This window comes from Oncorhynchus mykiss, chromosome 17 (genome assembly GCF_057628025.1).
Source record: "Oncorhynchus mykiss isolate SJ-2025 chromosome 17, ASM5762802v1, whole genome shotgun sequence".
Lineage (NCBI taxonomy): Eukaryota > Metazoa > Chordata > Actinopteri > Salmoniformes > Salmonidae > Oncorhynchus > Oncorhynchus mykiss.
The window spans coordinates 8,599,416-8,656,858 of record NC_143038.1 but is presented as its reverse complement, the minus strand read 5'-3'; the positions used below and the strand labels follow the sequence as shown (position 1 = coordinate 8,656,858).

General features: G+C 45.0%; 1 protein-coding gene across 1 annotated transcript; it reads left to right on the top strand.

The window, feature by feature from the left end:
* Positions 1-241: 241 nt before the first annotated feature.
* On the top strand, positions 242-53,257 carry rhbdl3 (rhomboid, veinlet-like 3 (Drosophila)). Its single transcript, XM_021567917.3, has 9 exons — positions 242-1,538; positions 2,069-2,092; positions 33,535-33,693; positions 35,932-36,159; positions 36,620-36,768; positions 44,110-44,222; positions 49,635-49,735; positions 50,645-50,705; positions 51,244-53,257. Exons 1-9 carry the CDS (start codon positions 1,419-1,421, stop codon positions 51,513-51,515), a joined length of 1,227 nt encoding a protein of 408 aa, XP_021423592.1. The 5' UTR covers positions 242-1,418; the 3' UTR covers positions 51,516-53,257.
* The last annotated feature ends 4,186 nt before the right edge of the window (positions 53,258-57,443 follow it).

Genomic DNA, 57,443 nt, shown 5'->3' with positions numbered 1-57,443 from the left:
CATAGTAGATCAGTGCTATGCTTCATGATTGAATTCATCACCCTTTCAGTGAATGTTGGATGGAAATATTACAGGATAGAATTGTCCCTCTTTGAATTAGATCCGTATCAGGCACTTCTACTGTCTGAATACTATGTTGTGTATTTAATAGCCCACACCCACATTTGTGTGTTGAATTTGGATCCTCTTCAGCCAAGTCTACCCGCTGAGTCACATGTGCGCACTGTCTATCTGATGACATAACGTGATAAAGTACCAGAGTGAGAGCCAGCTGGTGTGAACCGGGGTTCCTCGAAGCCTTCTGTGGTTGTGGGTGGTGTTCTCACCTCGCAGCCAAAAATCCATCTTTCTCTGCGCCGGAGGCATGTATGCATGCGACAGTGCAACGGAGCCGAAGGTGCTTGCCTGCTTGCCTACCGGCTTGAACAGTGCCAGAGTGCCGGCTGGTCCCGATCCAACTCCGGGAGCGGAGTCAGTGTGTTCCTAGAGGCTGCTGACTGAGACAGCGGGGTTGGGCAGCTGACCGAGCTGCGTCGCTGTAAACAACTGCGAGGGTACAATGACGCACCTGAATTTACACTTGCGCGACTTTTGGACGGTCGACTAGACATCTTTGGAGTCAGTGTTCCGTGACGGACTGCCATGACATTTAGGCTACCCATGCTGCTTTTTGCGCCGTAGACTGAGTAGCATTATATGCTGTTTTATGCTGAGGGGTTTTCCAACTATGCCTATTTCCTTGTAATACACCATGACGTCTTACCTTATTCACTATTGAAGTGAGTAGCCAATTTCATTCATTATTGCCACACACACCTCTATTCTATTTCATTTGCAGGTGAGTCACATTGGAATGAACAATCACTGCTGTCAACTTGGATAGTTGCCTGCCTGTCCGTCCCAATGAGATTTCAGTACTTTGGCAGTGAAACATGCCGTGTCTGTCTACAGAGAGCTGGACTGAGGTGCAGGTGGGCTGTCGTATGAAATAGGAGAAGGACTTGGTGGACACACACCCCCAATTCAGTTGTTACACACACACTGTCGCTCGGAGTGGCGAGACGCAGATGCGCACTCCACAGACACCCAACTCGGCACCCAACTTTTGCTCTGTGCGTGGATCTATTAAACATATATTTTCTCTTCAATGAGCTTGTGAACAAACGGAGGATAGATGTTATTTTGCGGGCTAATATATTTTTTCTAAATAGCCGCAAAGGACCAGGGTTGGAATAAGGATGCCCGATTGTCTTTGAGACACCTGCGTTGATTTATTAGCCTCGCTTGGTGATTTCTCAAATATGGATTATGTGCGTAATGTGGCTCAAATAGCAGAGAATGGATATTGTTTGTCGGTAAGGATTTCATATTGAATCGCCCAGTAGTGCATTGAGGAGAGGGGCAGCCGCAGCCTGACGATGCCGGACGCGTCTCGGGACGTGCCGGTGCATTCCTCTCCAGCAGTGGCGGCGAACGCGGAGGGAGACGAGATAGAAGTGCTGGAGAGTATCGATGTTCTTCCCGTGGCCCCAGAGGACGTAAGTCTGGAGCCATATTCATATTGTCATCAGCGTTTTTCAATTTCATCCCAATACAGAAAATCACATTAAAGGCACGTTTTTCCCACGGTGTATTCTACAGTAGCGAATATTTTTTATTCAACTAGACAATTCAAATAACACATTTGTATTGCACTTTTTATACTGTGTTATGGTTGTAAGCTATGAATATTATTATGCCAGCGACCATTCTCAGACAGCTTCATAGACTCATACATAGACCATAGTCATTATATCATCACAGTCAACAATCCATTGACTATATGTGTTCATTACAGCTAACTGAGCAGACATAGCATGGCTACTACCATACATAATTGATGATGTCTTCAATTGTTCAATTATATTGATTCATTGAATGAAGGAAAGTTCTTGTAGGCTACCTGCTGACTTCACTCCTTAATGACAGGTGTGTCTATCTGTTAAATGGCACCTTTCTCTCTGAAACCTTTTCTTTCCTCTTTTCTCTCTCTTTCCCTACCCACTCCTTTCCTCTTTCCCTATCTCAGCAATGGAAATCTCTGTTCGACAAGGTATGTATAGTCGTTGTGTTACAGACTCTCTCTGTTGCATGCGCACTCATGAAGGGTTTCTACTTACCTGTCTTTTTATGTGAGGAACTGTTTGCTGTCCGAACTTTAACTTGTTACAAGTTCACATGTGCTTTATTGCTACCGCATTTAGTACTAAAACTGTGACTTATGAACTGACCTTGATCTTCACCCAATAGTCATGGAATAGCAAGTCAACTATCCGTGACATTATTATAAAGTCTCTCTCCTGTCATTCCTGCGGTGGCGGTGAGTTGAGCCCTTGATGCCTGAGGAATGGGAGGCGGAGAACCAGATCAAATAAGCAAGCAGGTTGTGTTGGGTGTTTCCCTCATCCAGTCCTCCAGTCCTCCTGACATCGACCCTCCCAAATGCATTTAGAGCAATACATAATCCTGGTTACAGTTGCCGTTGCTCCGCCTGTGGGCTGTCATGTCGGCGGCCACAGTGACAAACAAGGGTGTGTGTGTGTGTGTGTGTGTGTGTGTTATGCCCAGGCCATCAGGTTGGCATGACAGACGGAATACCAGACCCTCCCCCAACTCGCACACCCTCTCTCCCACCACTCCATCCCATGGAGCTGCCTCAACACCTGCCTGCCCCAGCCTGGTTGGCGGGCCCCACACTCACTCCTGGTCCCCCAGGGGGGGACAAAGGAAGTATAAGGGGGTTAGGGAGGGGGACAGGGGGGGAAGTCAGAGGCTCGTGTCAGGCTCGCTCTTTCAAGCTCTGGAGGACTGGCTAGGGATTCATGGGATTACGTGAAAAGGGGTTCGGGGTCGTTGGTGTGTGTATATATGTGTGTGTCGGGGGGGGGGGGTATACATTGTGGACAGGCATTAAGCGGGCCTCTCAATCCACTGCCTTTATGCGGCTCGGCATCGCTTTGAATTTCTCAAGTGGCCTTCAGACTAGATGGGAGGGGGGCCGGGGGGAGAACCAAATATAGCCTATAGAAGGGGATGCTGTCCAGTCTGGCAGCTACAAATGCCCTTTCACTCTTTTATTCCCTCCCCCATCCACCTCTTAAATGACCCCTTCCATTTGTCATACATTGGAAATGTTGACCTTTAGGATCACTCAGCTCCTCACAGTGGACACTTAAGGAAGATAAATTATAGGGTGGATGGTGGACCAGAAATTGGGGATTTTTACTGGCAACCATTGGATGACTGAAAAAATGGAATAGTTGGACGTTCATAAATGGAGGAATAGGTCTTGCTCATTGGATGTTTAGTTCATAAATGGAGGAATAGGTCTTGCTCGTTGGATGTTTAGTTCATAAATGGAGGAATAGGTCTTGCTCATTGGATGTTTAGTTCATAAATGGAGGAATAGGTCTTGCTCATTGGATGTTTAGTTCATAAATGGAGGAATAGGTCTTGCTCATTGGATGTTTAGTTCATAAATGGAGGAATAGGTCTTGCTCATTGGATGTTTAGTTCATAAATGGAGGAATAGGTCTTGCTCATTGGATGTTTAGTTCATAAATGGAGGAATAGGTCTTGCTCATTGGATGTTTAGTTCATAAATGGAGGAATAGGTCTTGCTCATTGGATGTTTAGTTCATAAATGGAGGAATAGGTCTTGCTTGTTGGATGTTTAGTTCATAAATGGAGGAATAGGTCTTGCTCGATGGATGTTTAGTTCATAAATGGCAAAGTTTGTACCCCATATAGCACCGTATTTCCTATATAGTTGACTAATTTTGAACAGAGCAGTGTTCAAAAGTTGTGCACTATTTAGTGAATAGGGAACCATTTGGGTCACAAGTAATATGATACAGGGATGTTTCCCATAATTCTTTGCTTTGTCATCTAGAGAGCACAAACACATCACCCAGCTTGTTTAGATGGACCATGTGCCAACGCCTCTTTCTAGATTCCGTCCCAAATGGCACCCTATTCCCCATGTAGTGCACTATAAAGGGAATAGGGTGGCATTTGGGGCACATACCTACATGTCTCCCAGGCTGGTGTTTTAATCAAAGTGCTGTGTGCTCTGCTCAGTTCCCACAATGTCCCCTGAGAGGACTTTGTTGCAGTGAAAGTGCTTTCTCTTCAACCAGGAAATAAGATAATAAACCTACGATAGCTCTGATTTGTGTTACCTATCTAAGATCTTTAAACATACTAGGGAATGGGGACTACTACTACACACACGCGCGCACACACAAACACGCACACACACACGTGCACACACACACACACACACACACACACACACGTGCACACACACTACTGGCCTGATTAGTGATGATGGTGAAACCACTCAAGAGGAAACAGTCTGAGTATTTGTGTCTTTCCCTCACAGATTTTCAGCTTGTTTTCCAGGATTGGACCGATGTAACTAGGAACGTATTAAGGGCTTGTTGTTATAAATGGGATGGAGCAGGAAAAATGAAACAAACAACTTGGTGTTTTCCCTTGAAAGATGACCCAAGGGATATTTGTTTTTGTTTTTATGACTGTGTAAGTGCAGTGTGCATTACAAATGTTATAGTGGATATTTGTTGCGTCACCTCATTCTGTTTCCTCAGTGGTTGGTGGAGAGGGAGAAGGAGCTTATTGTGTTTCTTGCTTGTTGCGCTGTCAGATTGCTGTGTACAACCCAGACTGTGTACACACTCAGTCATTATCTGGGATGGGAATGTCTCCATTAGTCACACCCCCTCTTACCTTCCCATGGAAGTGCCCAGATGAAGTCAGCACCAGACGTGGAACATTAAGTCCGTATACTGATGCAAATGGTTTGGAACTCCTGGGTGAAGGAACACATGGAGGCTACCCTGCTTGCTAATGTTACAACTCTCTGGCTGACCTTTGAATGACTTTAAAAAAAAACTCTTAACACCATTTTATTTGAGACACAGAGTACATACCATAGAAATATAATCTATACAGCGGTTCCCAGCCCTATCTACAGATGATATTTCTATGGTACAGACTGTGACTGAACCATTGACCGGTAACAGAGAGAACCTGTGTTGAAGGAGTGCTGTGCGATAACACTTGTTCTACAGGCCCCAATCCCATTATTACCCCATCTGCCTTCCCTGTGTGTCCCCACAATGGCCAGTCGTCCCCACACTGTACCCTTTGTGTTGACATATGTGCCACTGTACTGTACACACACAATCCTGCTCTGCCTGCCTCTGGCCTGTTAAGACGCCAACAGGCACGCGTCCAGAACAGAGGGAATTATGGGGATTAAGACTTTTTCACATGGGCACACAGTGTACACCACAGGAGGTTGGTGGCACCTTAATTGGGGAGGACGGGCTCATGGTAATGGCTAGAACGGAATGGGTGGAATGGTATCAAATACACTAATTAAACACATGGTTTCCATTTGTTTGATCCCATTCCATTTGCTCTATTCTAGCCATTATTATGAGCCGTCCTCCCTTCAGCAGCCTCCTCTGATGTACACACATCCAGTTTAACCAGGATCCTGTCACATTATACGCTACAGTGAACTGGGGACATGAACCAGTCAAATGCTCTTTGATCGGAGTGGGGACCCACCTGTTCTTAGTGTGTGTGTGTGTGTGTGTGTGCGTGCCTCTCAATCTGGGCTCTTTATCTCATGCTGTTGTATGTGTCAATGAGCATGTGAAGTGGAGCGTGGCTGCCATTGACAGAATAGGAAGGCAGGCAGCCATCATTTCGGGCATCTTTTGTTTAGCGCCACTCACTCGGTCACCACATGGTACAGCTGCCAGCCTCTCAACCCTCTCATTCCTCTCCTCTCCAGTGTCATGACTCAGAGGATTGATTGTCAACGGTCCAGGTAACTGGTACTGATTGGGTTTGAGCCAAAATGGTGGCCCTGGTCTGATTGTAGGGTTGCCACACGTCCTCTCTCATCCCATTACTCTCAGCATTTAGGTGTTTACTTCCTGTTAGCTCCGCCAACTTGCGTCTGTCTGTGTTGATGCTGGTTTACCATACCTCCTCTCTGCCCCTCCCAAACCACTGTTCTCTCAGTAATGAGGTTTTCATCATAGAGATAGATCAGTCTATATGTAGGCTATAATCTCTATGCTATTTATTTAGAGACCCAATCTGCTTGCGTCTCTCTTGCTCGTCACTAAATGCTTTAAATACATTTCCTTATTTCCCTAATGAAAGGGAGTTCCAGTCAGTAAGTTGTGAGCAGCTCTTCTAATGTTGCGCTATAAATAGCCCCTCCCCTGCCTGTCGATCTGTCGATAGACAGAAAGATGTGCTGCTGCTTCAGTCATAATTGGCTGCGGACTGCAGTGTGTACACATGGAGAGATGAAAGATGGCAGCACAAAATTAACGTGTATCTGTTGATGGTTCAATGCTATGTGCTCTACCCACATGGCGCAAGGTGGTTCCGTGCGTGTGGGTGTGTGGGTGTGTGTGTGTGTGTGTGTGTGTGTACAACATATGTTTGTTTAATGTGTATTTATTTGTGTATGTGTGTGTGACTGTGCGTACATACGGTATGTCCCTGTGTTTGTCTTCGATATGTTAATCTGTTAGAAGGGGTCAGCGGGGAGGAATCGATGCCAGTGAGTGGTACTCTAGGGAGAGTGTTTGACTGTGTGTGTGACTGTGTGGATGTAGAGACACGCCAGCTGTCAGAGACCCTGTGTCATCTCTCTTTCCCTCTCCTCTCCCCCCTGTTCAGTTTTTTGGCCGATTTGGCTTCGGTTTGCACAGTGAAGTGGATAACATTGCTGAGGAGAGGAGAGTGCCCATCATCCACTTACAGGCTGTCTTAAGTTCACCGCCGCTTGAGTACGTTTATACACACACCAGTAGGTTACTGCAGGGGTCTGATGGGGTGACATCCTGTAAGTGACATCCTCTGGCTTTTTATTAACATGAGTTATTATACTCAGTATGTCATTCCCTTTTTACACTCAGTGAAAGTTCATCTTTGTCATTTCTCTCTGACTGTGGGAGCAAGTTACATGTCACTCATAGCTCCCAGTCTAGCCCATACGCTGAGTACAGTAGTAGAACCTACCCTGCAATGTCTGCAATATTTTTGTGAATTCCCCTATTTCCACAGAAACCCTTGACATACCCATCAAGATTCCCCGAACTTGGGAGCAGGCAGAGGTGCTAAACGGCTCCTATTTCAGCCTGTCACTCAGATCTATTGGGATCAAAGACACTAAGATCCATTCATTCCTTATGGCTGAAACTGTGATACCTTCCCACAGGTTGTGGTTACAGGGGATACTATACTGGGAGAGTCCTCTCCTGGCAGGGAGCCACCACTCTGCTCTAAACGCCTGGGGGCCTGCAGTATGTGTGGGTTTCATGCCTTTTGTGCCAAAGTCTTTCCGTGGTCTTTGTTTGTTGGAGTTTCTACGTTTTACTCATTGGGTTTGTGTGTTTCTTGTGAATGTGTGTGTTTGTGAGTGTGTGTATCAGGGTTATGGACCAGTTATACTGGGGTTTAGGTGAGACAAAAGGTCTAGTGCAGTGCTAACCAACCTTTTCTGAGTCAAGATCACTTAAGTTAGATTTTTTTCTCTTCGTGATATCCAATTGGTAGTTACAGTCTTGTCTCATCGCTGTAACTCCCGTATGGACTCGGGAGAGGCGAAGGTCGAGAGCTGTTCGACTCCTGTGGCGGGCCGGACACGGTCGCACAATGACACGGTCGCCAGTTGGACAGCGTTTCCTCCGACACATTGGTGCGGCTGGCTTCCGGGTTTAGAGAGCAGTGTGTCAAGAAGCAGTGTGGCTATGGAAGGTCGGGTTTTAAAGGACGTATGGCTCTCGACCTTCACCTCACCCGAGTCCATAGGGGAGTTGCAACGATGGGACGAGACTGTAACTACCAATTGGATATCACACAATTTGTGGAGAAAAAGGGGTAAAAAACATATATAATTAACAACTACTTTATATCGAAGGAGTGCCTTTGATTTGATATCCTGCAGGTGTGCCGTTTGGAGCGAGACGACCATTAGACCCAACGACTTGTTTCTGCACATGAGCTTAGCGGGCCTACAAGTGTGGTCGGGGTTTCTATTGGAGGAGCAGTTTTATCCTATAGTCGTACTGGACTGTCTTTGCCAAGGCTTTATCGTTGTTTTATTTACAGAAATGTTTGGTGATCGACTAGAAATGCCTTGGCGACCGCACACACACACACACACACACACACACACACACACACACACACACACACCTGTCTCTGTGACACATTCCTGCACCTCAAACCCTACTGGTTCAACACCGAAGCCCTGCAGGTGGACTGTTGACACTGCAACAATAAACAGTGTGTTTACCCATCCATGTGGTGAACAGGTGTGTGTGTGAACATATTTCTATCTCCCATCCTCACTCAAGAACTTCCCATTAGTGGCTGTGACGCATGTACAACTCAACATCTTCCAATATCGAACTCTTCTATCTTCTCCCTCGGTAGAACAATTGAGTCTTTCTTGAGTCTAAATTGACTACACGGACAAACAGAGGCTGCAGACAAAACCTCTACAGATGTTTCTCTCTCTGACGGGTTAATGCGTAACATTGACGATGCAGCATTATGCATTTAAACCCTAAACCAGCGTGTGTGTGTGTGTGTGTGTGTGTGTGTGTGTGTGTGTGTGTGTGTGTGTGTGTGTATGCTTTTAATTTAAACCTCAAACCAGTGTAACTGAATACTTCCCTTGTGTTCACCCGGCCATGAAGCGGTCCCCTTTAAAACGCCTCACCGTCTAGCTGTGTGTATCGTCTCCCTTGACATTACACTAGTGTTGAAGTGAGGACAGCTTGCGGTTTAGATTAAATAAAGCGAGGGTCTGGAAAATCTAAGCTTGTTGGCGTTTCCTGCAGCAACTTTTCCTCCCACTCACAAACCTTTTCCTCCCACTCACAAACCTTTTCCTCCCACTCACAAACCCACTCTAAAATGCTAAACTGACCCTTTTTCAACACTCCTAGTCTGAGACTCATACTTGGTCTGTATCTTCCGTATTCTACCTCAGTAGCACTATTTCCTGCTTTGGCTGACACATCAAATCACATTTTATTTGTCACACGTGCCGAATACAATAAGTGTAGACTTTACAGTGAAACGCTTACTTAAAAGCCCTTTAACAAAAAGGCAGTTTTAAGAAAAAAACTAAGACAATAACAATAGCTGAACACTGGCATACTACAGAGGGGGAACAGAGAGAACGAAAGGGGGAATCAAAAGGAGGAGAGTGCTTGCTTTGCCCCCAGGGCTCCTGTGGTAACAGGGATTCACACAGCAGACAGCTGGGGGAGTGGTCCCCAATCGCCCTAAACAGTTTACCCACCCCCCCAATCGCCTGAGTCTGAAAGGAGTGTGTGGAATATGCGCACACATACACATGTGATGACTAATTCATGCACACACACACACACACACACAGATACATCTTATTCATCATACACAAAAACATACACACATACACCTACAAAAGAAAAGTTGTGGAAGAAGAAAGAGAGGGTGATGGAGAGTCCATGTTGTTCAGACACAGGGCATGGGCAGGTCAGCACAGAGATAAAGACAGGAGGCCATAAAACTCTTCAGACAAATCTCCACATAACATTGGGGTGAGAAACCCTCATTACCAGCAGGCCAAGCCCTCATTTACAGCAACTGCCGTCAGAGGCCATTCTGAGGCCGTTCCCGAGAACGAGGGAACAAAAAGAGGGAGAAACATTTATCTGTCTGTTTTTCTCTCTATTCAGTCCTTTCTGGGGGTCGCCCTAAACTGACCCCTTTTTATGAGGGGGCGGCGGCTCCATTCACCATAGAGATTTATGGTCTTTAATGGGGAAATGGACCCGGCCTGGGGCTGCCCTCAGGGGGGCCTGATTTAAATTCTACAAAAACGTAGGAGAGGGATTGGGAGGAGGGAGGTGGTGATCGGAGTGGGTGGGGTGGGGTCCTCTTGTCTGTGACATTTTCAAGGTTGCCATCTGGGCAGGGAGTGGGAGCCTTCAACTGTCCGTCAACATCTCAAGCAACACTGCCCCCCCCCTGGATAAAGTTGCAGAGGAGGAGAAAGGGAAAACAACATCAACTGGGGGAAACAGATGCCCTCTATCAAAGCCTTGGTGGTGACTCGCAGGCTGCTTGTCCACCTGGGCCTTTTTCTCCACCAATAACAATAAGCCAGTCAGTCAGTCTCCTGATTTGTGGTGGCCTGGTTGAGAGCCCTGCTGCGGTGTGGATCACCCTCTATTTCATAATCCTATTACCATAATCCCAAAAGGTCAGGGAGCACAGAGCACTTTCTCCTCCTCTCTCCTACCAGAATGCCTCTCCTTTAAAGGTAAAAGGGAGTTAAACTTCGGCCCAAAGGTTGAAAGAAACTTCCAGAAAGGCAACTTAAGGGGAGAAGAGTTGGGGGGTATGATAATGGTTCTAACCTCCATGGGGCTCAGCAGAGTTATGACCTATAGGCAACCACCAGAACGGCTGAAGGTCTCCACAGCTAGCCTGCCAGAGGTCACTGTGGGCTATAGCAGCATGAGGTTCAACCACTTAGCCTCTCATATTGAGACCCAGGAATTTCATAAAAGTCCAAGATAAGTTATGATATTCGTGACTGGTTTCATTTTCTCACAGATAAGTTGGGAAGAAGCTGAGGATAAAATGAGAAGATGAGTGCCACAACCGTGAAATGAAAGACGGCCTTGTGCCCAAACTTTCATTCAAGGACATATATCTGTCGGGCTTTTCCCACAAAAACACTTTTCTAAAATGTAAAGGCAAAACCACAGTGTCCAAGCAACACGTAAGGTATCCCTTCATCTGTAGCGTTGGTGTGAAACATCCTCTTGGCAGACGCATTCTCCTCAAAACGTCATAATCAAACTATCACGGTAGGCCTAAAATCTTCTTATTCAAACTATCATAGAAGCAAAGACCACACAACTTTATATCAGACCTCACAGTCAAACTCATATTGACACTTTCAAGGCAACTCCTTGACAGCTCCTTGATTATACCCTGAAGAAGACAGCTTGGCTGTCGAAACGTTGGTATAACATTTTTGCATCTGAGCTCCAAGAGTGTGCGGCTCTCTTTTATTTTATTTTCAAAACTCCTTGACAGCAACCTTGATGAGACATGCCAGTTCTTATATTGTGACAAGTCCCAAATTGCACCCTTTTCCCAAAAGTGTCATGTTATTGAACATGGTCCATAGGTCTCTGGTTAAATAAAGTGCACTATGTACAGACTTTGGTGCCTCTGTGGTAAAGCCAGTAAACCAGGAAGGAATCCCCAGTTCCCAGGCTCTCAGATGCTTCTAATTACACGCTTACCAGGATGACAGCCTTGAGAAACAAGATTCTCTGGTCTGATGAAACCAAGATTGAACTCTTTGGCCTGAATGCCAAGAATCACGTCAGAAGGAAACCTGGCACCATCCCTACGGTGAAGCATGTGGTGGCAGCGCCATGCTGTGGGGATGTTTTTAAGAGGCAAGGACTGGGAGACTAGTCAGGATCAAGGGAAAGATGAATGGAGCAAAGTACAGAGAGATCCTTGATGCTCCAGAGCGCTCAAGACCTCAGACTGAGGCGAAGATTCACCTTCCAACAGGACAACGACCCTGAGCACACAGCCAAGACATCGCAGGAGTGGCTTCTGGACAAGTCTCTGAATGTCCTTGAGTGGCCCAGCCAGAACCCAGACTTGAACCCGATCTAACATCTCTGGAGAGACCTGAAAATGGCTGTGCAGCAATGCTCCCCATCCAACCTGACAGAACTTGAGAGGATCTGCAGAGAAGAATGGGAGAAACTCCCCAAATATGGGTGTGCCAAGCCTGTAGCGTACTTATGTGATTAATTGTATTTAAAAATATATATAAATTAGCAAAAATGTCTAAAAAATTGTTTTGGTTTGTCATTATATGGGTATTGTGTGTGGATGGATGAGGGGAAAAAACAATTGAATCCATTTTAGAATAAGGCCGTAACGTAACTAAATGTAAAAAAAAGTCAATGGGTCTGAATACTTACATTTATGAACACAAGTTTGCGTTAAAAAAATAATCGTCATGGAAACGTATTCCAGTGGGTGTACCAAGCAAGAAGACAGTAACTACTGTGTCAGAGGTCAGGGTCAATATGAATAAAACATGACCTCATAGTAAAACAACAGATTTCCAGTGATCTGCCAGTAACTCAGGCTGAACAATGAAAATACTTTAAAGACATTTTTCTCAGTTACACTCAATGAGCAGTTACTGCCCTTTTGCTTGGTAGGGCAGTGTAGAGCTCCTACACGCAATGGTTCATGACCTCAGTACCATTAGACACACCCTTCAGTCAAGAAATGAGAACACAAACCACGAGGCCCTGTGACAGACGAGCATCCTGTCCAGGGGGTGTAGCTGTACATCAATCTGCCTCACGCTACAGAACGCTTCCACACCATTAAATCAAATCAAATCAAAACTTTATTTGCCACATGCGCCGAATACAAGTGTAGACTTTACCGTGAAATGCTTACTTACAAGCCCTTAACCAACAGTGCAGTTCAAGAAGAAGAAAGTATTTACCAAGAAGGCTAAAATAAAAAGCAATAATAAAAAGTAACACAATAAGAATAACAACAACGAGGCTATTTACAGTGGGCACCGGTACCGAGTCAGTGTGCATGGGTACAGGCCAGTTGAGGTAATCTGTACATGTAGGTGGGGGCGAAGTGACTATGCATAGGTAACAAACAAACAGCGAGTAGCAGCAGTGTACAAGGAGGAGGGGGGAGCCTTTTGGTCCTAGACTTGGCGCTCCGGTACTGCTTGCCGTGCGGTAGCAGAGAAAACGGTGACCTTATGGCCTTTCCTCTGACAACGCCTATTATATAGGTCCTGGATGGCAGGAAGCTAGTCCCCAGTGATGTACCGGGCCGTTCGCACTACCCTCTGTAGCCCCTTACGGTCAGATGCCGAGCAGTTGCCATACCAGGCGGGGATGAAACCGGTCAGGATGCTCTCGATGGTGCAGCTGTAAAACCTTTTGAGGATCTGGGGACCCGTGCCAAATCTTTTCAGTCTCCTGAGGGGGAAAAGGTTTTGTTGTGCCCTCTTCACAACTGTCTTGGTATGTTTGGACCATGATGGTTTGTTGGTGATGTGGACACCAAGGAACTTGAAACTCTCAAACCGCTCCACTACTATCAATGTTAATGGAGTCCTGTTCGGCCCGACTTTACCTGTAGTCCACGATCAGCTCCTTTGTCTTGCTCACATTGAGGGAGAGGTTGTTGTCCTGGCACCACACTGCCAGTTCTTAATTATGGTGTTAATTATGGTGTTGTAGTCGTGTTTGGCCACGCAGTCATGGGTGAACAGGGAATACAGGAGGGAACTAAGTGCACACCCCTGAGGGGCCCCAGTGTTAAGGATCAACGTAGCAGACATGTTGTTGCCTTCTCTTACCACCTGGGGGCGGCCTGTCAGGAAGTCCAGGATCCAGTTGCAGAGGGAGGTGTTTAGTCCCAGAGTCCTTAGCTTAGTGATGAGCTTCGTGGGCACCATGGTGTTGAACGCTGAGCTGTAGTCAATGAACAGCATTCTCACATAGGTTTTCCTTTTGTCCAGGTGAGAAAGAGCACTGTGGAGTCACCATCACACTGAAGCTGTGAATGGTAAGCAATACCTGTTCACATCAGTGCCTGTTCACATCAGTGATGCGACATATAGAGAGAGCGAGAGAGAGAGAGGAAGAGGGACACAGAGAAAGATAGAGTCAGAGAGATGTAAGAGGAGATGGCCCGGCGGTCCAAGTGAAAGCTAAGCACTGTCTGTCGATCACCTTGGGCATGTGCTGAGCCGACGAGGTGACCATGACGATGACAAAACAAGAGGGGGGACCGAGAGGGTTTCCCAAAATAACAGACCTGAGATCTCCACAATGCTCCAAGACTTAACAGAGAATTAGAAACAGAGAAAAGTCAATTCTGTTATCAGTTGCCACTTTTCTTTTTCCCCCAAGATGAATGAACTGCGTATCAAGCGGAGGTAAAAAGATATTCAGACAGCAACTCTTGGTAAGACAATGGAAGTTCAGTTAGAGGAGAGAAATAAACATGATTAAGTATAGAATACGTCATTCTATTCTAAAAACTACAGTGTCCTTTTACCATTAACTTCTCATGCTATATATTTAGCTCCCCAGCAGATTAATCGACTTTCCAAATGGCACCCTATTCCCTATATAGTGCACTACTTTTGACTAGGGTCCATTGGTGGTTGTGCACTATGTAGGGAAAAGGGTGCCATTTGATAATTGTTTCTTACGCTCCCATTTGAATCGCTAGGGGACTGAAAACTACATTATTGGTTGCAGTGAGAAAACGGGTCTCTGCAATCATCACATAGGCTACAATGTAAGATGGCGCCGGAGGGCCACGTCTTATCGGCTCTTAACAAACCATGCTATTTTGTTTGTCTTTTCGCGTTGTTCGTAACTTGTTTTGTACATAATAATTCTGCTACTGTCTCTTATGACTAAAAAGAGCTTCTGGACATCCGAACTGAGATTACTCACCTCAAATTGGACGAGGAGTACTCCTTCAATGAGTCGGACCCGAGGGATATACTACGGACGCCCGACCAGGCCAAGATCCCCGTGATTCGCTGAAAAAAGGAAACGTAGGTTTTGCGGAAAGAAATGGGGATGCCTTGTGAGGATCAGGTGACGAGTGGCTAATCTGCCCTTGCCACCCATTCTGATAGCTGTCGTTCAATCACTGGAATATAAATGGGACAAACTGAAAGCACGTATATCCTACCAACGGGACATCAAAAACTGTAGTAACTTATGTTTCACAGAGTCGTGGCTGAACTACGACATTAAGAACATACAGCTGGTGGGTGATACACACTATCGGCAGGACAGAACAGCAGCCTTTGGTAAGACACGGGATGGGGGCCTATGCATTTATGTAAACAACAGCTGGTGAACAATATCTAAGGTTTTGCTCTCCTGAGGTAGAGTATCTCGTGAAAAGCCGTAGACCACACTATCTACCTAGAGAGCTTTCATCTGTATTTTTCTAAGCTGTCTACATACGACCACAGACCAAGGCTGGCACTAAAACCTCACACCGTGAGCTGTATTACGCCATAAACAAACAGGAAAATCCAGAGGCGGCGCTCCTAGTGGCCGGGGACTTTAATGCAGGAAAACTTAAATCAGTTTTATCTAATTTCTATCAACATGTTAATTGTGCAACCAGAGGGGAGAAAATTCTAGACCACCTTTACTCCACACACAGAGACGCATACAAAGCTCTCCCTCACCCACCATTTGGCTAATCTCACCATAACTCTATCCTCCTGATTCCCGCTTACAAGCTAAAATTAAAGCAGGAAGCACCAGTGACTCGGTCTATAAAAAAGTGGTCAGATGAAACAGATGCTAAACTACAGGACTGTTTTGCTATCACAGACTGAAACATGTTCCAGTATTCTTCCGATGGCATTGAGGAGTACACCACATCAGTCACTGGCTTTATAAATAAGTGCAACGAGGACGTCGTCATGGATTACAGGCAGCATCCGCACTGAGCTATAGGCTAAAGCTTCCGCTTTCAAGGAGCGGAACTCTAACCCGGAAGCTTATAAGAAATCCTGCTATGCCCTCCGACGAACCATCAAACAGGCAAAGCATCAATACAGGAATAAGATCGAATCGTACTACACCGGCTCCGACGCTCGTCGGATGTGGAGGGGTTGCAACCTATTACAGACTACAAAGGCAAGCACAGCCGAGAGCTGCCCAATGACACGAGGCTACCAAACTAGCTAAATTATTTGAGGTAAGTAACACTGAGACATGCATGAGAGCATTAGCTGTTCCAGATGACTATGTGATCACACTCTCCACAGACCTTTAAACAGGTGAACATTCGCAAAGGTTGCTGGCCCAGATGGATTACCAGGACATGTACTCCGAGCATGTGCTGACCAACTGGCAAGTGTCTTCACTGACATTTTCAACCTCTCCCTCTCTGAGTCTGTAATAGCAACATGTTTCAAGCAGACCACCATAGTCCCTGGGCCCAAGACCACTAAGGTATCCTGCATAAATTACTACCGACCCGTAGCACTCACGTCTGTAGCCATGAAATGCTTTGAAAAGCTGATCATAGCTCACTTCAACACCATTATCCCAGAAACCCTAGACCCACTCCAATTTTCATACCGATCCAACAGATCCACATGTGATGTAATCTCTATTGAACTCCACACTGCCCTTTCCCACCTGGACAAAAGGAACACCTATGTGATAATGCTATTCATTGACTACAGCTCAGTGTTCAACACCATAGTTCCCTCAAAGCTCATCACTAAGCTAAGGACCCTGGGACTAAACACCTCCCTCTGTAACTGGATCCTGGACTTCCTGACGGGCCGTCCCCAGGTGATAAGGGTAGGTAACAACACATCCGCCATACTGATCCTCAACACTGGGGCCCCTCAGGGGTGCGTGGTCAGTCCCCTCCTGTACTCCCTGTTCACTCATGTCTGCACGGTCAGGCACGACTCCAACACCATTATTACGTTTGCTGATGGCACAACGGGCCTGATCACCGACAACAATGAGACAGCTTATAGGGAGGAGGTCAGAGACCTGACTGTGTAGTGCAAGGACAACAACCTCTCCCTCAATGTGATCAAGACAAAGGAGATGATTGTGGACTACAGGAAAAGGAGGACCGAACACGCCCCCAATCTCATTGACAGGGCTGTAATGGAGCAGGTTGAGAGCTTCAAGTTCCTTGGCGTCCACATCACCGACAAACTAACATGGTCTAAGCACACCAAGACAGTCGTGAAGAGGGCACAGCAAAACCTATTCCCCCTCAGGAGACTGAAAATATTTGGCACTGGTCCCCAGATCCTCAAAAGGTTCTACAGCTGCCCCATTGAGAGCATCCTGACCGGTTGCATCACTGCCTGGAATGGCTACTGCTTGACCTCCAACCGCAAGGCACCACAGAGGGTAGTGCGTACGGTCCAGTACATCACCGAGGCCAAGCTTCCTGCCATCCAGGACCTCTATACCAGGCGGTGTCAGAGGAAGGCACTAAAAATTGTCAAAGACTCCAGCCACCCCAGTCATAGACGGTTCTCTCTGCTACGGCACGGCAAGCGGTACCGGAGCGCCAAGTCTAGGTCCAAGAAGCTTCTTAACAGCTTCTACCCCCAAGCCATAAGACTCCTGAACAGCTAATCAAATGGCTAACCAGACTATTTGCACCCCCCCCCCCCCATGCTGCTGCTACTCTCTGTTATTATCTATGCATAGCCACTTTAATAACTCTACCTAAAATGTACATAATTACCTCAATTACCTCGACACCGGTGCCCCCGCACGTTTGCACATTGACTCTGCACCTGTACCCCCTGTATATAGCCTTGCTACACACACACACACACACACACACACACACACACACACACACACACACACACACACACACACACACACACACACACACACTGGCCTCTAGCACCCAGCTGACAACCAAGCAGGAGTTTGTTACATTTCAGCCCCCCAGCGCCTCTTTGTTTTGTGTTGTTGCTATAGAGCAGCATCTGTCTATGCCTTATGATAGTACTGTACCCCATTTTACACTAAGCCTGCAGCCATTATGATGTGTGTGTGTGCATGTATGTGTGTATTGTTTAAGGCCTCAGCCCCCATAACTGAACCAAGAACATGTCTCAGTGCAATAAGACGGTAATTAAGTATTGTTGCCGTCAGGGTTTTGAGAGGAGGAGGACAAGGAGTGGGCGAAAAGTCATCTCACTCCCAGTGATAAATCTTGGCTGTCTTTAGCTGTACAGGTTGGGGCTACTGGTTGGAAATAGTGGACGGATGGATCACATACTGAACTGATTAATTAATTTTCTACTTGTTGATTAGGCCTATTGATACTGTTAAATCCCTGCTTGTTTTGGTTGCCGACCCAGCTACGCTGGATGATGTCATTTAGATGTGATTGGATTAGGGGTTATGACTTGTTCACCTGTAGGTGTAATATGAATGTGGTTCAGGGTTAGAGGAAGAGATCAAGATGCGGGAGTGTTTCAGGGATACGGTGTTACATTGTATTCATTTAGCAGATGCTCTTATCCAGAGCAATTAGGGTTAAGTGCCTGGTTCAAGGGCACATCAACATATTTTTCACCTAGTTTGGGGGTTTGAATCAGCGACCTTTCGGTTACTGACCCAATGCTTTTAACCACTAGGCTATGAGAACAGTGTAATACCAGAGACTCTGACATCTCAACCCCTCTCTGCCATGTAACATGGCAGTGTTGCTAGGTTACACACTTCGGGTGGAGCCTGATGAGAGTGATCTGATGAATGAGAGAGCCTAAAACACTGTCAGCCCAACACACACACACACACACACACACACACACACACACACACACACACACACACACACACACACACACACACACAGCCCACTGCTAAAAGACCAACTGGGCGAGGCGACACGCACCCAGCCATCATCCATTACCCCAGACAGAAAGGCACGTCACTCACCCCCTCCGCTTGCAGCATAGCCCAAAACAGGACTACCAAAAAACCTATAGCCTGATGCAAGATCTATATCTGCTGTCTTGCCAACTCTTATGGTCGTCAGGCATAACAACACAAACAGATCTGGGACCAAGCTAATCAACCGATGTACTACCCTTGTACAGCTCTGAGAGGAAAGAGAAAGATCACAGGTGCATGGTCTGAAAAACCATTTCAGCCAGTAAATTGGACTGTATGCAGAGTTATGAATCCTATCAGCCTTTTTGTGCTTTTAAAGAGATTCAAATGAAAGAGGGAGGAGAGTGAATGAGTTCACCTAGAGAGAGAAAGCAATCACCAGGCCAGGCTAATCTATCTCTTTTCACTTCCCATCCAGCCAGGGAATAAAGAAGATAATGATGCTGTGTCTTTGTAGAAAGGGGCGGTCTGTCTGTCTCTCCTCCTTTAATCAGGGGCTGGTAGGAATGGATAGAATACTGAAGGGGGAAGGAGATTGGTGGACTATACTGTCAGACAATGTATCCTTCTCCTGGGTCATGTTTATTAAAGCGCAATGTAGTAAAACAACCCCATGTGGTCCCTCCATGTTTTACTCCGTTTTCTTTCATTTGGTGCCTACTGATCAGTTTGGGGGTTGTTCTAACACAGTTTGACCTGACATTTCTCACACTGACAGGTCTAGAGACAGTCCTCGTCCATTAAATTAACCCATGTGCACGTTCATTAGACAGAAAGTCCTTGTCTCCCACACACATTGTCTTTTCCTCTCTCTCTCTCTCTCTCTCTCTCTCTCTCTCTCTCTCTCTCTCTCTCTCTCTCTCTCTCTCGCTCTCTCTCTCTCTCTCTCTCTCTCTCTCTCTCTCTCTTTTTGTCTTTCCTTTTTTCTCTTGACAATTATTCTGTCAGGCTAGCCTAGTGGTTAGAGTGTTGGGCTAGTAACTGAAAGGTTGCAAGTTCAAATCCCAGAGGCAGTTAACCCACTGTTACTAGGCTGGCATTGATAGTAAGAATTTGTCCTTAACTGACTTGCCTAGTTAAATAAAGCTCAAATAAAAACAAATATTCCATTGTACCCCAGAACCCCAGTAAAAGTGCTGAACGGTGGCCACTTTAACTTGTTATTTTCCTGCTTATTGTGTGAAGAGATGATTATGGCAGAAGGAGAGTGGACCCAAATCCACTTTCCTTTGACGTAGAAGAGAAAAGGTACAGGAAGAGAGAGAAGGAAGCCTTAGAGTAAACACTCATTAAATATGTAGGCTACATTCTTAGAAAAAAGGGTTCCAAGAAGGTTCTTCAGCTGTTTCCATAGGAGAACCCTTTTTATGGGACCCTCTGTGGAAAGGGTGTTTACATGGAACCAAAATGGTTCAGCCTGAAACCTAAAAGGGTTCTCTTATGGGGACAACCGAAGAACCCTTTTAGATTCAAGATAACACATCTAAGAGTGTAGCGCAGGAGCACCCTTAACAGGAATCATGAGGTGTTGTTTTGGAATGGAAGGGGTGGGTGAGGACTAGGTGGAGATCTTGGAAAGGGTTGGAGATTGGGAGGATTGGATGGTGGGTTTTTCATGCTGTCCGGGTGAGAGAATGGAATGGAGTCTTGTCTTTCCCATATCTTTGTTCAACCTCCCACCTGCAGTATGAGAAAGTCTAAGTAGCATTGCTGTGGTTTCCACACGTTGCTTTATACTTGGTAGACTAAAATAGTTGCATATTGTCTAAATCTCTTTATGAAAGAACATTCTCCTTCCCTAAAGGAAAAGCATATTCTTACCTCAAAAAACAAAGTTCTTTGGTCATTGTAGATGTTAGTGTGCCGCCATAGACTCTCTGACCTGTCATCAGGGAACTGTGGACTCAGGCCTTATATTAGCTAGCTCACTAACGTGGATACAGCGTTGTACACAGGAGGATAATACGACTCCAGACACAGTCATTTATCACCTCATCTATTTTTACCTCTATTCTCACTCTCCTCCCTTCTTTTAACGAGTGAACCTCTGCACACACAAACGCACACACACACACACACACACACACACACAGACACACACTGACACACACTGACACACACACACACACACACACACACACACACACACACACACACACACACACACACACACACACACACACACACACACACACACACACACACACACACACACACACACACACACACACACACACACCTTCCCTCCTGTCCTTTATGGATTATCACAGTCTCTTAGTGAGTGTGGACTTGAGGTAGCGTTATCGGACATTGGCATGGCATTAGAAAGGCTATTAGTGTCCTGTCAAAGCATTAGACATCGCTCAAGTCACAGTGGTGTAGGAAGTCCGCGAGCCTGGTCGTGACACGCATGGCTGACAGGGCTCCATTTGAGCCAGACGCTGACCTTTCCGCCGAGACGTTTGGCGACAGGAGAGATGATCTCTGGCGACGGGAGAGATGATGTCTGGGTAATTGACAGTCTGGAGACGATATCCTTCTCCTAGACCCGCCTCATTCTGCCACTCAATCATCAGCAGCTGCGCTGATAGTAACACCGTTATATTGGCGCTGATTGGATGCAAGACAAATATCCTGCCTTCTGATTGGACGAAGTACTAACATATCGGTGCTTATTGATTAAAAGACTAATGTTAGCACTGATTGGCACTGATTGGAAAAAATGCTGATATATTGGCACTGATTGAATGAGATGCTAATACATTGGCACTGATTGAATGAGATGCTAATACATTGGCACTGATTGAATGAGATGCTAATACATTGGCACTGATTGGACCAAATTATTAGACTGATATATTGGTTCTGCCAATCTCCATTTGCTGGTACCAGCTGAGACGAATGCATAGTTAAACCAAGACACCCATCAAAATGAGAACGAACGTGGAGATTCCAAAAGTGAATCAATGTGAATCTGTCCCACAAATTAGCTTGAATGGAGCTTTTAGCTTTGAACTGGGCAACTTTGAAAGTTGGTGTCTTACAAAAAATAGCATACACACACACACACATAGACACACATATACACACACACACACTGAAAAAACAACAATCCCCTCATCATTTCCTATTGTATGGTGCTTGGAAAGCTCCTCTCCTTGAGGTATGAAAAGCATTGTTCTGTTCTGCAGAATTAACTCCCTATGTCGAAATCATGCCTGACGCACGTTCTTGTACCCCATCAGTGTCTGAGACAGCCAGCAGCTGTCAAAACACAACCTTTTGCTACGTCGACTTAACTTGGAGTGTGAAGTTGGTGTCAGATCTGGTGAACACAGAGCCAGGTTCTTACAAATTGCCCAGGCTGAAGACTAGCTTTCCACAGACAATACTAGCCTAAATGTTCTATTCATACCACCTAGTCTGACTGAAGAAAACATATTTTCTTTACGTTGTCTTATGGTTTGGATGAGACATCTTTACGTTGTCTTATGGTTTGGATGAGACATCTTTACGTTGTCTTATGGTTTGGATGAGACATCTTTACGTTGTCTTATGGTTTGGATGAGACATCTTTACGTTGTCTTATGGTTTGGATGAGACATCTTTACGTTGTCTTATGGTTTGGATGAGACATCTTTACGTTGTCTTATGGTTTGGATGAGACATCTTTACGTTGTCTTATGGTTTGGATGAGACATCTTTACGTTGTCTTATGGTTTGGATGAGACATCTTTACGTTGCCTTATGGCTTGGAAGAGACATCTTTACATTGTCTTATGGTTTGGATGAGACATCTTTACGTTGTCTTATGGTTTGTATGAGACATCTTTACGTTGTCTTATGGCTTGGAGGAGACATCTTTACGTTGTCTTATGGTTTGGATGAGACATCTTTACGTTGTCTTATGGTTTGGATGAGACATCTTTACGTTGTCTTATGGCTTGGATGAGACATCTTTACGTTGTCTTATGGTTTGGATGAGACATCTTTACGTTGTCTTATGGTTTGGATGAGACATCTTTACGTTGTCTTATGGTTTGGATGAGACATCTTTACGTTAGCCTTATGGTTTGGATCAGACCAACGGCGGAGGGATTAGAGTCAGATATTAGTGCAAGATGGGAAACACTGACACACCACACATCATGTTCCCATTGACAGCAGGACTACCTTTCATCATTTTTTGGTGTCACCCAATCTTGTCTGTAGGACTGTCTGGGGTGACTCTCTGGACCCAGTTGCCAGTCACAGCCATGACCCTTCAACCCTGGCTGTCAGGTCCTAGCCACGTCCCCTTTGTCCCCGTCCCAGCCCGCTTGCAAGCTGCTGTCTGCACTCAAGTTGAACTAGTCTCCTAGACGACAACGAGGAGAGAGTTAGCGCCATATTTCTCTCTGGTCAATGGCGGTACAGATCAACACGTGGTGTTGTATAGCCAGCCAATGGGAGTAGTGATGTAATCTAGCATTAGTATTGCCTCAGCTGTAGATTGTGGTGTGTGTGTGTGTGTGTGGAAACCCTGAATTAGCATTTGAATGGTAGTAGAGCCACAGTGTGTTTGTGTGCGTGGGCGTGCATGTCTGATGAGAGGGACGCAGAATATGGGGTTTGAAGGGGTCCCCCCCCTCTTTAATCATGGACCACCCTACCCCCTGCCTCACACCATCCCTCTTCATCTTTCCCGAAAAACTTTGAGTCACAGGAGCGTCCCATTTCCCAGCTGTCAGCTGACCCCTTTAACACCCCAACCTACTGAGTCAAGCCCCTAACAGTGATGCATGGGCCAAAGAAAACTATACCGAACATGCAAAAATTTCAAAGATTTTAGTGAGTTACAAGTTCATATCAGGAAATCAGTCAATTTAAATAAATACATTAGGCCCTAATCTATGGATTTCACATGACAGGGAATATTGCTATGCATCTTTTGGTCACAGATACCTTAACAAAAAGTAAAGGGCGTGGATCAGAAAACCAGTTAGTATCTGGTGTGATCAAGATTTGCTTCATGCAGCGTGACACATCTCCTTCGCGTAGAGTTGATCAGGCTGTTGATTGTGACCTGAGGAATGTTGTCACACTCCTCTTCAATGGCTGTGAGAAGTTGCTGGATATTGGCGGTTACTGGAACACGCTGTCGTACACGTCAATCCAGAGCATCCCAAACATGCTCAATGGGTGACATGTCTGGTGAGTATGCATGCCATGGAATAACTGAGATTTTCAGCTTCCAGGAATTGTGTACAGATCCTTGCGACATGGGGCTGTACATAATCATGCTGAAACATGAGGTGATGGCGGCGGATGAATGGCACGACAATGGGCTTCAGGATCTCGTCACGGTATCGCTGTGCATTCAAATTGCACAAATGCAATTGTGTTCGTTGTCAGTAGCTTATGCCTGCCCATATCATAACCCCATTGCCACCATGGGGAATTCTGTTCACAACGTTGAAATCAGCAAACCTTTCGCCCACACAATGCCATACATGTGGTCTGCGGTTGTGAGACCGGTTGGACGTACTGCCATATTCTCTAAAGCAATGTTGGAGGAGGCTTATGGTAGAGAAATTAACATAAAAAAAAAAGCTTTTTGTGGGTAAGAACATTTTCGGGGGTCTTTATTTCAGCTCATAAAACATGGGACCAACACTTTTCATGTTGCATTTTTGTTCAGTGTACATCTGCCACTCTCTTAGATCACTCACTCCATGTGTGTGTGTGTCTCCGTGAGTGATCTAATAGTAAATGTAGCTAAGTGAAGAGTGCTGTTGGAACACACACACACACACACTCCTCTTCATCTCCCTCAGGGAGTCAGATCACATGACTGGAGAAAGCGATCATTACAATCATATCGCTTACCAGGAGAGATGGGATAGTGAGTGAGTGAGTGAGTGAGTGTGTGTGTGTGTGTGGGCGAACATGCACATGTGTGTAAATGCATGCATGGGTGTGTGTGTGAATGTGTGTGTGCACTTGTGTGTGTGTGTGTTTGTGAGAGAGCGAGAGAGTGCGAATCACAGCCCTGAGACACTCCTGCCCTCCCCAGTGTTGCTCTGTAGTTAGCAGAGAGAAACAAGCTCCCCCCCACCAGTCTAGTAGCTTTTAATTAGACCAGCTAATTGGATCATGTCAAGGGAGCACTCTACCTTTGTGTGTGTGTGTGTGTGTGTGTGTGTGTGTGTGTGTGTGTGAACTCGTTTGTTCATGTGTGTGTGTGTGTGTGGCTCCCAGTCCCATGACCCTGCAGCATGTTCAGCTGCCTGCCCCTCACCAGTTCTTCATCTATCATGATGAGTAGCTCGCTGTTGATCAATGGCATAATGAACATGTGTAGTAATGGCCCACTGCAGCTGACACTTCTAGGCTGTGTCTCAAACGGCACCATATTCCCTATATAGTGCACTACTTTTGACAGGGGCGGACTGGGACCAGAAATTGTCCCTGGTATTTCTAACACACCGGCCCATTCTTTCCTTGAGGCGTCAGATGGCCAATCCGCCCCTGACTTTTGACCGCGGCCCATAGGGCTCCTGTCAAAAGTAGTGCACTACATAAGGAATAGGGTGCCATTTTGGAGACTAAGAGCCTACAAATAAATATATTCCCTGTCTGTTAATGTGTTTATAATTCTGCATGACCTGACTGTGTAGGTGTCAGGTGTTATCCTACAGCAGTGTAATTCATTGCATGCCTTGAGTGATTGAGCTGGTGAGGCCGATCGAGGGTCATATAAAACATTTAGATCTTCTATGGTTTCATGTAGCTACTGTAGACTCTGTCATTAAGTTGAACCCCATAGGATGGGGTAGAACCCTTCTCTAGAATAGCACGTAGACCATATGCTTCTTCAACTTTTATAAAGCTGGATAGAGAACAATTTTGACTTTGCCAGTTAAGTTGTCTTTTCCAATTGAACTTCATTATCTTACATCATTACCATACATGATCCTACATCATTGCCATACATGATCCTACATCATTACCATACATGATCCTACATCATTGCCATACATGATCCTACATCATTACCATACATGATCCTACATCATTGCCATACATGATCCTACATCATTGCCATACATGATCCTACATCATTGCCATACATGATCCTACATCATGACCATACATGATCCTACATCATTGCCATACATTATCCTACATCATTACCATACATGATCCTACATCATTGCCATACATGATCCTACATCATTGCCATACATGATCCTACATCATTGCCATACATGATCCTACATCATTGCCATACATGATCCTACATCATGACCATACATGATCCTACATCATTACCATACATGATCCTACATCATTACCATACATGATCCTACATCATTGCCATACATGATCCTACATCATTACCATACATTATCCTACATCATTACCATACATGATCCTACATCATTACCATACATGATCCTACATCATTACCATACATGATCCTACATCATTACCATACATGATCCTACATCATTGCCATACATGATCCTACATCATTACCATACATGATCCTACATCATTACCATACATGATCCTACATCATTACCATACATGCTCCTACATCATTGCCATACATGATCCTACATCATTGCCGTAAATGATCCTACATCATTACCATACATGATCCTACATCATTACCATACATGATCCTACATCATTACCATACATGATCCTACATCATTACCATACATGATCCTACATCATTACCATACATGATCCTACATCATTACCATACATGATCCTACATCATTGCCATACATGATCCTACATCATTACCATACATGATCCTACATCATTGCCATACATGATCCTACATCATTACCATACATGGTCCTACATCATTACCATACATGATCCTACATCATTGTCATACATGATCCTACATCATTGCCATACATGATCCTACATCATTACCATACATGATCCTACATCATTACCATACATGATCCTACATCATTGCCATACATGATCCTACATCATTACCATACATGATTCTACATCATTACATACATGATCTTACATCATTACCATACATGATCCTACATCATTACCATACATGATCCTACATCATTACCATACATGATCCTACATCATTACCATACATGATCCTACATCATTACCATACATGATCCTACATCATTGCCATACATGATCCTACATCATTACCATACATGATCCTACATCATTGCCATACATGATCCTACATCATTACCATACATTATCCTACATCATTACCATACATGATCCTACATCATTACCATACATGATCCTACATCATTGCCATACATGATCCTACATCATTGCCATACATGATCCTACATCATTACCATACATGATCCTACATCATTACCATACATGATCCTACATCATTACATACATGATCCTACATCATTACCATACATGATCCTACATCATTACCATACATGATCCTACATCATTACCATACATGATCCTACATCATTACCATACATGATCCTACATCATTACCATACATGATCCTACATCATTACCATACATGATCCTACATCATTACCATACATGATCCTACATCATTACCATACATGATCCTACATCATTGCCATACATGATCCTACACTCCAGTTAACCGCTCTTCTTTGCGGTGGTGGTCACTGTTCCAGAAAATGCCTCATGGGTTTATCTCAGCGCGGGGCAGGGGGCCTGTTGGACAGTGACCCATATTAGTTCAGGTCAGAGGTCACTAGATGAGTGGAGCAGCTTCCTGGGGTGAGGTTAGGGATAAGGGATGTGGTAGAGTCATTATATCACGGTTGACAATCCCTCCAACATGTCTGTAGCTGCCTGAACACTACTGTTTATTAAGGTGGCTGGAGGGCTAACAGAATCACATTTCCCACGTGTTGGATGGATTCATCTGTTTGATTAATATTAGAAAGATATTAGATCTAAATAGGCCGGGGGAAGGACCTTGTGGTCAGCTCGTACAGAGGGAAAAAGGTTGCTCAAAATTAGACTTGAACCAATGATATTTCTGACTGTTTTGTGGGCTGTTAGGCTTGGTGGACTCCCTAAATTCTCCATTGCTGCTGCCTCAAGCTTCTTAATATGCAGCATTATGAAAATGAGGCTAAGGCCCCAGCCTAGTATTGTCCCCAATCTTCTCTTCTCTTCTCTTTTCTCTCTTCTTCTCTTCCCTTCCCCTCCCTCCTCTTCTCTCGTTTCCTCTATACTTTCCTCTCCTCAGCCCTTGAAGCTAGTCTATGGAGTCGCCCAAATGGCAGGATTACTGGGTGTGTTCGCGTGTCCGTGTGCGTGTGTATGTGTCAAATAAAGGCCTTTGTCTGCATAATACTCTATCATTGGTCAGGGGAAACAATCTGTTTGGTTTGTCTCACACCCCACACCCCTTTGTTATGCCCAAAACAACCCCCATGGTCAGGAGGAAGCAGTAGTAAGTCCTGGCTTAGCTTGTATTACATTTTGGGAGGAGATTGACATTTGAATATGGACAGTACAACATAATGATTTGTCCCTGCGTGTGTATGCCATGGTAACAGAGTTGAGCAGGTACTCACACTCGAACCATAAAGACGAAATCCCAAGGTAGCCCAGATGTAATTCCATACTCGAAATAATTCCAAACGTACCCGTGCAAATTGCAATAAGTGCTGAACAAAAAAGAACACACGTTTCAGCGTTTATGTCATCATCAGTGCTGTTCCCATATTATAATGTGCCTATGTCATCATCAGTGCTGTTCCCATATTATAATGTGCCTATGTCATCATCAGTGCTGTTCCCATATTCTAATGTGCCTATGTCATCAACAGTGCTGTTCCCATATTTTAATGTGCCTATGTCATCAACAGTGCTGTTCCTATATTCTAATGTGTCTATGTCATCAACAGTGCTGTTCCTATATTCTAATGTGTCTATGTCATCAACAGTGCTGTTCCCATATTCTAATGTGCCTATGTCATCATCAGTGCTGTTCCCATATTCTAATGTGCCTATGTCATCAACAGTGCTGTTCCTATATTCTAATGTGTCTATGTCATCATCAGTGCTGTTCCCATATTCTAATGTGTCTATGTCATCAACAGTGCTGTTCCTATATTCTAATGTGTCTATGTCATCAACAGTGCTGTTCCTATATTCTAATGTGTCTATGTCATCAACAGTGCTGTTCCCATATTCTAATGTGCCTATGTCATCATCAGTGCTGTTCCCATATTCTAATGTGCCTATGTCATCAACAGTGCTGTTCCTATATTCTAATGTGTCTATGTCATCAACAGTGCTGTTCCCATATTCTAATGTGTCTATGTCATCATCAGTGCTGTTCCCATATTCTAATGTGTCTATGTCATCAACAGTGCTGTTCCCATATTTTAATGTGCCTATGTCATCAACAGTGCTGTTCCTATATTCTAATGTGTCTATGTCATCAACAGTGCTGTTCCTATATTCTAATGTGTCTATGTCATCATCAGTGCTGTTCCCATATTCTAATGTGTCTATGTCATCAACAGTGCTGTTCCTATATTCTAATGTGTCTATGTCATCATCAGTGCTGTTCCCATATTCTAATGTGTCTATGTCATCAACAGTGCTGTTCCCATATTCTAATGTGCCTATGTCATCAACAGTGCTGTTCCTATATTCTAATGTGTCTATGTCATCAACAGTGCTGTTCCTATATTCTAATGTGTCTATGTCATCATCAGTGCTGTTCCCATATTTTAATGTGTCTATGTCATCAACAGTGCTGTTCCTATATTCTAATGTGTCTATGTCATCATCAGTGCTGTTCCCATATTCTAATGTGTCTATGTCATCATCAGTGCTGTTCCCATATTATAATGTGTCTATGTCATCAACAGTGCTGTTCCCATATTTTAATGTGTCTATGTCATCAACAGTGCTGTTCCTATATTCTAATGTGTCTATGTCATCAACAGTGCTGTTCCCATATTCTAATGTGTCTATGTCATCAACAGTGCTGTTCCTATATTCTAATGTGCCTATGTCATCATCAGTGCTGTTCCCATATTCTAATGTGTCTATGTCATCAACAGTGCTGTTCCCATATTTTAATGTGTCTATGTCATCAACAGTGCTGTTCCTATATTCTAATGTGTCTATGTCATCAACAGTGCTGTTCCTATATTCTAATGTGTCTATGTCATCAACAGTGCTGTTCCTATATTCTAATGTGTCTATGTCATCAACAGTGCTGTTCCTATATTCTAATGTGTCTTTCCTATGTCTTTTGTGAAGCCCTCAGAGGGACGAGGGGCAACAGGGTCTTATTGGGGGAAAGGGATTGGGTGAACCTTGCATGAAATGTCCATTAGGCCCCCATTGTTAAGGAGGGGTTCCTCACATCATCACACTCATCCCTGCCTGCCAGTGAGCCTGTTGATGAGTGAGCCTGCTGGTGTATGGGAATGTGTATGTGTGGGTCTTCGTGACAGTGTGTAGGCATGTGAGAGAAAGGGTGTGTGTTAGTTTCAGTTTGAGAAAGAGTTGTACAAGTGTGTGTCTAAGAGAGATGTGGGAGAGAGGGGGTCTGAGATCTGAATGTAGGCTAAAATGCGGTTTGGGGCTGGGTTGTATTGTTGGGGGGCTGAGAACAGGGGGTTTAGGGGGGGGGGGGTGTTCAGTATGGGACTGTAATCCGTCAGAGGGGTAAACAAGCTCTTATTCTGGACCAGACAGTCTGGTAGATACAGACAGAGAGCAGTGGGACTGGACTAGACACACAGACAGTAGTCTCTTATGACACTATTAACTGGCAAACACACGTGAGATATGGTTCTGGGTTCTGGGATTACACAAACCAGAGACATGACAAGATGTCCCTGGCAGAAACTGGAAGACATCCTGCAGGAAAAGGTTTGTTTGGTTCACTTTCCCTTTCAGGGGCGGGGGTGTGTGTGTGTGTGTGTGCGTGTGCGTGTGCGCATGCGAGAGAGCACGGCATCAAGACAGATATAGTGTTGGAGTGCATGACTGTTCACACAGTCTACAGTCTGTGAAATTAGACAGTTAATGTCGATTTCAACATATTTATTTAGCACCAACGGAGTCTTTATAGTTATCAATGATCATTTAACCAAAATGCTCCAACCATATTGCAGCATCTTTAAAGATGACTTTTGGAATCACCGTAAAAAAGGACTCTATGAGAGTCAACTGTCACCTCTCAGTTGTTGTTCTGAAGAGCAGAATGGAACAGCCCTTTATGGCCTCCTGCAATTCTATTGCCGTAGAAATAGAATCGAATCAAATCCATTTGTATGAATCACGTGCGCCGAGTACAACTGGTGTACAGTGAAATGCTTGCTTCCGAGTTTTTACCAACGATGCAACGTTTAAAAATGTAATCAAAGTCAAATAAAACAAAATACACAAGGATGGAGCTATTTACATGGAGTACCAGTACCATATCAATGTGGAGCTATATACATGGAGTACCAGTACCAGATCAATGTGGAGCTATATACATGGAGTACCAGTACCAGATCAATGTGGAGCTATATACAGGGAGTAGCAGTACCAGATCAATGTGGAGCTATATACAGGGAGTACCAGTACCAGATCAATGTGGAGCTATATACAGGGAGTACCAGTACCAGATCAATGTGGAGCTATTTACATGGAGTACCAGTACCAGATCAATGTGGAGCTATATACATGGAGTACCAGTACCAGATCAATGTGGAGCTATTTACATGGAGTACCAGTACCAGATCAATGTGGAGCTATATACATGGAGTACCAGTACCAGATCAATGTGGAGCTATTTACATGGAGTACCAGTACCAGATCAATGTGGAGCTATTTACATGGAGTACCAGTACCAGATCAATGTGGAGCTATTTACATGGAGTACCAGTACCAGATCAATGTGGAGCTATTTACATGGAGTACCAGTACCAGATCAATGTGGAGCTATTTACATGGAGTACCAGTACCAGATCAATGTGGAGCTATATACAGGGAGTACCAGTACCAGATCAATGTAAAGTGACCAGGCATCAGGATAGATAATAATAAGGTATATGAGGTAGATATGTACATGAAGGCAGGGTATAGTGACTAGGCATCAGGATAGATAATAATAAGGTATATGAGGTAGATATGTACATGAAGGCAGGGTAAAGTGACTTGGCATCAGGATAGATAATAATAAGAGTAAAACAAAGAACAGAGTGGCAGCAGCAAATGAGGAGTGTAAAAGTGTGTGCGTGTACAGCATGTGTGTTTGTGTTGTGTCTGTATGGACGTGTGTGTGTGTGTGTGTGTGGGTATGTAGTGTTTGAATGTGTGAGGGATCTGTGTGGGAGTGACAGTGTAGTGTGAGGTGAGTGTGTATATGGTGTGTATATAAAGTCTAGTGAGTGTGTGTAGGGTCAGTGCAAGATAGAGTCAGAGCAGACGGTTCAGGTACCATTAATTGATATTCATCAGTCTGGATATTTAGCAGTCTAGTGGCTTGGGGGTAGAAGCTGTCTCTTGGTCCGAGAGCCGATGTTCTGGTACCGTTTGCCGGACAGTAGCAGAGGGAACAGTCCATGACTTGGGAGACTGGAGTCTCTGTCAATTTTTCGAGCCTTCCTCTGACACCGCCTGGTATAGAGGTCCTGGATGGCAGGGAGCTCGGCCCCAGTGATGTACTGGGCTGTCTAATAAGTAGAAGGAGAATCCTCATTCAATTCAATGGCCTGTGATGTTATTTCTATGGCCTCTGTCTTCCGTTGTGCTGCCTGCCAAACGTGGCACATGGAGAAGGCAAACAAACTGTCTGAGGCTTTGCTCATGGCGATGGAATTAGATTCACTGCTCATCTAGTCTGTATGTCACACACACACACTATACGCACGACAGCTGTATTCTGAGCCTATTCACAAACGACCTGACATTCAAGTCAAACACAAGCACATCGAGGAATAGAAGAGGACTCAAATCCAGGCCGTTTTACAGGCCGTTGAACAGACACATCAGAAGTCTAAAGTGGCTCCATTCAATTCAGTTTGAGTTCCATTGGAATTACTGTCACTCATAGCGGAGAGGATTGAGGTAATGTGTAAGAACGTTTGCTCATGTAACATTTGGCATGAGAAAAAGCTATTGGTACTGTTCTCTTTGATTCACTGATCACTGTGCTGTATATGCGTCATTGGTGAGAGAGAAAGAACTAAGGAGTGAGTGTGAAGAATTCCTAGTGTGGGATGTCTGGCATTTGCTTCTGCTGAATGTGAGAGACTGTTGTGTGGGTGGAGCCAAGGACTTGTGACCCTTGGAAGTGCTTTGTGGGTAGTAGGGGAAAGGCCATGATTTAGACGACCAGGATGGAATTGGTCAGATAGATACAATTTCACTTTATTTCAAGTGCATCTAAACGATTCAGGACACTTGACGGTATAATGAAATACACAACACTAGCTAACTTCTTTAAAGTGTGGATGTTCTCAGAAGTTATTGGCTCTTTCCTCAGCTACTGAATGTGATTCATGAAAATAAAAAATGAAACAAAATGGCCGTTGGTTAGATGAGCTATTCGGGCTCATTTAAATTCTTGACAAAGTAGCTCAAACTATGAACAAAATGTTATTTTATGGCTTTTTGGCTTGTTTTTTTTTGTCAGTGTTGAATGTTCGGTACAAGGCTGTACTGTGAGTTTATATACTGACCTAATTTATAATTCATTTGTGATAACAACCTTTGTGTGTCTCTATGCTATAAGGCTTGTGAGTATGTGCATTGTGCCTTTGTAAATGTGCTTAGTTTGACTACATCTGTCAAGTCTCTTGTGCGCGTGCGCGTGCGCGTGCCCGTGTGTCATTGTCCTTGTCTCTGTGTTTATCTACAGAACTTCTAACCATATGCCTCTCCCTGTGTGTTCCAGTTCGACTCAGAGAGTTCAGGCTTCATCAGTACAGAGCGGTTCAGAGACCTGCTGGCGGCCCACGGCTCGGAGCTGGACCCTCACAAGCTGGAGGTTCTATTGGCCCTCGCCGACGGCAACGCAGACGGAAAGATCTGCTACCAGGACTTTGTCAACCTGGTGAGAGTCCTGAGTCACTTCATGTTACCATAGTAACTGATAATAGTGATTTGTAGAAGCATAACATTGATTATACTGTACACCGATTGGTCATGTTGAGACATGAGAGGAAGTGGAGAGGAAGTGGTCTTATGATATCAACCCTCTATAAAGGCATCTACACCATGGATATTCCACGGTATTAGACAACACAGCTTGGTCTAAATTGGCAATTTCACGCGTCGTCTAGCACCTGTTGTGTTTCAGGTGCGAGGTTGAACTCTTGACCCTGGACGGTGAAGTCATCTGGAGAAATAATCAATTGTTTGGAAACGTGAAAAGTTGTGGCCGGTAGGGGGTGGGTTTGTGAAGGTTCCCCAACTCTCCCCTCTCAATTTCCATTTCTCCTATTCTCTCTTTTGTCTTCTCCGCTTCCTTCAAAGCTGTCCATTATCTTGTACAGTGGGCTGAGAATGGGCCTGTGGGAAATTGTGAAAGAGGATCTTTGATTGGTCGGTCCAGGTCATGTGACAGGTCAAAAGTCAAGGCGAGGAACTGGAAGTGGGACAGAGGAATGAGGAACGAGGAACATGTTGTCAAGTGATGTGCGTGTGTGTATGTATGTGTGTGTGTTGGGGGGTGTGGCTGCTATTGTTACCCACAAAGACCCCTCACCCCCCCCGTGGCTTTCACATTCACTGGAACCACAACAGAAGCCAAGCAGGATGAGGGAAGGATAGATGGAGAGAGGGAGGAGGAGGAGAAGTGGGAGTGGAAGACAGAGACCGGCTTGCTGGGGTTTATTTGCAGTTCCATCTTTACTTTGCTCAGCTGCCTATTCCATAAAGCTGTCAGCGTGATTGGGAGTTATTGCCTTGCTCTCTCTTTTCTCTCTTTTCTCTCTTTCTACTTTTCCTTCTCTCTCTCGTATCTCTCTCGCTCTCTTTATCTCCCTGCCCCTTCTGTCCCTCTCCCTCCCTCTCCTCTCTCTCCCTCTCTTCCTCTCGCTCCTCTCCCTGACAGTATCTCCCAGTATAACAGTAGATTGTCCCTGGTCCCACAGTCCTTCTTGGAGAAATACCAATCTCTCTCTACCCTGCTCTCTTCTTCGCTGTCGGTGAATAGATAGAACGTCACTCCCTTTCTCTCTCTTTTGATTGAAAATAAGAGGAGAAGAATTGCCCCTGCACTGCTGGAAGAAAGAAGAAGTCTTTATGCGGTTGGTGACCTGGAGAGGAATGTGTGTGTGTGTGTGTGTGTGTGTGTGTGTGTGTGTGTGTGTGTGTGTGTGTGTGTGTGTGTGTGTGTCTGTGTGTGTGTGTGTGTGTGCACGCGCACGGGTCCATTGTCATGTACAGTGGGTGCGTGTGTGTGGTGCAGAATGTGTATGTTTGGTACCGTTTGATTCCAACTCTCTGTTGGCTTTGGGCTGGGAGTGGCCATGGTAACCTACAGTCATGAAGAATCCCACACTGTCTCTTGACTGCAATCAAGACTCACATAATTGGAGATCTGTTCAATTTGAATGGTCATTATAGATTGAAGAACGGTGCTATTGTAAACTACTTTTACGATCGGAGATATAAAAAGAAAGAGAGAAATGTGTGAATGAGAGAGAGCGAGAGAGAGAGAGAGAAAGGTGGGAATCAGAGGGAGAGGAATCAGGGAGGGATAGAGAGAGAGGGACTTGTCCACATTCCATGTTCTATAGGAGGATCATGAATATTGCTGATCTGGGTAGAAGGGCTGCGTTGTCAGGCAGCTGCCGCCAGTACTTGGGACGAGGAGAAGGGCTCAGCGGTTGCTAGGTGATGACGGGGGCATTCTGTTGCTGGGGTGAGGTGGGAGGGTATGGCAGCGTGGTTGCTGTCACAGTGGGATGAAGGATGGGGGTGCCCACGACTTAGGGGAGCTATGATGACACAATGGGGTGTTGTAGGGAAGCCAGAGATAGTGTCAAGACCTGTATGGCTGGAATTTATGGCCATGTTTCTATGACGTTTCTGTCGCTCACATAAGAAAACTAAATTACTTATTGCAATGAAAGTCTCACTGAATGGACTGACTGTCAATGAAGCCTGACCTGCAGATGGACACTGGGTATTTGATTATGTATTTTGACAGACATCTGCACATGTGCTCATAACAGTCTCACTCTCTCCACCCCTCTCTCTCTCTCTCTATTCCTCTCTCTCCCCTCTCCCATCCCTCCCTCTCTATAAATCTCTCTCTACTCCCCCCCCCCCCTCTCCCTGCTAGATGTCCAACAAGCGCAGCAACAGCTTCCGGCGGGCCATCCTCCAGGGAAGTCGTCAGTTAAAGGGGGCTGGGGCCCTGGGGGAGGAGGTGGGTCTGGGTCTGTCCCAGAGGCTGGTGAGGCACATTGCCTACGAGACCCTGCCCCGGGAGATCGACAGGAAGTGGTACTTTGACAGCTACACCTGCTGCCCACCACCCTGGCTCATCTTGGCTATCACCATTGCTGAGGTAACGTTCCGCTCATGGAGGGGTAAATCCTAAGTTCTACTTCAGTCAAATTTCCCTTAGTCATGCATGAATGTCAATGGGAGACTAAGTGAATATTCGACAGAAGTGTTGAGTTAGGACGTGCCCATGAGAGATTTAGGGCTTAGGTTCTTCAAGCATCTTTGATTAGGGTTTGATGCTGTAAAGTATCGGTTTTGATAACAAAGAGAACCCTATCGTTCAACTTCTGTTTTCAAGATAGGGTGAATAGCGAGATAGCAACAGTATCATTTATCTTTTGCTCTTGGTTTCAACTCTCCATCGAGATAAGCCTTTGAAATCAGTCTAGACTATTGTGAAACGATACATTCTTCATGGAAACAACCTAAATATCTCTGTGAAAACTAAAACGTATCTCTTAGGCTAGTACCCAGGCTAGATCTTATCTTCCTCAACAATAACTTCCCCTTCTGTCCTCTAGGTGGCAGTGTTCATGTACTATGGCCTGCAGTTGGATCGCTGGGTGCTGCAGGTGTCCAGTCCCCACTTCCTAAGGGGTCCACTGCCATACCACCCCCAGCTACGGATTCAGGCCTGGAGATACCTCAGCTACGCCTTCATGCACGCAGGGTGGGTACCTAGCCTGGCTCGGGGAGGGTAAGACCCTCCTATAATCAGATTATGTCCAAATATACATACTTGCATACTACTTAGTATTTGGTGATGTATTGACCGTGCATGCTAATGCTAAGTATGAATATTGGGACAGTCTGATCAAATCAAATTTCTTTATAGAGCCCTTCTTACATCAGCTGATATCTCAAAGTGCTGTACAGAAACCCAGCCTAAAACCCCAAACAGCAAGCAATGCAGATGTAGAAGCACAGGGGCTAGGATAAACTCCCTAGAAAGGCCAGAACCTAGGAAGAAACCTATATAGGATCCAGGCTATGAGGGGTGGCCAGTCCTCTTCTTGCTGTGCCGGGTGGAGATAATAACAGAACATGGCCAAGATGTTCAAATGTTCATAGATGACCAGCTGGGTCAAATAATAATAATCACAGTGGTTGTCGAGGTTGCAACAGGTCAGCACCTCAGGTAAAAATGTCAGTTGGCTTTTCATAGCCGATCATTCAGAGTATCTCTACCGTTCCTGTTGTCTCTAGAGAGTTGAAAACATCAGGTCTGGGACAGGTAGCACGTCCGGTGAACAGGTCAGGGTTCCATAGCCGCAGGTAGAACAGTTGAAACTGGAGCAGAAGCACAGCCAGGTGGACTGGGGACAGCAAGGAGTCATCAGGCCAGGTAGTCCTGAGGCATGGTCCTAGGGCTCAGGTGCTCCGAGAGAGAAAAAGAAAGAAAGAGAGAAAGAGAGAGAGAATTAGAGAGAGCATACTTAAATTCACACAGGACACCGGATAAGACAGGAGAAGTACTCCAGATATAACAAACTGACCCTAGCCCCCCGACACATAAACTACTGCAGCATAAATACTGGAGGTTGAGACAGGAGGGGTTGGGAGACACTGTGGTCCCATCTGACGATACCCCCGGACAGGGCCAAACAGGCAGGATATAACCCCACCTACTTTGCCAAAGCACAGCCCCCACACCACTAGAGGGATATCTTCAACCACCAACTTACCATCCTGACACAAGGCCGAGTATAGCCCACAAAGATCTCCGCCACGGCACAACTGTGGGGGGGCGCCAACCCAGACAGGAAGATCACGTTAGTGACTCAACCCACTCAAGTGACGCACTCCTCCTAGGGACGGCATGGAAGAGCACCAGTAAGCCAGTGACTCAGCCTCTAGGGTTAGAGGCAGAGAATCCCAGTGGAGAGAGGGGAACCGGCCAGGCAGAGACAGCAAGGGCGGTTCGTTGCTCCAGAGCCTTTCCATTCATCTTCCCACTCCTGGGCCAGACTACACTCAATCATAGGACCTACTGAAGAGATGAGTCTTCAGTAAAGATTTAAAGGTTGAGACCTAGTCTGCGTCTCTCACATGGGTAGGCAGACCATTCCATAGAAATGGAGCTCTAAAAAGCCTTGCCTCCAGCTGTTTCCTTAGAAATTCTAGGGACAGTAAGGAGGCCTGGGTCTTGTGACCGTGGTGTACGTGTAGGTATGTACGGCAAGACCAAATCAGAAAGATAGGTAGGAGCAAGCCCTTCTAATGCTTTGTACGTTATCAGTTAAACCTTGAAATCAGCCCTTGCCTTAACAAGAAGCCAGTGTAGAGAGGCTAGCACTGGAGCAATATGATCAAATTAGTTGGTTCTAGTCAAGATTCTAGAAGCCGTGTTTAGCACTAACTGAAGTTTATTTAGTGCTTTATCCGGGTAGCCGGAAAGTAGAGCATTGCAGTAGTCTAACCTAGAAGTGACAAAAGCATGGATTAATTCTTCTTCATCATTTTTGGACAGAAAGTTTCTGATTTTTGCAATGTTACGTAGATGGGAAAAAGCTGTGCTTGAAACAGTCTTGATATGTTCGTCAAAAGAGAGATCAAGGTCCAGAGTAACGCTGAGGTCCTTCACAGTTTTATTTGAGATAACTGTACAACCATCAAGATTTATTGTCAGATTCAACAGAAGATCTCTTTGTTTCTTGGGACCTAGAATAAGCATCTCTGTTTTGTCCGAGTTTAAAAGTAGAAAATTTGCAGCCATCCACTTGATTAGCCCTCCCTAGAGGCAGACTGGCTATCTGGCATTTTGGGCAAATGTAAGATGGGCTGGTCCATTTTTAGCCCCTGTCCATTTTTAGCCTGTCTAACTTGGGTTTTTGCACAAAATGATCATTATCTGGATAATAAAAATTAGCCAGTGTGCTAAAAATGCTAGGGCCGATTTCTCATCCCATTCTGCCCCTGGCTCTCCCCGAATCCTAACCTCTAACGTTTGTCAATCAAGTCGTGTGATGCTGCCACCACCATGCTTCATCGTAGGGATGGTGCCAGGTTTCCTCCAGACGTGATGCTTGGCATTCAGGCCAAAGAGTTCAATCTTGGTTTTATCAGACCAGAGAATCTTGTTTCCCATAGTCTGAGAGTCCTTTAGGTGCCTTTTGGCAAACTCTAAGAGGGATGTCATGTGCCATTTACTGAGGAATGGCTTCTGTCTGGCCACTCTAACATAAAGGCCTGATTGGTGGAGTGCTGCAGAGATGGTTGTCCTCCACAGAAGAACTCTAGAGCTCGGGTTCTTGGTCACCTCCCTGTCCAAGGCCCTTCTCCCTTCGTTGCTCAGTTTGGCCAGGAGGCCAGCTCTAGGAAGAGTCTTGCTGCAGAAATGTTTTGATACCTTTCCCCAGATCTGTGCCTTGTAGAAACATCTCAAGGATGATCAATGGAAACAGGATGCAACGGAGCTCTATTTCGAGTCTCATAGCAAATGGTCTGAATACTTATGTAAGTAAGGTATTTCTGTTTTTTTATGTTTAATACATTTGCAAAAATGTCTGTTTTTGCTTTGTCATTATGGGGTATTGTGTGTAGATTAATGAGGGGAAAAAATGATTTAATCAATTTTATAATAAGGCTGTAACGTAACAAAATGTGGAAAAAGTCAAGGAGTCTGATTACTTTCCGAATGCACTGTATGCTGTACATACATTGTCATATCTACTCTATGGCTCTGTAGAGCAGTGTTTCTTAATCTATTCCTGGATGTGTGTGTGTCATGATATCACTTAAGTATCAGCTGTCTCCTTTCCAAATGATTATGTTCCCATGATCATACCCTGATGAAGACAGCTTGTCTGTCGAAACAGTTGGATATTAGTAGGTTATTAAATTATTGCACCTGAGCTCCTAGTGTGCGGCTCTCCTTTAATTTGTAAGTGTTTTACTTCCCTAGCCAGCACCTCGCCTAAATACAGTGCCTTGCGAAAGTATTCGGCCCCCTTGAACTTTGCGACCTTTTGCCACATTTCAGGCTTCAAACATAAAGATATAAAACTGTATTTTTTTGTGAAGAATCAACAACAAGTGGGACACAATCATGAAGTGGAATGACATTTATTGGATATTTCAAACTTTTTTAACAAATCAAAAACTGAAAAATTGGGCGTGCAAAATTATTCAGCCCCCTTAAGTTAATACTTTGTAGCGCCACCTTTTGCTGCGATTACAGCTGTAAGTCGCTTGGGGTATGTCTCTATCAGTTTTGCACATCGAGAGACTGAAATTTTTTCCCATTCCTCCTTGCAAAACAGATCGAGCTCAGTGAGGTTGGATGGAGAGCATTTGTGAACAGCAGTTTTCAGTTCTTTCCACAGATTCTCGATTGGATTAAGGTCTGGACTTTGACTTGGCCATTCTAACACCTGGATATGTTTATTTTTGAACCATTCCATTGTATATTTTGCTTTATGTTTTGGATCATTGTCTTGTTGGAAGACAAATCTCCGTCCCAGTCTCAGGTCTTTTGCAGACTCCATCAGGTTTTCTTCCAGAATGGTCCTGTATTTGGCTCCATCCATCTTCCCATCAATTTTAACCATCTTCCCTGTCCCTGCTGAAGAAAAGCAGGCCCAAACCATGATGCTGCCACCACCATGTTTGACAGTGGGGATGGTGTGTTCAGCTGTGTTGCTTTTACGCCAAACATAACGTTTTACATTGTTGCCAAAAAGTCAATTTTGGTTTCATCTGACCAGAGCACTTTCTTCCACATGTTTGGTGTGTCTCCCAGGTGGCTTGTGGCAAACTTTAAACAACACTTTTTATGGATATCTTTAAGAAATGGCTTTCTTCTTGCCACTCTTCCATAAAGTCCAGATTTGTGCAATATACGACTGATTGTTGTCCTATGGACAGAGTCTCCCACCTCAGCTGTAGATCTCTGCAGTTCATCCAGAGTGATCATGGGCCTCTTGGCTGCATCTCTGATCAGTCTTCTCCTTGTATGAGCTGAAAGTTTAGAGGGACGGCCAGATCTTGGTAGATTTGCAGTGGTCTGATACTCCTTCCATTTCAATATTATCGCTTGCACAGTGCTCCTTGGGATGTTTAAAGCTTGGGAAATCTTTTTGTATCCAAATCCGGCTTTAAACTTCTTCACAACAGTATCTCGGACCTGCCTGGTGTGTTCCTTGTTCTTCATGATGCTCTCTGCTCTTTTGACGGACCTCTGAGACTATCACAGTGCAGGTGCATTTATACGGATACTTGATTACACAGGTGGATTGTATTTATCATCATTAGTCATTTAGGTCAACATTGGATCATTCAGAGATCCTCACTGAACTTCTGGAGAGAGTTTGCAGCACTGAAAGTAAAGGGGCTGAATAATTTTGCACGCCCAATTTTTCAGTTTTTGATTTGTTAAAAAAGTTTGAAATATCCAATAAATGTTGTTCCACTTCATGATTGTGTCCCACTTGTTGTTGATTCTTCACAAAAAAATACAGTTTTATATCTTTATGTTTGAAGCCTGAAATGTGGCAAAAGGTCGCAAAGTTCAAGGGGGCCGAATACTTTCGCAAGGCACTGTAGGTGTACGTTTCTTTCGCCTCTAGATTATGCTCCCACACACACCACATCGGCCTCCTCATGAGAGCACATGGTCGTGGCAAGCCACACACACACAGCTCTGAGAGAGGCGGAGGCTGCTGGGAATTTAACCAAATATCTAACATCCCAAAGCTCTGGCTCTCTATCAGCAGTGTGTGTAGGAGAGGTCATTCAGTGTTGTGACTGCCACACACACACACACACACACAAAGCATCCACACACTGCTGTCCACACAGAATCCACACAGAATCCACACACTGTGTCCTTTATGCCCACAGTGCCCGTACTCAGCACTGACACATGTGGGTGCCACAGAAGTTCTCCCTCTCTCTGTCCCAGCTTGGTGGACATACTTTAACTATCCCATTTATACCATAGCGACGATAGCATGCCAAAACTATGCCCCCACCAAAACAGTGTGTTTCAGCCTCAGATATTATGAACACGTTGGTTTAAAACCCCTACAGCGGATGTATCCATAGAAACAAATCCCCAAACAGAATCAAATCTATGAGTTGTTTTGTTGAAGCAGACAAGAGCCCTCGTGCTGTAGTGAGAGAATCATTCTAGTTGACAATGAGACAAGGGTGATATTGATTGGCTTGTGGAGAAGCAAGGCCCTGTCCAAATACACAAGGACGTTCCACTGGAGATTAAAAGGACTATTCATTTTCCAGCGCTAACCAGTCCCAGAGGGATGCTTCTCTCACTCTCTCACTCACACACACACACACACACACACACACACACACACACACACGCACACACACACACACACACACACACGCGCGCACGCAAGCACGCACGCACGCACACACACACACACACACACACACACACACACACACACACACACGTTCCTATGAGAAGACATCCCGTTGCCTCATAACAATGACAATGTATGACAATATGTGAGGTCATACAAATACACATGCATGTACATATGTACACACACACACACACACACACACACACACACACACACACACACACACACACACACACGTTCCTATGAGAAGACATCCCGTTGTCTCATAACAATGGCACAGACAAATACACGGATCACTGTCATTCTCTAGACAACCACAAAGGAAAACAAAGAACGCAATGCTGTTTTCACTGAGCTGCTGCACTGTACACTCAATGCCAGCTTAAAGGCGGGAAAATAAGCCAAATCCTGCTTTTATGTTGAAAACATAAGGAGTTAAGCAGCCAAAACGTGATCAAACATAGGGGTGGCTGGGGAACGGCTTCGTCTTTGGTCAATGGTAACCTACTAAAGTTGTCCTAGACCCCCTAAAAACAATGACTAAAATAATACAAATGAAACGAGTTGTCCTAGACCTACCAGACAGAGCAGCTAGTCCTACCTGTAGGGTTAGTGGAGTGTTGTCCTGTGGTGTTTCTGGACTGATATGTGCATTCTGTTTGTGTTGTTGTCGATTGGAAGCAGTGCTGTTGACCCCAGTGAAGGGATTACATTGTGGAGGGGTGTAATATGTCGGACCTATCACAGTCAGACAGGTCACGACACGGCCGGCCAGATAGATAGAGAGGAGAGGAGGGACACCGCCAAAGCCTGTTAGGGATCCTGTATCATCGTTGCAGGATCTCAGCCAATGATGACGACGCATCAAATGTGTCAACTGCCAGCACATGGCAGCAGGAGCCAAGCGATGCTGGATCAATACTGAGACATCATCTACAAAAGGTTTACAGGAGGTTTATTGGGGTGTTCTCGGAATGTTGATGCACTAACACTAGAGCCAAAACCAGTGGATAGCACAGCAGCAACACAGTTGGCCTAGTTTCAGATGTTGAAGTAAAGCCTACGTTGCTAACTCCTTTCCCTCCAGAAGCATATTATCCCCAGTCACCATTGGTCCTTAGTCAAGTGTTGTTGTTGATAATGGCGGTATGAGCTGCTTCCTAGAGCTACTGTAAGTCCCCCCAGGGGAGACTATTACAGTATGTTCACTGGATAATCAATCTATGTTTAAATGTCTTACATGCTCTGTGGGCATGATTATCTTTCAGCAACACATTGCCATCCCTCCATCCATCACTTTCTACGACCATCGAGTTGGGCTAATTTAATGACAAAGAATTTAGTCTGGTGCTCATTGAGCGAGAGGTTACTGATATAGATTCAATTACTTTATGTCACTTACTCTCCTACAAACGGATTCTAAAAGCTATACAGGCATTCAATATAATATATAACATTTTTTTGGCTCGTATTCATAGAACATCTCAGAGTAGGAATGCTGATCTTGGATCAGTTTGACCTTTTAGATCATAATTCATGAGATTACATGAACAGAGGGACCTGATCCTAGATCAGGCCTCCTACTTCCAGGTTAGAAACAGATAATATGACCATAAACTGTATATGAGTGTGGATGCGTCCTGTCCTCTAACTGACGGCTGTGTGTTGTGACCCAGCAGGATAGAACACCTGGGTCTGAATATGGCCATGCAGCTGCTGGTGGGAGTCCCTCTTGAGATGGTCCATGGAGCGCTGAGGATAGGACTGGTCTACGTGTGTGGTGTACTGGCAGGTGAGTACTGGATTAGGGTACACACACACATGGCGCAGGTGCATGCACACACACATTCAACCCCCCGCTATCAGGCTTCACCCCACTGTGTTTGGATAACAGTCATTCAGAAAACACGTATGTCTGGGACAGATGGGCTTGTGTTCTGACAGGCTTTCTTATTGAGCATCAATGTTCCCCCACTGGTCCAGAACAACAGAGAGAGTGGGAAGTGAATCATCTTAAAACATGAGAGAGAGAGAGAGAGAGAGAGAGAGAGAGAGAGAGAGAGAGAGAGAGAATCCTCCTGGGATGTTATGCATCAGAAAGAGGAAGAGGACCAAGCCTATTGGGATGTTATGCATCAGAGAGAGGAAGAGGACCAAGCCTCCTGGGATGTTATGCATCAGAGAGAGGAAGAGGACCAAGCCTCCTGGGATGTTATGCATCAGAGAGAGGAAGAGGACCAAGCCTCCTGGGATGTTATGCATCAGAGAGAGGAAGAGGACCAAGCCTCCTGGGATGTTATGCATCAGAGAGAGGAAGAGGACCAAGCCTCCTGGGATGTTATGCATCAGAGAGAGGAAGAGGACCAAGCCTCCTGGGATGTTATGCATCAGAGAGAGGAAGAGGATCAAGCCTCCTGGGATGTTATGCATCAGAGAGAGGAAGAGGACCAAGCCTCCTGGGATGTTATGCATCAGAGAGAGGAAGAGGACCAAGCTTCCTGGGATGTTATGCATCAGAGAGAGGAAGAGGACCAAGCCTACTGAGATGTTATGCATCAGAGAGAGGAAGAGGCTTTCAAGGCAAATGTCATCGCTAGCTCCCTAGTGACATTAGTTGCTAATGTCATTTGAGCGCCCAGGGCTCCCCTCTCTCCCTCTGCCCCTCTCCCCCCTGGCCCAGCGCGGCTTGGCTCAGTATGGCTCAGTGCTCACTAGATTACCATGTGACCATGGGGTATGTTCTACACTGCCTGCTTATCATGCAGTGTACATGAGGAGTGGAGCGATAATCCAGCTTTAGCTTGAATTACCTCTGGAGCCAAACAAACATTATCAGGGATTTCTGCCCGCTGCCCTCTGGAAACTAAATGCTCAGGAAACATTCAGAGTGGAAATATTTGGATGAAAATGGTTGATGTTTGGGGATATTTAGCAAGGATATAACACCCTGTGGGTGGGAAAAACTGTAGAAAGGCAGAGGATTGCCAGCAGAGAGTGTGATTTTGTACCTTTATTTAACTAGGCAAGTCAATTACGAAACAATTCTTATTTACAATGACGGCCTAACCCGATCACGGCCGGTTGTGATACAGCCCGGGATTGAACCAGGGTCTGCAGTGACACCTCTAGCACTGAGATGCAGTGCCTTAGACCGCTGCGCCATTAGGGAGCCCTATTCCATGTGTGTGTGTAAAGTGTGTGTGTGTGTTTATTTTACGGCGTGTGTGTTGGTGGAGATAAATATTGTATATATGTATGAGGTTTTATATCTGGTTGTGTATGAAGATGGGTGTGTACACAGAAGCCTTTTGCCCCAGCTGTGGTGGCCTGTAGCTAAAACACACACACACACACACACACGGTGGTGGTACTGAGAGGGCCACTGTCCCCACGGGAACCTGCTGGTTAATTAGATATCGACCCACTGGAAGTGTGTGTGTGTGTGTGTGTAGAGGGAGGTTGTCTTCTGTGTTGTTTAGTCTGGGATAATGTTGTTATGGTGGAGAGAAGTGCTTAGCTGTACCAACAGGGTCAGAGGTCAATAGGGACTCAGAGGTGTCCAGCGAGATGTCAATACTCAATATGGGCTTTTAAGGCTGTAATACAAATCAAATCACATTTTATTTGTCACATGCGCCGAATACATCAGGTGTAGACCTTACAGTGAAATGCTTACTTACAAGCCCCTAACCAACAATGCAGTTTTAAGAAAATACCTTAAAAAAAAAAAATTAAAAATAAAAGTAACAAATAATTAAAGAGCAGCAGTAAAATAACACTAGTGAGGCTATATTCAGGGGGTACCTGTACAGAGTCAATATGTGGAGGCACCGGTTAGTCGAGGTAATTGAGGTAATATGTACATGTAGATAAAGTTATTAAAGCGACTATGCATGGTTAATAAACAGAGAGCAGCAGCAGCGTAAAAGAGGGGGGGGGGGGGGGGGACATCAAATAGTCACTTAGAGAGACTCATGATCGAACGCAGGCACAAACAACAAAAACACACATCATATGTTTTACTATACTTGTTGGGACCTAAAATTGATTTCCATTCAAAATCATATTTTCCTTAACCCCTAACCCTAACTCCTAACCCCCAAACCCTAACCCTAACTCCTAACCCTTACCCTAATTCCTACCATACCCTATTTGCAACCCGAAACCTAACCCCTAAGCCTAAAATATTTTTTTGTTCTCGTGGGGGCCGGCGAAATGTCCCCTTGTTTTACTACCCTTGTGGGGACTTTGGGGTATTTCCTGTATCCACTCTACCTCTCTCTGATGATGAGTAGCACTGATGCTGTGTAGATAATGTGGCCAAACGTAGTATTCCCTCATTGGCAGCGAGATTCATCACTATGTCCTAGTTTGGAAGTTTAACCAACAAACAAGATAGATGACACGTCAGTTTCTCACCCAACAACTGACCCAGAGGGCCTCCAGAGAGACTACAAAGGGAAGGAAGTCCTTTAGTGGGTGTGGGGGTTGTTACAGTGGTAAAACAATGATATTAACAGAGATAATTGTGGTAATAATGGTCTTCCCATCTGTCTACACACACACACCTTGAGCAGAGGAACCAGGGTGGTGTGTGTTGTCTAACAGGTGTGTGTGTGTCTCTCTCTCTCGTGTGTGTGTGTGTGTGTGTGTGTGTGTGTGTGTGTGTGTGTATTTCTCTCTTTCTCGCTATCTCTGTGTATGTTACTGTGTGCGTGTGTGTGTCTCAGGAAACATGTAATCATCAGCTTAGATCTCCATTCAGTGATTGATGCTTAAATACATTTTAATTACACACACACCTCCTCTGCTTTGATCTCTACTTCAGGAAGAGCACTAACTACCACAGCTAGTTCAGGTATTTCAGATAGTACAGTACATTCATACTTTTCTAGTTAATTGATGATGTGATGTACTGTTAAACTTCTAAGTGATGATGTAGTGGCTGCTTGGTCTCAGTGTGTGTGTGTGTCTTCAGTGTCTCGATGCTCTCTCTTTTAGTCTGACAGACAGTACTTCCTCACTGTCCTCCTTAAAGGAATATTAATGTTACACTAAAAAAGGTAGATCCGATTTGTCCTTCATCTCCCTCAAATCCCTGACGGAAAGAAACCGTTGTCAATATGGGAATGGGGCCTCGTGTGTGTGTGTGTGTGTGTGTGTGTGTGTGTGTGTGTGTGTGTGTGTGTGTGTGTGTGTGTGTGTGTGTGTGTGTGTGTGTGTGTGTGTGTGTGCGTGTGTGTGTACATATGTACATGCATGTGTATTTGTATGACCTCACATATACAACTTAAGTAGTACTTTATTAAAGTATTTTTATTAAGTACTTTACATACTTAATAAAAAATACTTTAAAGAACTACTTAAGTTGTTTTGGGGGTATATTTGTACTTTACTATTTATATTTTTATAATATACTTTTTACTCCATACATTTTATCTGACATCCAACAGTCACATTTTGAATGCTTAGCAGGACAGGAAAATGGTCCAGTTCTCACACTTACCAAGAGAACGTCTCTGGTCATCCCTACTGTTTCTGATCTGGCGGATTCACACATGCTTCATTTGGAAATGATGGCTGAGTGTTGGAGTGTGTTCCTGGCTATCCATAAATGACAAAAACAAGAAAATGGTGCCGTCTAGTTAGCTTAGTACAAGGAATGTGAAATTATTTATACTTTTACCTAAGTATATTTGAACAATTACATTTACTTTTGATACTTAAAGTATATTTAAAACCAAATACTTTTACTCAAGTAGAATTTTACTTGATGACTTTTACTTTTACTCAAGTATGAAAATGTGGTACTTTTTTCACCACTGCATGTGTGTGTGTGGCTGGGCTCACCCCTGGCTGTTTTCCTTCCAGAAATAGCAGCCTGATTGTGATGACTTATTATCGAATGGTGATTTAACCTTTTACTGCAGTGGGCTGAATCAGAGTCACGCAGAGTGATTCTTGGTAGCCTTAAACAAATCTACTTTGAAACAAAAGTTTACACCTCGCACACATGGTTATGGGCTTAAAAAAAGAGGACACCTGTACCATGTCAGATATAGAGTTGATTTTATTACATTTTGAGTTTGCATCCCAACAGTACACTTTATATACGCCACAGAAGACTGAAATATAACAAAACCGTTTGAAATAGAAACACCGGATTTTCGGCTGGATTTTTTAAATAATGTTGATTAATTCTGAAAAATATGAATAACATTCCACTCGTGAGGCCACTAGGTCATTTGACTGCAGGATAGGGCTACTATTGTGAAGCTCCCATAGAGCAGACTCTTCATGACAGCAGCCATACCTACACACACGCACACACACACACACACACAGTTGAGATTCATTCATCACCCCACATGTTCCCCAGTGCTGCGTAGGCAGGTGCGTCTCATGTAGTTAGCATCCATAATTCAAGCAAGCCAGCCAATGGACGCAGAGCTAAGGAGTGGGGAGAATACACCCCTGGGGTATAGTGTGTATTGGTAGGGGGGCAGGCGTGCGTGTACACTTGTGTCTGCGCACACATGCCTGCATATAGAGTGTGTCAGAACTCATTTGTCCACACACCTTCCTAGGGAACACTAGGAACTCTCTCTCTCTATGCGTAATTCAATACTCCCCATCAGCAAGCAGTTCTCTATTGCTCTGGTTGTGTCTGTCGCTCTGGTTGTGTCTGTCGCTCTGGTTGTGTCTGTCGCTCTGGTTGTGTATGTCGTTCTGGTTGTGTCTGTCGCTCTGGTTGTGTCTGTCGCTCTGGTTGTGTATGTCGCTCTGGTTGTGTATGTCGTTCTGGTTGTGTCTGTCGCTCTTGTTGTGTCTGTCGCTCTGGTTGTGTCTGTTGCACTGGTTGTGTCTGTCGCTCTGGTTGTGTCTGTCGCTCTGGTTGTGTCTGTCGCTCTGGTTGTATTACACCAATTTTCACTGGGTAAGCCTCTGTTTTTGCTTCAATACAGCGACATAAAACATCAGGAGTGACTGCGTTCATATACAGTATCTACTGTTTCTACCTGTGAATGTTATTTATTTGAAGCTGCCCATTGAATCAATTATCATTATTCAAAGCTGCTCTGAGATACATTACAGCGATGGATATGAATTGACATATTCAATATGAATTTGCCTATTGATACAGTGAATATGAAGGTGATTGATTATTTGATTGATTCTAACCTCTGACCTCTGACCCTGGCAGGCTCCCTGGCCGTCTCTGTCACTGATATGACTGCTCCGGTGGTGGGGTCGTCAGGAGGAGTCTATGCCCTGGTCTCAGCACACCTGGCCAATGTCGTCATGGTAAGGATGTGTGTGTGTGTGTCGGAGCAGCCCTCTTGTCATGAGATTACTATCATGCTCAGACATTCATCATGTGGCATCAAAGCAGGGCATTCTGGGGCCCAGTGTATGGATTCCATACATTCCTGCCTTTCAGCTTTTCCATTTACAAAGAGTGGAAGGGTGTGTCGACTATCTAGTGTTGAAAGTGTGTGTGTGTGTTGCACGTGAGTGTGTGTGCACTGCATAGTGTTAGAGTGTAATTAGATAATTGTCATATAACTTGATTTTCTCCCATTCTGAGGCTGCAAGTAAATTCACCTTTGACCTTAGCTGTGCTCTGATTGGTTCAATCCATGCATACTACCCTACAAGGTTATAACCTTAGAAGTAGGGGCCATTAGGCCATACTGCTGTCTATATAATTGGATGGTCCCTGTCATCGAATATTTACACCAGTGGGCCCTTTACAATCCTCGGTGGTGCTTCCTCCTCTTTGACAAATTTCCTACAACACCAAGAAAAGGGAGAAGGTCACATGATGTCTTTGTTGGCTCTGAAAGCTATCATGGAAGGGGAAAGATATGTTATTGTTGTAATCTATGTGTCACTCTGAATGTTGACAGTTCTATAAGTCGCTTTGGACATAGTAAGTGTCTGTAACATTACTATCTTCTGTAAGAAATGAACGAGGCTTAGTGTCATGGATTAGAGTATCATTACTAATAGGGCCAGGAGTTTTTCCTGGTCAGGTAACATGGTCAGGGACAAACCCAGGTCCATGTTTTCTAACATGGGAAAACTCCTGGCCTGAATCATGAACCCTTTATCTTGCTCTCTCTCTCTCTCTCTCTCTCTCTCTCTCTCTCTCTCTCTCTCTCGCTCTCTCACTCCTTTTCTCATCAACTCACTCTGCTCCTCTCTCCCCAGAACTGGTCGGGTATGAAATGTCAGTTTAAGCTGTTCCGGATGGCCATGGCTCTGGTCTGCAGTAAGTCTGTCTAAACTCTGAAGTTTATCGATATTCAAATCCTATCTGAGATACCCCAGTCAGTCCCTACACCACTGTGTGACTAGCCACAGCCTGCAGGTAACCAAAACCAACACGCTGTTCATTTGGATCATTAAAAAACAAAGTCGCTAGAGGGAACTCCGGTCTTGCGTACTGTTACAACAACCTTGCTCTTGACCTAGTTCGTACCGTGGTGGATGTAGGTTTGGAGACAGGAAGGGCCCTGTGGCTAGCAATAGACACTTAGAAAGAACATACCTTACTGGTAAGATTAATGTGAGCAACGAGGACGGGTTTGTTGGGGTCTTAACCTTTATAGTACATAACCAACTTCTTATTTTTCACTTTCTTTCACTATTTTACACTTACAATTTGGCAAGTTACCAAGATTTGTAAGAGATAAACATAGCAGTATTTACAATAAAATAAAACAAAAAAATAACAATATCACTTGTTCACTATGGAAACAGGACTATTGCCAGCATTATGGTAACCCTTCTCTCTCCCCCCTCGTCAGTGAGTGTGGAGTTTGGCCGTGCCGTGTGGCTGCGGTTCTACCCGCCGGCCTTCCCGCCCTGCCCCAACCCCAGCTTTGTGGCCCACCTGGGGGGTGTGATGGTGGGGCTCACCCTGGGGGTTGTAGTCCTCCAGAACTACGAGCAGCGTCTCCAAGAGCAGTCTCTATTCTGGATCTTCTTCTCTGTCTACTTACTCTTTGTCCTCTGTGCTGTCTTCTGGAACGTCTTCGCCTACAGCCTGCTGGACGTCCGGCTCCCCCCCACGCTTTGAGCTCCAGAGGTGGCTACATGAGCTGCACCCTCGCCCCCAGCCCCACAGGCCTCCGAACAAGTCTGGTCACAATAGTGCAGGGCTGCATGCTAAGTCAGTTGGGCTTTTCAGAGAAAACTGAGAGGGCCAACTGCGTACCTCAGATCCGATGGAACGTAACAATCTAGGTCCAAGACTTCAGAATTTGTATCTTCATTCTAGAGTACTGTATGGAACAGAGTATTGCGGCATCTCCTCTTAAACCCAATGGTGCCTGTAACTGTAAGAAAGAGGTTAATATGACAGTTAGCTTCAATAAAGGACAATTTCATAGGGTTGGAGATTGTGATGATACCCATGTCTTCAACCTGTCATACTATAGTACTGTTATCTGAAATGAAGCTATGAAATGTTCCACTGTCGACATGTTACACTGTACTGAGTACATCTGATGTGACATGGGTTTGTTCCAACTTCCTGATTTTTGTCTGGTTACCTGACTGTTTATACATTCAACGATGCTACGTGTACATTGTTGCCTTTCACAATATGTCTGGCAAGACAAATGGCTAAAGCAGAATGAGATGGGAACTCAAGCTAGATATTTTCAGGGTGAATTGGCTTACGTTTTTGTTGTTGCCTTTGGTGTGTCTTGCTCTAAGTCTTAACTGTGTCAAGCACTCTTGTCACCTCAAAGCAGTGTGTGTGTGTGTGTGTGTGTGTGTGTGTGTGTGTGTGTGTGTGTGTGTGTGTGTGTGTGTGTGTGTGTGTGTGTGTGTGAGAGAGAGAGAGAGTTCTCACCTATACAGTATGGCATGCACAGTACTGGAGGAGTGGACAGTTTTGGAGGAGTGGACAGTATTGGAAAAGAGGACAGTATCATCCGGGTTACACTGATTTACATTATTTTGTTATGTGCAAATGGAAATGGAAGTTGAAACAAAGATAGAAGTGCGGTTCAAACCCTCTGTGTTCCTGACCGTTGCCAAAACCATCCCTTAACCAATAGCATACAAAATACAGAGCACTACAGAGAACATGTACTGTTTTAATAATAGAATATGTTGCCTTTTGGGATGAGTACTGGTTGAGTTGAATGTCAGCATTCTCCTTCTGGCACAGACTTATTGATAGGTATTCAATCTTTAACTCTGTTACAGACTGTGGAAATGGTGCTACATGTAAATAGGTCCCTCCCTGCAGAGTTAGCCTTCAGTTAGTACTGTACTGTCAATGCCCTTATTAAGGAGAAAGCTAAGCCATGTTGTATTGGATGCTGTGTTTGCTTCATCAGGAGAACACGTCGCATCTCAACCAGCCAAGGCTCAAATTAGCCTGGTCCCAGATCTGTTTGTGCTCTTACCAACTCCATTGCTGTCATTGTCAAGCCACAGATGTTTGGCATGACAATGAGTGACATGGAGTTGACATGGCACCAGGAACAGACTGGCACCCAGTCTAGCTCAAGAGTGTACTTTAACTTAACCTCACGTTATGCCGCTTCACACAAAATAAATAATAAGACTGTAACTATTAACAAATTAATATGTTAACATACAATAGCTGGTTGTTGATTCTTGAATTGGTCTACATTGTGATGTGTAAAATATCCTGTCTATTTAACATTTGTTGATTGTATATAATAAGGTCTATGATACGGAACATAGTGGTAACTGACAATATTTTAACATGTGCATATTTTGTAGATTTGATATGTAAATACTGTACTGGAATACATTAAACTGTTTTTATAATGAAACGTATTCTGACCTCTTGGTGTTATTTATGATTCAACCTGCACAAGTGTTTTGAAAGACCATTTTCATTCAATGCCTTTTGTTTTACTGCCCCCCCCCCCTCCCGCACACACACACACACACACACACATACAATAACCCTATTGCACAACTACCCCAGCCAGACAGTTTTTTAGCAACACATTTTAACTGCGATGACTGTTCAGCAAACGGATTGTCTAGAGTAGACTAAGGCCTCTTTCACATAGGCAAACCATGGAGACAACAAGGGACCAATAGAGAAAAGGCCTCAGTGTTGTGAAGATATCTAAACAAACCCAATTGTGTCCTCGCTCCAAACATCATAGTGTCCAGACACACACAGCAGTCTTTCTCTGTGGTCAGGGATCACCCGACAGCTTATTACTTTCCAAATGGTGTTTGGCGAACACTCTAGCCTGAGTAGCCGAAGAGGCCTTGGAGAAAACAGTTGATGTCAAAGTAATCAATGAAATGCGTGAGGACATCAATAATGGCTGATGATGTTGAAAAGGCTTTCGACTGACCGTCTTGAGTGGTGTTTTCTATTAAAAACTTTGGAAGCATTCAACTTTCCAGTTGAAGTAATACATGTCATAAAAATATTATATAAATATCCTAAAGCAAGAATATACACAAATAATACAATATCTGAAGAAATTGCTTTAGAAAGGGGCACCGGACAGGGATGTCCTCTCTCCCCCCTCCTGTTTGCACTGGCAATTGAACCACTTGCAGAAATAATTGGACAAGAGGACCCAAACGTAACAGGTATCAGTATTGGTAAACATGAATATATACTAAACTTATTTGCCGACGATCTCCTGATATACCTGACTAATATTGAGTGTAATGCCCCCATTGTTAAAAATATTTCTGGAATACTCTAAAAACTGAAATAATGGCCATAGGAAAAATAAAAAGAATAACTCATGATCAATAGCAATCTGTTAAGTGGACCACAAAAAAATATAAAATACTTAGGATGCTTAATAGGTTAAAACAAAGAAAAAATACATAAAGATAACTTCATCTCATTACTCAACAACTTGAAAGCAGATCTAATTAAATTGATCAATCTCCCCATAAATCTTACAGGTAGAATACACCTCTTTAGAATGGCATTGTGTCATGTACTGTCATGTTGTGTCTTGTCTCTGTCCTTTCCCTTCACCCTGTCTCCCTCTGCTGGTCGTTGTTAGGTTACCTTTTCTCCCCCGCTTTCCCCCAGCTGTTCCTTGTCTCCTCTGACTACCCATTCACCCCGTTTCCCACCTGTTCCCTTTTTCCCTCTGATTAGGTCCCTATATCTCTCTCTGTTTCTGTTCCTGTCCTTGTCGGATTCTTGTTTGTTGTGTTTCATGCCTGAGCCAGACTATCGTCATGTTTGCTGTAACCTTGTCCTGTCCTGTCGGAATCTGCCGGTCTATCTGAGCCTACCACAGTTTGGTTATTAAAGAAGCTCTGTTTAAGTTAGTTCGCTTTTGGGTCCTCATTCACTCACCTTAACAGAAGAATCCGACCAAGAATGGACCCAGCGACTTCGGATCCTCTCCACTCAGCCGTCGGGATCCAGGGAGCGATGCTAGGCAGACACGAGCAGGAAGTGTCTGCTGCTCGACATGCCGTTGAGACCCTGGCCACCCAAGTCTCCAACCTCACAGAACAGGTTCACCATCTCCGCCTCGATCCACCGGCCACTTCCAGGGCTTTCGAATCTCCGGAGCCCAGAATCAATAACCCGCCGTGTTACTCTGGGGAGCCCACTGAATGCCGCTCGTTCCTCACCCAGTGTGATATTGTGTTTTCTCTCCAGCCCAACACTTACTCCAGGAGCACTGCTCGTGTCGCCTACGTCATATCTCTCCTTATTGGACGGGCTCGTGAGTGGGGCACGGCAATCTGGGAGGCAAGGGCTGAGTGTACTAACCAGTATCAGGACTTTAAGGAGGAGATGATACGGGTTTTTGATCGATCTGTTTTTGGGGAGGAGGCTTCCAGGGCCCTGTCTTCCCTATGTCAAGGCAATCGATCCATAACAGACTACTCTATTGAGTTTCGCACTCTTGCTGTCTCCAGTGGCTGGAACGAGCCGGCCTTGCTCGCTCGTCTTCTGGAGGGTCTCCGCGCAGAGGTAAAGGATGAGATTCTCTCCCGGGAGGTTCCTTCCAGCGTGGATTCCTTGATTGAACTCGCTATTCGCATTGAGCGACGGGTTGATCTTCGTCACCGAGCTCGTGGAAAGGAGCTCGCGCTCTCCGTCGCCCCCCTCTCCGCATCACTACCATCTTCCTCTGCCGGCTCGGGTGCTGAGCCCATGCAGCTGGGAGGTATCCGCATCTCGACTAAGGAGAGGGAACGGAGAATCACCAACCGCCTCTGTCTCTATTGCGGTTCCGCTGGTCATTTTGTCACTTCATGTCCAGTAAAAGGCCAGAGCTCGTTAGTAAGCGGAGGGCTACTGGTGAGCGCTACTACTCCTGTCTCTCCTTCAAGATCCTGCACTACCTTGTCGGTCCATCTACGCTGGACCGGTTCGTCAGCTTCCTGCAGTGCCTTAATAGACTCTGGGGCGGAGGGCTGTTTTATGGACGAGACCTGGGCTCGGGAACATGACATTCCTCTCAGACAGTTAAAGGAGCCCACGGCCTTGTTCGCCCTGGATGGTAGTCCTCTCCCCAGGATTCAGCGTGAGACGCTACCTTTAACCCTCACTGTTTCTGGTAATCATAGTGAAACCATTTCTTTTTTAATTTTTCGTTCACCTTTTACACCTGTTGTTTTGGGCCATCCCTGGCTAGTTTGTCATAATCCTTCCATTAATTGGTCTAGTAATTCTATCCTCTCCTGGAACGTCTCTTGTCATGTGAAATGTTTAATGTCTGCTATCCCTCCTGTTTCCTCTGTCTCTTCTTCACAGGAGGAGCCTGGTGATTTGACAGGGGTGCCGGAGGAATATCACGATCTGCGCACGGTGTTCAGTCGGTCCAGGGCCACCTCTCTTCCTCCACACCGGTCGTATGATTGTAGTATTGATCTCCTTCCGGGAACCACCCCCCCCCCGGGGTAGACTATACTCTCTGTCGGCTCCCGAACGTAAGGCTCTCAAAGATTATTTGTCTGTAGCTCTTGACGCCGGTACCATAGTCCCCTCCTCCTCTCCCGCCGGAGCGGGGTTTTTTTTTGTCAAGAAGAAGGACGGGTCTCTGCGCCCCTGCATAGATTATCGAGGGCTGAATGACATAACAGTGAAGAATCGTTATCCGCTTCCTCTTATGTCTTCAGCCTTCGAGATCCTGCAGGGAGCCAGGTTTTTCACTAAGTTGGACCTTCGTAACGCTTACCATCTCGTGCGCATCAGGGAGGGGGACGAGTGGAAGACGGCGTTTAACACTCCGTTAGGGCACTTTGAATACCGGGTTCTTCCTTTCGGCCTCGCTAACGCTCCAGCTGTCTTTCAGGCATTAGTCAATGATGTCCTGAGAGACATGCTGAACATCTTTGTTTTCGTTTACCTTGACGATATCCTGATTTTTTCACCGTCACTCCAGATTCATGTTCAGCACGTTCGACGTGTCCTCCAGCGCCTTTTAGAGAATTGTCTTTTTGTGAAGGCTGAGAAGTGCACTTTTCATGCCTCCTCCGTCACATTTCTCGGTTCTGTTATTTCCGCTGAAGGCATTAAGATGGATCCCGCTAAGGTCCAAGCTGTCATTGATTGGCCCGTCCCTAAGTCACGCGTCGAGCTGCAGCGCTTTCTCGGCTTCGCGAACTTCTATCGTCGTTTCATCCGTAATTTCGGTCAGGTGGCAGCTCCTCTCACAGCCCTTACTTCTGTCAAGACGTGCTTTAAGTGGTCCGTTTCCGCCCAGGGAGCTTTTGATCTCCTCAAGAATCGTTTTACATCCGCTCCTATCCTTGTTACACCTGACGTCTCTAGACAGTTCGTTGTCGAGGTTGACGCGTCAGAGGTGGGCGTGGGAGCCATTCTTTCTCAGCGCTCCCTCTCTGACGACAAGGTCCACCCATGCGCGTATTTTTCTCATCGCCTGTCGCCGTCGGAACGTAACTATGATGTGGGTAACCGCGAACTGCTCGCCATCCGGTTAGCCCTAGGCGAATGGCGACAGTGGTTGGAGGGGGCGACCGTTCCTTTTGTCGTTTGGACTGACCA

What these genes read in the sequence shown, in the direction of transcription:
- rhbdl3 (XM_021567917.3), top strand. Translation starts at nt 1,419, where the DNA reads ATGCCGGACGCGTCTCGGGACGTGCCGGTGCATTCCTCTCCAGCAGTG. An exon ending in TTCCCGTGGCCCCAGAGGAC is followed by an intron (nt 1,539 to 2,068) that starts GTAAGTCTGGAG and finishes TCCCTATCTCAG; the next exon opens with CAATGGAAATCTCTGTTCGA. An exon ending in GGAAATCTCTGTTCGACAAG is followed by an intron (nt 2,093 to 33,534) that starts GTATGTATAGTC and finishes TGTGTGTTCCAG; the next exon opens with TTCGACTCAGAGAGTTCAGG.